Here is a 72,089-nt window from a genome sequence, read left to right on the forward strand (position 1 = left end):
TTTTATTTGATGTTTGAAACAACCTCTCATCATCACTTGACTGTATAGTGTTAGTCACTTTTGAGGTAACTATCATGAGCAAAGTTAGAAATTTCAATTTCGCTTCACGTCCAAGCAGGCAGAACGCACAACGCGGGCTCCTTGCTTTTTATTTTGCTGCTGAAAAATCCGACGACAGTGACCCCGCCTCTTGCACGTGCGCGGCGCCAGCAGCCTGTCTGCTCCGCCTTGTTGCAGCGCGATGTACTGGATGTACGCAAACGCAATTCCGACGTGCTTCTGAGTTAGGTCGCAGCAGAGCGTTTGGAGTGCGTGGAGTGCATTTTTTTACGGGGAAGGTGATAAGGCCACTGGCAAGGTTCTATGAAATGTGCGCGGAAAATGGGAACTCGCAGAACTTGGAATTCCAATTCTCACTTTGTGCCCAATTGACAAGGTATATTCGGAACTCCGCTTCCAACTTAATTTCGGCATGGTAGCAAGAACTTTCATTTCTCACTTAATTTCATTTTGATAACTTGAAGGTTGTAACTTCATTAAATATTTAGCTTAGTGACGTAGCTCGTAACTAGCAACTTTTGGGTGGTAATTAACTTCCCCGCCTCTGCTGAAATGTACTTTAGTGGCGATGAATATCTAAGAAATAGCAGCTGCGTGCTCTGATGGAACACTTGTGTCCGATGGATGCTACATGCATGCCGAACACATAATTCCCCAAAACATGACCTATGCACCTCAGATAAATAAGAGACCTATAGTGACCTCTGTGTATTACATTTAGAATAAAAGACGTCCACAAAAACAATGCCAGCCCGATCTTGTCCTATTTGGATCCCAATCACACAAAGGAAAAATAAGCAATCTAAGAAGACACAAAATAAGCCTAATAAAGCACACTTCGTCAGCACGACAGCAATCTACTGTCGCCTAGTAAAACGCGCGTACGCGACCGAAGGTTGAGGCTCAAATCAACCCATCCAATATACATATATACGCACATTATAGCTGTAGGCGAGCAAATGAGTCAAACTGAACAACTGCAACGTGCAGACCGCGCGACCGCAGAACGCCAAATCGCATCTCGATCTAATCTACCGCTCACATTCGCAACATACAGTTGCCTACGCCTACATGACATTGCCCTCCGCGCCCCACTACGCCAGAGAGTAAGGGTACATTTATGCTGCAGCATCGCTGCTGGCACATGGCACATCGCTGTTTGGCGATGACGAAACAAACACATGTATCTCTGTGGGCGCGTTCATGCTGCAGCATCGCTGCTTGCCAAAGATGCACGCCATGATCATCGCCACAACAATGCTGCCAAACATGTTTGAACATGCCCGGGGACTACCTGACTTCTGGCGATGACAGGTCAAACACAGAGCTTTCTGTTGGTGCATTTACCCTGCAGCCTGGCTGCTCGCTTATCCTCGCCGCTGCTTGCCGCTCTGCTCGCTGCACCTAGGAATGTAAACATGTTTGTCTTCCTGGTATCATTGATGACTGGCGTCTTGAAATCCGACCTGCGATTGGTTGTGATGAAGTCGGTTTCCTCCTTCCCACTTTTCCTCGTTTCCATCCTTCCACAGTGAACGCTGCTAGGCGACTGATATAGCGAAAGCGAGCAGCATCTTGAGCAATCTGCAGGGTAAACGCACCCTAGCGGTTATGCGAGCAGCGATGTGCTTGAAGCTGCAGCGAGCAGCGATGCTGCAGCATAAATGTACCCTAAGGGTGCATTTATGCTGCAGCATCGCTGCTGGCACATGGCACATCGCTGTTTGGCGATGACGAAACAAACACATGTATCTCTGTGGGCGCGTTCATGCTGCAGCATCGCTGCTTGCCAAAGATGCACGCCATGATCATCGCTACAACAATGCTGCCAAACATGTTTGAACATGCCCGGGGACTACCTGACTTCTGGCGATGACAGGTCAAACACAGAGCTTTCTGTTGGTGCATTTACCCTGCAGCCTGGCTGCTCGCTTATCCTCGCCGCTGCTTGCCGCTCTGCTCGCTGCACCTAGGAATGTAAACATGTTTGTCTTCCTGGTATCATTGATGACTGGCGTCTTGAAATCCGACCTGCGATTGGTTGTGATGAAGTCGGTTTCCTCCTTCCCACTTTTCCTCGTTTCCATTCTTCCCCAGTTTTCACCGCTTTCTATGTTTATCTGTCACCGATAACAATTGACCCTTCGCGTGGTACCGCTATGGGCGAAAATATGAAAGATGTGCTAATATCGGCTGTGTTTGAACGAACAGCTATTTGGAACCAACGCCATGCTGACCATCACAACAGGTTCAAGCTCGATAAGCTTTGGACTGAGGTTGCGGAGAAATGTGGAACAAGTACGTATTTTAATAATACCAAGAAGCATGTCAAAAAAGGGGCACAGGAATGAGGTCACATTGTCTCACAACAGAATTTTTCGTTCAGTTCGTCACGGGTCAGGCTTCACAGATCGTTAAAAAAGTTCTTGAAATGATTGCGCACTTCAACGGCTTCGGCAGAAGCACCATGATTCCTTCCTCCCGTTGGGGCCCTAGAAAGTACGTCCCCGGCATGGTGAAGATCCACGTTTTCCTCGTCAATAACGACGTTATGCAGGACACAGGCTGCCTTAACTGCCCACTCCGCTATGCCCACATTCGTCTCAATTGACTTTCGTAGTATTCTCCACTTTCCAGCGGCAATGCCAAAAGCACATTCAATGGTCTTCCTTGCTCTAGAAAGGGCTACGTTGAACTTCTCTTTTGCTGGGTCAAGGGTTCTTCTTGCGTACGGCTTCATCAGATGCTTGAGCAATGGGTAGGCTTCGTCACCGATGAATACAAAGGGTGCCGCTACGTTGCTATCCGGGAGGCCTCTGTCTTCGGGGATGCCAAGTGTACCCTTTGTAATCCTGTCGTACAACGCTGAGGTCCTAAAAATGCCTCCATCGCTTTCCTTCCCGTAAGATCCGACCTCAATGAAAATGAATCTGTACTCTGCGTCGCTGACGGCTTGCAGGACTATCGAGAAATAGCTCTTGTAGTTGAAAAACATAGTTCCGGACCATTTTGGAGATAGTATCCGAATGTGTTTGCCGTCTATGGCTCCGGCACAATTTGGGAATCCCCACTTCCGGTAAAAGTTGTGAGCAATTTCTCTGAAGCCTTCCGCGGTTGGTGGCTTCATATGGAGTGGCTGTAAGACTTTCCACAGCAGTGGTAACATCTGTTTGACGATATCCGAAACTGTTGTATGCCCGAGTCGAAATTCTGCTGCCAGACTTGCATAGGAGTTTCCGGTTGCTAAAAACCTGAAAAGGAAAAGAACTGGTAGAAAGCTACTCAGAGTCACACCAAAAACGTTCCTTTCTGTCATTTTTTCAGCAATAGCCGAAGCTAAAGGCAAATGGAAGACGTTGCGCCAGCAGTTCAAGGACAAGTACCAATCTCTGCCAAAGCCGTCATCGGGAGACCCAGCCCCCGAGGACGCTGTACAGTGGCAGTACTTTCGGTCTCTACTTTTCTTGCGTGACATTTTTGAGCCAAGGGAAAAAAGTGGAAACCTTAGCTTCACCGATCCAGCGCAAGGGGATACTGAAGCGCGTGATGAAAACCTCGACAGTGACCAAGAGGCTGATGCGAGCTCCCGCCCGCTAACACCAACCTCAAGCTGCAGCACCCCGGTGCTCCCTCAGTCTCAACCGACATCGACTGCATGCCCACCGATCCATTCGACTCCCATTCCACAGATGCCGACAAGCTCACTTGGCCACAGGAAGAGGACGCGGCCCACTGATTTAATTGGTAGCGAGCTCGTCGGAATTGAAAAAGAAAAGTTACGATTACGTAAAGAAAAGGAGTCCCAGTCGGCTGCGAGACAGGATGAAGATGTTGCGTTTTTCACATCCCTTCTTCCTCACGTGAGATGTATGACACCCGTAAATAAGATGATATTCAGAATTGACGTTCAACGACTTGTGATGGAACGGGCATACGGATCTGGTTACGGACCAACAGGCACGTACCATACAGACGGAGGGAGAACGGTTCCTGAGGGCCACGGGTTCAGTGATCCTTATCACCCATCGTCGTACTTTGGTAGGGGAGAATATTCAACTCCGCCAGTAACACCTGTGTACTCCAGTCCCCGCTCGGCAACTGTGGTCTCCCGCCAATCCCCATCAAACAGTGGGCCAGCGCCGTCACAAGGGATTGCCTTCTTCGACGGCAGTTGCACTCAACTGTCGCAACCCAGAACGTGGCAGAGCCAAGAGTAATGCCGTAGCTATGCCGTCTCTATTTTGTTCGCAGTAAAAGCTCGTCTGCTGTTTGTAATTCTGCTCTTGTCTTCTGGTTCCGTTGTTGGTCGCAAAGGGTACGCGGGAGGAAAGGATATACATTTACTACAGGAATGAAAGGTCTGCCAGATCGTTAGGCATATGTTGTCTTCACCGCAAAAAAAAAAAAAAAAAAAAAAAGCGGTAGACGTCATGCAGCAGCTATCTAAATTCCGTTAAAGATACGAGGAAACGAATAAAAAGTCAATGGTATCTACGATGCGAACATTTACAAGCCACGGGATATATCCACCTACTCCCCAACGTACTGCTTCAGATTATGACTTTTCCTGTCGCTCAGTATGTATTCCTTTCAAGCTTTAATAAACACAATTGCCGTCAGTAAACGCAAATAAGCAGTACAATAAACAGTAGCATAAATTCATATAAACTAAAATGCATGAAGCAACCTACCTTAATGTAACTACGAGCCGCTTCTCGACAGATATAGGGTTCACGACGTTTGGAGGGATATTCAGCTGCATTTCCACTTCAGGTGTCATCATGTTCAGTATGTACTCGAATGTGGACAGTGACATCCTGACGTGTTCAGAGAACCTTTCGGGATAGGTCTTCAAGCGCTGAAAATACGTGTGAAAATAGCCTTCTTTAGGGCGTTCTTGATTCAAAGGGTGAACTCCATATCTTCTGGCTTTCCTCCTTGACGCGAACCATAACTTGACCGCAAGAGAGTCCGAACTGTCGCTGTCAGATGAAGAAATCATACTTCCACAGTGAACGCTGCTAGGCGACTGATATAGCGAAAGCGAGCAGCATCTTGAGCAATCTGCAGGGTAAACGCACCCTAGCGGTTATGCGAGCAGCGATGTGCTTGAAGCTGCAGCGAGCAGCGAGCAGCGATGCTGCAGCATAAATGTGCCCTAACGCGTTCCAAACACTTTCCCTCCCTGCGACCGCCGATACACAACAAGGGGGGGGGGGGGAAGTCCGCCAGGCATCTGCAGTGTCAGGCCCATACGCCCACACTAGACACGAAACGCGAAGCGTTTATGTTAGCTCGGTGCACTCCAGTACACATTTGCCATTCACTCCGCACGTGTTCGCACAAGTAACAGTCACGACACGTGAACGTCATACATCGACTAAACATTGTCGGCTTCAAAACCTATTATGAGGACTTCGAAACCTATCCGTCATCTTCAAAATTCATCGCGCAGACTTCAGCTTCAAAACCCATCCCGCTGACTTCTCCTTAAAAACTATCGCGCTGACTTCAAAACCCAACACACGGACTTCGACTTCAAACCCACACACGCTGACTTCAACTTCAAACCCACACACGCTGACTTCAACTTCAAATCCCACCACACTGACTTCAACTTCAAAACCCATCACGCGGACTTCAACTTCAAAACCCATCACGCGGACTTCAACTTCAAAACCCACCACACAGACGTCAACTTCAAAACCCATCACGCGGACTTCAAATTCAAAACCCATCACGCGGACTTCAACTTCAAAACCCACCACGCGGACTTCAACTTCAAAACCCATCACGCGGACTTCAACTTCAAATCCCCATCATAGCCCTTCATTCAACTTCAACATCAACTTCACTTCACATCATGCCCTTCATTCAACATCACATCATTCTCTATGAGGTGATGGTGAATGAAGTCGGTGAAGGCCATCATGAATGAATTCGCCGACCTATGCTTGCAGCACCTGCGTGCCTTATTCCACCGCCTCTCCGAGCATGGATTACTCATTAACATCGACAAGTGCGAATTCGGCGTCCCTTCGCTCGAATTCCTGGGCCAACAGGTCGATGCCCAAGGAATAACACCCCTTGAAACCAAAGTTAAGAAGGTGCAACAGTTTCCCCTCCCCACATCATGCACACAGCTACGTCATTTTCTCGGGATGGTGAACTTCTACAGACGCTTTATTCCCCATTGCGCGGGCGTATTACGGCCGCTCGAAGAGCTTCTACACTCTGCCCGCAAGGATTCTACAGCCCTGGCCTGGTCTCCCGAGCAAATCGAGGCGTTTAACAGGGCCAAGCATGCCTTAACATCCTCCACAACGCTGGTCCATCCTGTCAACGAAGCACCCACCTCGATTATGGTGGACGCCTTGAGCAAAGGCGTCGGAGCCATCCTCCAGCAACACATAGGCGGTCATTGGCAACCGTTAGCCTTCTTCTCCAAGAAGCTCTCACCCACCGAAGAGAAGTACAGCACCTTCGGTCGCGAGCTCCTCGCCACTTTCATGGCCGTCAGGACCTTCCGTTATTTCCTCGAGGACAAGCAGTTTGTCAGTTTTACTGACCACAAACCCCTGGTGCACGCATACCAATCCGGCAGAAGCCGCTACTCCGCTCGTGAAATTAGGCAACTCGCTTTCCTAGCGGAGTTCCAGGCGACATTCGAGCACGTGAAGGGGGCCGACAACGTTCCGGCCGACACCCTCAGTTGCCTCTTCACCGTTCAGCACAGACCAATCAGCCTTGCAGATCTCTCTCAGCAGCAGAGGAACGACCCGGAGTTGAAATACCTCCTATCAGGGCGTTCCTCGCTAAACCTGCAAGAAGTACGTTTTCCCGGACTCTCCGAACCCGTCGTCTGCGACATTTCTACAGGCATGCAGAGGCCTTTCGTTCCGCAAGGTCTCCGTCGTCAAATCTTCGCGGCGCTCCACAGACTATCCCACCCTGGAATCAAGGCCACACAGCGACTTGTCAGTGCTCGTTATGTGTGGCCATCTATGAACACTGACATTTGCGCATGGACGAGGTCCTGCGCGCCATGCCAACAAGCCAAAGTCCACAGGCACACCATTCCTCCATTGTCAACATACCCACTGCCCAGCAGTCGTTTCGACGAAGTCCACATCAACATAGTGGGCCCCCTGCCCCCGTCGAACAACCATCGTTTTCTCTTGATGTGCGTCGACCGGTACACAAGGTGGCCAGAAGCCGCCCCTATGCCGGACTCCACAGCAGAAACAGTCGCACGCACATTCATTTCGATTTGGGTCTCCCGGTTTGGAGTCCCTTCCAAGGTCATAACGGACAGAGGGAAACAGTTTGAGTCCCGCCTGTTTGCTGCGCTCACCAATCTCCTTGGAACTCATCGCTGCCGCACAACAGCGTACCACCCCGCAGCTAACGGCCTCGTAGAACGATTCCATCGTCATCTCAAAGCTGCCATCATGGGATACGAAAACACCTCGAAGTGGCACGAGTTTCTTCCGCTCATCCTCTTAGGAATTCGAGCAGCTTGGAAAGAGGATCTGGGCTGCACGCCGTCAGAGCTCGTTTATGGCACTACTCTTCGCCTCCCCGGGCACTTTTTCGACAACCCTACCCCAATCGCCACGGATCCGTCGGACTACCTGCATCGCCTCCGAGAGCACTTTTCCCGCATCCGACCGACTGCCACCCGGGCTCGGCAGCCGGCAACAGCCTTCGTTTCCCCCCACCTGAGTACCGCATCCCAGGTTTTCTTACGAACGGATGCCTTACGCAGGTCCCTCCAGGCCCCTTACACTGGCCCCTACACTGTATTGGAACGCGCAACTAAATACTTGGTCATGGACTACAACGGCAGACCGGAAACAGTCTCCGTTGAGCGTCTCAAGCCTGCTTTCACTGAAGCCCCTGTTCCGACCACTGGTCCTTCAACCGATTACCACTCCACCAATACCCTGCTAGTGGGGGGCAACATGTGGCGACAACAACGAAGATGAGCGCGAGCCTCGTGCCCATCAATAAATTGGAATCAGTTTTGGGTTTGATTCCGTCGTTACCAGAGACCTTGAGTTCCTGAATGACACTTGTGTTCCTGGTCCCAAATACGACGGCACTTTCGCAACCCTTGAGTCAGTGAATCATCCATGTTGTGAAACAACTCTACAGGAAGGATCTCCTTCACAGAATTATTCTCGCAATAGAGAACCACAAGTGTTACTTCATTGACTTGATGAGTGCTATACATTTGTTCCAGTACTCGTGGACCCAAGATAAGCGTGCGACGATTCAGAATTGCTTCAAGCATGCAAAGTTGGACAGTGCTGAGGAGACTTCCGATGCCAAAGAGGATGTCAACACCAAAGACGATAGCTGCGAGAATCTTATAGCTGAAGTGCTGGAGCATCAGGGCGCTCCCGGAAGTGTACAATTTAACCTATTCCGAGACGTGGACGATGAACTTGCAAAATCGACCGAGTGGACAGACAATAACATTGTTGCCGCTGTTGCTCCAGAAACTATGTCCAACTCAAGTGGAGATGAAGATGACCACACAGACCCAGAAGAGAATGACGTGCAGTGCCAGGCAGTGGCAGAAGCCACCCGAGCGCTAGACGTTTAGAGCCTGAGGTTTTCAGGTTTTTACCCGATATATCCCCAAATTTGCACCCTGAATTGAAGTTTGGGTGGTTCGGGTTAAACCCGATAAATACCCAGAAAACCATACTTCGGCTATCGAGTAGCGAAGAGGACACGCCAGACTCTCACTGGCTTCATAACTAAGGACACTATACTGCCGGAAGCCCCATGGTCTCTACCGGTACCACCCACTTTTGTATGCCTCCCAAACCTTCTGGAAAGAAGAGATCAGGTCCCCCCTCAAGTCCTCCGAGCCCATTTTCATGCTCTGGTAGACGAGAAGTTTTCTACGTTTACGGCAGCATGTACTGATGGCGCATCCCGAAACAACAAGTCCGCCTCAACATTCGTCATTCCATCCGAAGGCATCGTGCACGGAAGACGCCTTTCACATCCAACCTCCTCCACAGCTGCGGAGCTCTATGCCATCCTTTTCTTTCTACAACACATCTCTGATTTTACACCCCGGGAATGGGCAGTCTTTAGACTCCAAATCTGTACTTCAAGCAATGGAAAATTCCGGCATACAAGGCCCATCCGCACCCCTAGTCACAGATGTGTTAATGGCTTACCACACTATCTACGCCGCAGGCCACAGTCTAGTTCTCCAGTGGGTTCCAGCCCATTGTGGTGTCGTGGGGAACGAGCAGGCCGACAGCGCCGCAGAAGCAGCACTCTCGTATCGGAAACGGACCCATATTGTTCTGCCGAGAGGAGACCGCCGTTCAATTCTGCGACGCCTAGTGACTCCCCTGGCTTCCCGCCAACGGACAACCGACATTCTTCCCCCCTCTATGTTGAGCAGAGTTGATCCAACTCTCGCTTTCCGCATGCCACGAAACACCCCTCGTCAAGATGCTGCATTAATCCACCGAATGCGCCTCAATGTGGCCTTTACAGCTCAGTGGCGTTACCGCTTGAGACAAGTTGACTCTCCCACCTGCTGCCACTGTGGTGCTCTTGAGGATCTGGAGCATATTCTTCTTCATTGCCCTCACTACCAACCTTCCCGAACCACACTCTCCGAGTCTCTTCGTCAGCTGGACTCTCGTCCTTTCTCCCTAGCGAAAATGCTTTGTCCCTGGCCCAATCCAGCCCAGCAACGCTCTGCGCTCAAAGGTCTTCTGACATTTCTGGACACCATCGGACTTCGATCGTTATTGTGAAGGGGCTCGTTATTTTAGTCCCCCATCCCAACCAGCAATGGGGTAGAGTATTGCCTGCGGCGATGAAACTCCCCACTCTCCAAGGTCGAAAATAAAGCTGTTGTTATACCCCATTGAAAGGCCTACCACGTGACCCGCGTACCGGCCATCCCGGTGAAAATGTTTAGATAGAACATTACAAGATGACACTAGGTGCCTCTGAGTGTCACATGATGCGCATGCATGTGTGGCGAAGTGAGCTCCCAAGCGGGACAGACATTGGCAGGATGCTACCGGGAAGTCTAAAGTAATTTAAGTTTGGCTTTTCAGTATGTATGGATCAGTCTGCGCTCGAAACCAAATGGGGCGCTGCAGAAAGAGTGCAAAAGATTGGGCAAAGGAATATCCAGACTGCGCAGTGGTAAAGTGGCAGAGAGGTGACAGTGACGTGACTTCAACATGTCTCCACTGGAGTCCAACTGGAGTCTCCAACAATGCTACTGTGTTGTAAGTACTGCACAGTTGAGTTGTCACCAGAACTGGACAAAACCGGAGTTACAGTGTCTTGCTAGTCAAAAACAAGGATCTCTCTGCACTAGATGCTAGCGGAAAGCCACTGCTAGAAGTAAAACTGCTATGAAGTGAGCTTACAACCACTTGTTACTGAAAGTAATGAGAGATATTTTAAGTATTTAAGTATTTCATGCACAGCATGTGCCCATAACATAACTGGTTATAACTGTATATAAAAGGTTAAAGTAAATTATATCAGTTGGCCATTGCATTCACAACCTCCATTATGTACTAAATTACGAAAAGCAGGTTCAGTGGAAGACTGTGTACACTTTCTAACAGATTTCTTTTCCTTACTTTCTTTTTTTTTTGGAAGTTTACTCCAACAGTTAGGTCTCAGAGGCGGCAAGTTAAAGCTTGCTCTCTATCAAAGATTACATGTGGAAGGGTCCCTTGTCCTCAGAGTCTTGAGGACCAGCACATGTGAACACATGCTGTGCTGCGATAAGTTTTTTCGCAATGCTTGTGCTGCACGCTTCGTTAAATAGCACATGCCTAATGCCCTGCGTTTTCCACAATTCCGTGACAATGCACAGAATTGCAAACATGCCGCAGAATCTGTGGCCTTGTAACAAATTTTGCAGAACGTTTTTTCATTGAGGATCAGAACTTTCTTTTTCTCAACTTTCGTTTTCCTCTCATTGGAGACATCACGTGACACGCTTTTCTTGCGATGAGCTGTTGAGCAATAAGGACATGAAGCAACGAGTCGTGAGTATGGAGACTAAGTATTTTACGAAGATGATGGATTGCTCTTTTGCAGTCACTGTGCAAAAACTGTCGAACACAAGCATAAGTCTACCATAGATGATCATATCAAGAGCAACAGCCATTGGAAGCTGAGAAAGCAAAGAGGAAACGTATGGAGAAATCATTTCCACTCGTGGACATGTTCGTGGGGGATATGAAAAAGACTTCCGCTTATCTAGTGAAAAACGTGCACTCTTTAAAGCCTGTGAAAACGAGATAGAACTCATGCATAGAAACTAAGGAACTTCATGCTGAATACCTTGAGCACGATCCATCTCTTCTGAGAAAGGTGCAAGAAAGGTATGGCGATGCTCCTAGGGTAGACGACCTGGTCTCTTCAGCAGCCTTCTCAGATTCTCAGACAAAGCCTTCTCTGATTATCCAGTGCACCGGCATATCATCACAGGGTGTCAATAGTTTTAAGCTAGCATTCTCTTATCTCGGGCACCATTCAGCTATCGAACAACGCCACACGAGATAACAGGTGCATCTCCAGCAGAACTCTTGTACGGAAGAAAGCTCAAGATTGCTATGGATAATCTTCATCCGAGCATGCACACCACAGTACTTCGTAAGCAACTCCACAGCAAACTTTTGCATGACAAAAGTGCGCGTTTCCATGGCATCTCTCGTCCTGGGGATTCAGTGTTCGCAAGCAATTTTTGACCTGGACCAACTTGGGTCCCTGCTGTTGTCAGAAAGGCACAAGAACAATCGTCTGCTGTTGTGCAGCTACCTGGAGGAGTTGTTTCTACCAGGCACCAAGATCATCTACGAAGGGATGCACAGCAATCAGAACCATAATCAGACAGCAACGCTGAGGCAGACCAGTCACAGTTGTCACAGAGTGTGCCACCCGCTGATTCTCAACCTGATACTGTGGAGAATCATGGGTCACGTCCAGATGGCAGCAACGCTTCAAGCGATAGTGCGATGACATCGTTACGTAGACTGTCTACGTCAAGCGTCCTGTGGACAGATACTGCCCATAGTTGGTGTTGATGACATTTTTGTCTTTCTAGCTTTATTTTCCTATATAACGAGTGCTGTAATACTTAGACGTAAGTCAAGTGTTCTGCTTTCTTTACGGAGAGGGGAGGACTGTTATATCCATTGTCAATTACAGTGGAACCTCATTAATACGTACCCGCTTAAACGATAGTTGTGCCGAATCCCCGACGTGACTTCCATAGAAGCCCATGTATTTTCCGCCCGTTAAACCGTAGCAGCTTGTAGTCCCTATATCGGTTAATGCGTACCTCCTCCATCGTGAAACACCATCCACCACCACAAGATTCCTCCCTCGTCGACCGCTCCGCGCACGCACGGGCGCCAGGGTTCAAGGGCAAATAACACGTGGCTTCTCTGGATGAGAGGAGGACATGTCATTCTCTTGCGAGGCAAAGTGACGTTCTTCCGCAGAGAGGAAGTAGGCCAGGGGTTCAATGCACGCCCTCGCTGGTTTCGTTTCTCGGGTCTTTTGTTTGATACGGTCATTCGAACTCTGGGACACATACAGTGTGGACACTTCAGGTACAGTTGTTACTGTTGTTGGAGAGACGCAGAATGGTGAAGCACCGAGTTTTAAAGATCAAGGAGAAGATAGACATCATTCACACCATCGAGCGAGGAGCAAAGAAGTCAGCATTGGCACGCGAGAGAGGACTGCCACTAACGACAGTTTGCGGGGTGTGGTACTCCAGAGAGATTTCGAGAAGTTTTGCTTCCACCAGCGTTAACCGGTGCCGTGTGCGTGGTTCCGCGTTTCCAGATGTTGAAGCTGCGGTGGTGCAATGGCTCAAGCAAGCGCGGGCAAGAAACCTGCCAGTCAGCAGTCCACTCCTGATCGAGAAGGCCCAATGTTTTGCCTTGCAGTTGAACCATGACGACTTCGTGTGCAGCAGTGGTTGGCTGGCAAGATTCAAGGCCCGGCACAGCATCAAGGCACGGGTTGTATCCGGCGAAGCCGCAGCGACAGACATAGACGGTGCTCACGACTGGAAGAACGGAAAGCTGCAGGAAATTCTCGGTGGTTATGCTCCCGAGGACATATTCAACATGGACGAGTCTGCGCTATTTTACAGACTTCTGCCTCACAGAACCTTGGCATTCAGAGGCGAGGTCTGTACCGGCGGGAAACATGCCAAGGAAAGAATCTCCGTTGCCCTTTGGGGTCAACATGACAGGTAGCGAAAAGCTGCCACTCCTAGTCATCGGAAAGGCTGCAAACCCAAGATGCTTCAAGGGTGGGAAGCTGCCGTCGGGCATGCTTTATCGAAGCAATGCGAGAGCATGGATGACTTCGAAAGTCTTTGAAGAGTATGTGCGACTTTTGGACCGGCGGTTCACGGTGAAGGGAAGGAAGATAGTCATAGTGATGGACAATGCATCGTCCCATACCCAGCTGGAGAATTTGACGTCCGTGGAGTTGGCCTTCCTCCCTCCCAACACGACTGCGATTGTTCAGCCCCTGGACCAAGGGGTGATTCGCTCCATGAAGCAAATCTACAGGAAAAATATCATGTGCAAGACCTACGCAATTCATCTCCTCGGCGCAGTTCATTTGCTACAGCATTCGTGGCAGCAAGTGGAACCTTCGACAGTTCAGAACTGCTTCCGACGTGCAGGGTTCATGATGTGCACGGACAGTACAGTCCAGGGTGAGAACAGTGAGGAGGACAACGCCAACGACGAAGGTGAAGGCATTCTTTCAGAGTTCCTGGAGTGCCAGGGTGCTGCAGACAGTGTGCAATTCAGTGTGTTCCGGGACATTGATAACGGCATGGAAACGTGTCCTGACTAGTCGGACAGTGAGACTGTCACCTCTGTGATAAGTGAGTCGTCGTCCGCCGCAAGTGGCGATACAGACAATGACGAGGACGACAGAGAAGAGATTGAAGATTTGGAAGGCCCGTCAGTTGCAGAAGCTGCGCAGGCATTGGAAGTTATGCGGCAGTTTGCCGTGAGGAGGGGACTCCTTGAGGAGCTCGGCGGTGGGCTCGGCGCATTCGAAAAGGTGGTGATCGACGCAAGGCAACCTCGGCGTCAATCTAAAATCACCGACTTTCTTGTGGAAATCGAATAAATGCCCATGTGCTATGCTTTTTTATGCTGTGCTCGACTTGTTTGCTTCAACCGCGCAGGTAAGCGATCAATATTTCGTAATTTCGGTGAAATCGTACTACCGGTTAGTACGTAGTTTTTTCACGTCCCCGCCAGGTATGTACTAACGAGGTTTCACTATACATCAACAACGTTGCAAGGCTTTGGTAGCTTATCCAATGTCACTGCACTGCTATTCCCTTGATATAGTACCTAGTGTTTATGTTCTTGACTGTGCGGCGCACCCTTGTGTTGATCGCATTTTACTCTTCCCTTATAAAATAAAGTTCACGCACAGAGAACAGGACGTTGCAGTTGCTACGCCATGACTCGAAGGCATACAATTCGCCATGATATCTGCGTGTTTCTATACTTACACCGTCCCGCGACTATGATAATTCGTGCCGCCGTAAAGAAACAAATTGTGTGAACGCTCATGCTTTGCTCATACATACATGAAGTTTTTGGGAAATTTTTTTTTCTAAATTTGGAGGGCGAAAATCAGGTAAATAAACATGTGTTCTAAATTCTTGCAAAATCGGGTGGAAAAACTTCCAGTACGCTATATTCCGGGAGAAGTTAGACTCAGTTAGACTTAGTCAAACTAAGTGTACTGGTATGGTACAAACTGTGATGTAACTGCATTTGCTGCCAAGCAAGTTAGTATGCATTCCTAGTAGGGCTGTGCGAGTACTCGAAAGTTCGAGTTCGAGTCGATCTCATACTCGACTCGAACTCGACTCGACAAATGATGACTCGTCAACTTTCGAGTACTCGATATCGTTTCGAGCTCGATTTAGATCCACATTAAAATCCATCACATATAAGATATAACCTGTCACACCGATTCATTCCACCATTTGGAAACACGCATTTGGCGCAGCCGCGATCGCTGTCACCATGGAAGAAGGAAACGCAGGAGCGGCCCTTCCAATTTTTTGCCATTGGGACGGGCATGCCAGCTTCGCACTGCATGCTGGGATGCTCCTGTCTACCATGTGACCGCTCACGTGACCACAAGAGCATGCGCAGGCCAACTCCCAAAGCAGACGACGGGAGTCGTGGTTGTCTTGCAGTTCAGATATCTGCATTGTGATGAACGCCGCGCGTCCATCTTTATTTGTGTGTGTACGGAGATTTACTCTTGGTTTACCCTTTTACTACAAGACCGGCCAGGTTCTGCAGGACAACCACGCATGACTAGAAACATAATTCGCGGTAGCGATGTTTGTGTGACGACGTGGCCGCGTGTTGTGTGTTGCCGAAGTGGTAAAGCATGCCAGTAATCAAATTTGTACAACGATGGAGGAAAGCAATTGAGTCTCCAGCTGTAGCACAGCACTAGCTTGCAAAGGAAGGGTTCAAGGTGACTCTCTCACAGACAGGGGTATGCCGAAACAGCCGGTCAAGTACGGGATTACAGGAAACGTTATTCCCGTGGCAGAGCTGCTTTCTGTTGAACGACAGCCGCAACCGCGGTTCGAACACGTTAACAAAACGTTGTTTCCGCAGTGGTGCTCACATTTTAAGAGTAAATGACTTTGGAAAAGCGTAAAAGCACGAAAAGCAGCGAGAGCAACAAAGCGCTGCCAAACCGAAACTTTAGAGAGGATCACGTGGTGGACAGGAAGTAATGGCGGCTTTGACAGGAGCGACCGCCAGAGGGGCCCCACGGAAATCTGCTCGAAACGGCCGCTCCTGTGTTTCCTTCATCCATGGCTGTCATAACTCAGCTACAGTGGCTAGAGGCTAATTCAGCCATCTTCTTTTCACTATTAGCTTCGGCTAACCTCGACTTGGCTACAGAGTGAGTAGTGGCTATGAATGGCAAACTGGCTGCTGCTGGCCATGGAGGAGTCTCTCTCGCGCGGAAGCGTATCCGACATGGGGGAGCGCACCTCGTAGCTTCGTTTCTTCGGCCGGAGAGCCTGTTTCGGTTCTACTAGTTCATAAAACTCAGATGCCTGACATCAGGTCCCCCAAGGTCGCCATTTTCCCATGTATTTGTTCCTATCCCGATGCGTGCAATGCCGGAGGCCGCCCTTAGATACCCCATTGTTACCAGACGTTGGCTTGCGTTTGATTGTAGCGCGCTAAAGATCCAGTTGAAGCACAATCCAAGCCAGGCCAAGTCACCGAAGGAGAAATGGACGACTGCGCCTGCGGCGCCTGGTGTACGACAGGTACACTATGTGATGCATGCAGCCGTGCACTAGATCCTTCCGATCGCTCAATACGTTCAAAAACGGGACCAAAAAGTGAAACACGACACAGAAAGTTGTTATACGCGTTGTATTTGGACATATAAAGACTAGATTCATTCGCAGAAACAACAAAAACATTTTGCCGCTAAACTTAGCGCGCTGAAGTGATCCGGAACGGCAACAGTGGGGTATCTAGTGGCGGCCTTCTTCGTTGCACGCTTTTCCGAGGTGAGTTTGGGGGACCTGCCTGACATGAGTGAAGGAAGTGCATCTGCACACAACCGAAAAGGGCTGGAAGCCTTGTGTAGGACTACGAAAATTTCCGGTACGAACGCTTCCTTACCACGCCCATAGAGAGTCGATCACCTGTGATCGACGCTTTATGAGCGGCGCAACTCGGTCCCTAGAGTAGATTTGGACAAGTGGTCACATTTGTTAGATACTATAAACACTACAGAATGAGTGCAATTTTCACTTTTATCGTTTCGTTGTGGTAGTGATTTATGAAGTTGGCCCTGTGCCAAGGAGGCAGTGTGGAGATTCTATCTTGGTTGCGGCGTCGCGTTCCCGCGGCAGATCTCTTTCGCAGATGCGCAATACTCGCATTTGAAGCATATTTGAATTAGATTTCTTTGTAACAACACAAATAACAACTCTGAAGGTGTTAGACAATCAGATTTTTGTCCTGCATGTGTGGGCATGTATAACTTGCACTATTGCTGTTCTTCCTGTCTCAAAACCAACCGGGACGAATGGAAGACTGGTGAAATAGCAATAAGTGGTACAACAGGAAAGTTGAGCCTGAAACTAACGTTTTCAGCAGAAATTACGATGTTAATTTCCGTTTTACTGCTTCAATGAACTCTGTCACTCAGTTACATGAACGACATGCAGTGTTAACGTTAACATGCCGTTATTTTCCACAACTCATTAACTTCTCAATCCAAAGGGTTGATATTTTCAGATATTATTTCTGACAAAGATTGCCACGTTTTGTATATTTTAGACCTTGTAGATTGATATTTTTGTTCAAAATACAGACGCATCTTCATGAGGTTTCTGCTGTTACACCAATTTTTTGGTGTCCCAAAATCAATTTTAGGAATACATGGATAGCTTTGTTTATGAAACTTACATCATTCGATACAGCATATTTTGAAGTGATACTGTCAGCCACAACAAAAAAAAAATTTGTCAAACCACCGAAAAATGTGTTAAACCGCACGTTGTAGAAAGACCAGTTTTCCTACCCATAACTTTTAAATCTTTTATGGTTGCAATATTCATTTAGCAATGCTGTCCTTAGGTGGCACATTGTTTTAATAAAGCCCTTATAACCTTCATTTGTTTCATTTTTTTGTTAACTGTAGCACAAAACATTTTTAAGGGGAAGTTGGCCAAAAAGTGGTGCTACAGCAGCTTGAAATTTTATATCTATCTTCCTGTTTCTACACATTACCTATCATTTAATGGAACGCCAACTACTCGAACTCGACTTGATACTCGAAACAGGGATTTGGTATTACTCGAACTAGACTCGAACTCAAAAATTTTGCTACTCGCTCAGCCCTAATTCCTAGACATCGAAGTGAGGGCAATTTGCTGGGTAAAAATCAGGTTTCACCCGACAGCGGCAACCTTCAATTCAGGGTGCAAATTCGGGGAAGGATCGGGTTAAACCCTAAATCTACTCATACACTTCAGCCTGCAATTCATGTTGTCAAACAAGAGTGTGCGACTTTAAGTACCTTATGGAAAAAGGGCACGTCAATAGTTGGACACTACAGACACAGTCCAGCAGCATCAAAAAGGTTGCATGATGTGTTTGCGGCAAATAAAAAAAAAAAAAAGAACTGCTCTCCATGAGGTGCAAGAAGTCGATAAACATTGGAACAGCCAGTATTTGATCCTCTTGAGACTCCTGTAGCTTAAGGAGGGACGTGGAGATCAACACAAACTTTATTTCTTAATAGATTATAATGAAAATTTTAGGGCTGTGCGAGTATCAAAATTTGGATTGCGAATAACTTCCGAATAGTTGAAATCTAGTGCGAATCGAATACGAGTAGTGAGATTAGGAATTCGTATATTTTCGAATAAATTTCGAATACTTTCGAATAGGAATGTACAGAAGTGATTTACATGCACCTATTGTGTATTTAATATTTAATGTTCATAATTAGCAAATATCAGCACATAGTTCACAAAACAGGCTGGAATTCTGTGCAGCTCGCAGCAGGTTGCAATAGAGATTGTTCAGAATCACAAGTTATTGTGAAGGAATGTGAGCTGTTGAACGTGACTAGGGAGCAAAGATGCTCTTCGTGGCGTTGCAACATTTCCTGCCACAGAGAATGCTCTCTCACTTGAGGCCGAGGTGGCAGGTATACCAAGATACTTGCGTGCTAGTTTCCCTAGAATGGGAAATTGGTGTTGGCCTACCTCATTCCACCACTTGCACGGGTCGCTATCTCTAGTTACCGCACCTTCAGTACTGTATAAATGAAATTCGCTGGATGGATCAAACTTGTTGTGTCGTGTTTCAACCACCCTGTCGAAGGCTGACCACAAAGAGCATGCTGCTGAAGTTTCCGTGCGCTCGACCTCAAGTTCCGTATTTGTGGCAACATGTTGGCCCATTTCCTCCAAGACAACTGACTTGAGCCACTCCTCTCGAGCAGAGTCCTCATGGAACACCACCAATTTATATCTTGGGTCGCAGAACATGGCCACACACGCATCCATGTCGTAGTCTGGAAAGAGAGTTCTTAGGCTCTTCTCAACATTGGCAGCAAAAGCGCAGCCGTCGGCAGTTCATTTTAGTTCTGCAGGTTGTTCTCAGAGATTGTATGATGCAGTATAGGGTAGGGACCTGACAAGACAGTGTTGGGTACTTCTCACCTTCTGCCTCGGTTGTGGCCTGAGCGAGAGGTTTTAGAACCTGGACGTAGTCTGCAGCTAGTCGCCACTCAGCTCCAGTAAAGCAGTCCACTATGCACTCACTGTTAGCCATATCCACTGTCATAGGCTCCCTGAGTTCCAAAAGCCTACTCAGCATGTTGTATTCGCTGTTCCATCTGGTTTCAACGTCTTGGATTAGATGCAGTGGCGTGTTCCCAGTTTTCTTCTGGTAGTTATCTAGGCGCTCTTGAGCCTGCGGGATATGTTTATAATGGCCCACGATGGCTCGCGCTTTGCGGAGGAGGGTTCCAAGCACCGGCGTTTGCTCTTTCGCTGTCTGAATAGCCAGTTGAAGCGAGTGAGTGAAGTGAGTGCGATTTTCACGTCCAGTGCGTCTTTCCTACACCGTGGTACCTGTTCCTTTCTCAGAAAAGAGTCAACTCTTCGCTGTTCAGTTTTCTTGGCTTCAGTCCGCTTCTGGAACTCTTTGTATAGCAACACGTGCCGCTTGAGATGGTTAACAAGACTGCTCGTAGTCCCCGTGGGTGTTTGGATGAGTGCAGAACATTTTTTACATGTAGCGGAAACGGCCGAACTTCGTTGAAAGTATTCCCACACAGCGCTTCGGTTTGCTCTCTTGCGAGCTCCTTCGTCTCCATCTGCGTCCTCACTTGGGTTCTGCATGCTTGCGTCCATTGTCTTGCTACGATCGAATCGCCGAGCGCACTTTCGATCTTGTCACCGCATCGCATCACATGCGTCACGTGCTTTCAACTTTTCTTGGAGAGAAGGAAAGTTGCAGGGAAAGCGGCGCGCGTACGTAGAGCACGTGGTTGCAGGTTGCGTTCCTTGCTTGTGTCTCCCGAAACAAGCAAAGCCAGGCCAAACGCAAGTGCGCTGCGCACAAAGTGGACTCTTTCAAATCGTCGAGCGTTTGTCAGCGGTCAGCGTTTTTATGCGTCTGTGTTGCGCGTGTGCTGTGCTCTGTCGTGTTTTGTTTCTGGCTATGGCACGCGTGTAGTGCCCGCCCCGATAGTGAAGGGTATTAGCGTCCCTAAAAGTAAGCCTTCACTGCGTTCACTCTGTACTCAACGCCATGAAATACTCGATAATTATCCGAAAATTATTCGAAAACTATTCGCAAATTATTCGAAAGTTTCGAGTAGTAAATTTCGGATGCGAATAGCAACCGAATAGCGCGAGCTATTCGATTCGTATTCGAAAATCCGAGTATTCGCACAGCCCTAGAAAATTTGCACCATCGTTGATAATGCCCTCAAAATGAATTTACCAGAAAAAATATGATCCCTAAAACTTTTTTTTTTACAAATTTTTACATATTACAAAATCTTTGCATTTTGCGAAAGACCTGCAGAGTTTGGAAAATGTGATAGAAGACAGCTTGAACTTGGAGTGTATTCCCAAATGTATGGTTGAGGTCGTGACATTCTTAGTTTTTTTCAACTTCCACAATGACAATTTTTGGTTTTCATTTTTCAGTATGCTGTCGCAACTGACGCATCTAGCATAGAAACGTATGACGATAGCATAAATTATAAATTGATTCACCTGAAAAAATGAGAATGTCACGACCTCTAGGAATGTTCAGTGACTAAGAAAACGGACCACATCAATATAGACCAAGTCGTTACAGAGATATCAGTTTCACAAGCAGAGCAGGTAGAGTGAAAAGTTGTTTTGAGAAAATGAAGCGCAAAGTTTCACGCTATTTTTACTGCAAATTAGAAGGCGCCAGCAGTGTAGTCTTGTGTCCTTTTGTGCACAGGTTCTCTTGCCATGTAGCAGAGCAAGCGTTAGGGCTGGTTGGTTCATATTGGATCAAAAACAATTAAAAACCCCCAGTGCTGGGTGCCGCTCAGTGCCGGTCCTTGTCCTTTTTATCCTCTGTCCTCGTCCTACCCAGCACTGGGGGTTTTTAATTGTTTGTGACGCAGACATTGAATGCTTTGCATCTTCGGAATGGAGGGAAGTTTAACTTTGTGGTGAAGATATCGAAGCCCCTGTATGATGTCACAACACTTCTGAGCCGTGAGAAATATGCCACGCTATCGAGCCAAATACAAATAATTCAGGGGCTTTAAGATGCCGGTCGCAACAGAAACACAAATCTAGCTTTGCTGGAATCTTTGCCAGAGTTATTACTGCCCAGTTCCCACAGTACGATCTTCATGAGACTGCTGCTATGTCCATGTTCTTGGACCCTCGCTACAAAAGAACTGTGTACATCGCAAGTACTCACAAGTTGACACTGACCAAAGACAATGTGCCACACAGCTTATGAAGGATATCTCTGAGCCTATAACAAGTGTACCCCAACCATGCATACCTCATCACAAGGGGTTTGGGAGGCTTTTGACAAGTTGGCTACAAACGTTCCTGTGTCCAGACCTTTACCCGTCAAGAAAGAAATGAGTGTTTATAGTGAGGAAAGCCTTCTGCCACGAGAGAAGGATCCACTTCAGAGGTGGAAGGGTACAGGGTCAGACAAAGTAGCCGCAATTTTCAAGGCTGGCCAGGGAATACTTATCCTACACAATAACTTGTAAATCCCTTTATGCTTCTTATGGTTGCAACAGACGTTCAGCAATGTTGCCCTTACATGGCACATTGTTTTAATAAAGGTGTGATAATTTTATATCTATCTTCCTGCTTCTACGCATTACCTATCATTTAATGGAGCGCCAAGTACTCGAACCCAACTCGATACTCGGAACAGTGATGTGGTATTACTCTAACTCGACTCGAGCTTCAAAATTTTGCTACTCGCACAGCCCAAGCTGGAACACTAAACTACTGAACTGCATAAACTCTCTTCACAAAAAACAGTCCATCAAGAAGGCAGCGTAAAGAAAAGGAAGTTTCCAGGGTGGTTAGAGACAAACACTGTTTAATAGAGCCAAATGGCCCTATTGTTGTTGGTTTTTAAAGATCCCAAAGATCAATGAGTAGACCTTTCCACTTCAAGTTCATGCATCCACAGCCCTGTTCAGTTCTTCTCACAAGTCCACGTCACCTCTGCCCTCGTGACGATTGGTCACAAACATGTCGCTGGTGATGGGTCTGCCCCCATTCACCCCCCCATGTTCTGCAGTTCCGCGCCAAATGGTCTGAGGACAGCAGCTGTTATTACGCTGGGAGTATTGAAAGTCCAGTTGCAGAGCAATTGAGCAAACTGTGAAACTCTTGTGCAACATAACTATGTCCTGAGACGAAAAATGCTAACCTTCAAGGAGAATCTTGAAGTACTGAGCAGATTTGAATAGGACCAGAAGAGGAGATGAACTGACCTTGCAAAGGAACTGGCACTTGCACCACCAACCCTGAGCACAAATTTTTTTGTCAGCGAGAGCAGACCATGAAGTATGTGCGACGTTTCAGGGTGAACGGAAAGCAAACTAAGGCAATGCACCACGTGAAGTTCGAAGGAATTCCTCTAATGTGGTTTAAGGAGCTGACGGCAGCCGATGTCAACAATGACAGGAAAATTATACGGTGGAACACAGACAACATTGTTCTCTCCGTGAGAGTTCATAACTTCCAAGCTTCTGGTGGTTGGCTTCACCATTTTAAGACAAAGCATGTATTGGTATAAAGTCTCTTTGTGGTGAAGGAAAAGAGGATGACGAGGCAGTTGTCAACAATTGGACACTCCCATCACGTATCGAGTATGAATATGAGTATGAGTATCGAGTATGTATGAAGCTCGCAACAACTTCAATGCCGATGAGGCTAGCACCTTCTTCAATGTACAGCTGGACAAGAGCTTGTGCTTCAAAGGGCAGAACTGTCAGTGTGAACAGAAATGTAAGAACAGAATTACACTTCTGTGCTGCTGCAACGCAGATGGATCGAAGATCAAGCTAATGGTCGTGGAATAGTTTCTGAAGCCAAGATGCTTCAGGAATGCAGGTGCTTTGCTGTGTGTGTATAAGGCCAACAAGCGGGTGTGTAGGATGGCATCCCCCTTGTCAAAAGTACTTGGTTTACCTCGACTACATATGTCAAGCAAGAACAGGATAGCACAGTGAAACTTCACTTGAATGAACTTCAAGGGATATCACGAATCAGTTCACTTAAGTGTAAGTTCACCAAACTGACATGGGTACAGGGCAGCTTGCTGTCACGAATTAAAACAAAGCTGTGGTGCCTAAATGATATTTAATGGTTAAAGATTTTGCATTATTCACAAGTGCACTGAGATATCTGTTACTTAGCAGAAGCCATCACTTTCGCAAATCAGACCGTGGTGTTGTTTCACAATGTCCACTTCGTCCTTTCCGTGGTCTCAAACTCATAAAATTTTGTCTCTCATCTAATGACGGACACTGTACGGGTTGTACAGCTACAGCGGGGGCGACAGTGGACGCTCGAGAGTTCGAAGAAAACCTCATTACCCCCCGGCACTAAATCAGGGAAGTGACTCCCGGATTTTGCACTGCTCAACGTTACGGGGTGCACAGTTTGACAGCCGTGACCATTGGCAGTAAATTTGGACCAGAGGGCGGGGATCACGAGGTGACGCTCCTGTCAAAGGTTTTAAAACAGTCCAATTAGGGCTTGAAACACTTTGAGCCCGGGGCAGTCGATTGGTGGTCCTGGATTGAGGTTGTGGCCGAAACATGACCCTTTTAAGAAGGTGTCGGGGCCCGAAGAGAGAGAGAAAACACTTGGAAAGGGTCTGGGACCCGTGTGAATTTTGACTCCAGCCTAGAGAGTTTCGTATGTATATCGAAAGCCATATTCGTTTGCAGTGTACATAAGTGTAAATAAACCTAGTCGTTGCTGAGCCCCTTGTCCGTCAGACGTCTTCATGGAAACCAGTTCCCGATCATCGGACGTCACATCGAACCGACCCTCCAGCTAGAGCAGCAAGTGGAGGAAGAAGTCTTACTGACATGTTTGTGTAATGCACATATGTTGCTGAGAAAAACAAAAGGCCACAAAGCACACACACCACACAAAAAGGATGAAAGAACAGGAAAATTTGTTCTGGTCTGTTATGTGCCATTCTGCTGCATGTGACTGCATTCTGGCTGCGGCTATGACCTGCGGCTGCGACCCAAATTTGGCATTCTAATCAAGTTCTAGTCGAAAGCCAACATGGCGGCGGCCATGATTAATCAAGAAACATGCAGTGGGGCCGTAGAAAAGATACATAGAACTGAAATTTCCACTGCCTTGGGATTCGTTAAACTGGAAATTACAGTCAAACCCCTTCACAACGAACGCCTTTATAGCGAAAAGACCGTCATAACGAACGTTTTTCGCGGTCAGGTCAGGCACCCATAGGATACAATTTATAACTCGGACATTAATGACGAATTCGTTTATAGTGAAGGTGCCAAAATAGCAAAGTGATTTTGCGGTCTGTAGGGCACTATTCGCAACTTTTACAACAAAGTTTTGCAAGCAAATTGCAAACTTGGTAACAGCTCCGACCTCCGATGCGGCGCACACGACACCACATGACGACGGTTCTGCATGGGGTTCTGCGGGGAGAGAGAGAACCATCCTCCTGATATTTGCCCGACCGCATGATCTGTTCACGTGGGTAGAGCCGGGGTGCGTGGACTCAGACTTTGACCCACTTCTTGTGGGCAGGCTGTATGGCGCTAGTGAGGTCACTGTCTTTCCGGGAATAGAGGAAATCAGAGCTATTGACAAGCATCCCTGCTGGCACTGGTGTTGAAAGACATTCGTCTGCACTAGACTCCAGTCATTATGGCGTGTTACGGCTATCTGCCTGTTGACTACGACTTCGAAAGCCCCAATGCTTCCTTCCTGATTATGCTTCCTCCGAACTGCACATCCTTGCTGCAGCCACTTGATCAGGGCATATTCCGCTCCACCAAGGTTCACTACCGAAGGCGCATGCTGAAACACGTTTTGCTGAACATCAGAAACAGGTTTCCAAGACATCAACATTCGCCAGGCTATAGAAATTATGTATGGAGCCTGGTGGAGCGTAACGAGCGAGGTCATTCGGAACCGCTGGAGAAAGGCAGGATTCATGCAAGACGAAAACACTGATCCAGAGACGTGGGGCAGCTACGCAGAGACGGTCAATGTTCCCGAAGAAATTGCTCCAGCAGACTTCATCGCCGCTGACGGTCGCGTCACAGTGAGGTCACACTTCGATGTGGACATGGACGTTTACAAAGAGGTTAGACTGGAGAACGAGAAAAGTGATGAAACGGAAGACGACGAAAAATAACGGCTGCGGAGTCATTACAAATGCTGGACAAGGTGCAAGCTTTCCTTTCGTCTTGTTCTGATGTCCCCGAAGAACATTTTAGGAATTTGAAAAACCTCAAGGCGTATTGTGTGAGAAGTACTATGAGTACACTAGTCCAGAAGAAGCTAACTGAGTTTTTTGTCAAATTATAAATAAATCTGGCAGATAGTCCACTGCTCTGAAATGTAGCTTCGGAATAATTTTTGTAACACAGCAAATAAATTCAGTGGGCGATCCGGTGTTGTACACAGTTCTTTCATAGCGTGCAGCCTGCTTGTGTCAATCATTTGCGTGTGAAACGTGCCACCATTCCAAAACTAGAACTACAAGGCGCGGTGCTGCATCCGCGAGGCCTAATGTACAAACATGGCGGACATCTGTTTGGGTGCGTTCGTTCGTTGGCTCGTCCACTGTGCCGGCGGTGGAGGAGGGTATACCGGGCTTTCCTACGAGTGGAAGTTGAATGTCTCTTGTTCTACCGTAACATACCAACACACGAGGGTGCAGTATTTTTATGGGGCAAGCGGGTCAGAGGTGCGGTTTGATCACAGCAACGAAAGACTACGAATCAATGAGATTGTTCGCATTTTAAGGCATTTTTTTCCTTGAAACAACTACAGTCGAGCCCGTTTATTACAATCTTCAATATAACAATAACTCTGATACTACAATGAAATTGTAGGATCCCGTCAGCAAGCCCACTGAAACACGTGGAAACAAAACTTCGTTTGTACAATGGTCATAGGAATGCCTTGCTCGTGTATAACAATGGGATTTTGCTCTGAGCCCGGGGGAAAAAATGAAAACAGAACTCAAAGAATAGGGTTCCATTCGTTCAGCAATGCAAGCTAGGTTTCTTGGAACACTTTTGAGGCCACCTTGCGTCCTTGGGGATTAGATGCCTGAGCAGAGGGATTAGTGAGTCACGGGACAAAACTGCGTAACCGACCTCGGAGAGGGTGGCGGAGAGACGTTTTCCTCTTTCTCCTTTTCTCCTCCACTTCGACACCGGGAGACCGGGAGTGCCTGCAGAGCCGATAGCACACATTGCAGATCGTAGGCACGTGAATATTTGACTGCACTCGCAACCATGGCGTCCGCGTCGTCGGGAAGTCAGCTGAAGAGAAAAGCTATCAGCCTCGAGACGAAGCACAGCTTCCTCGACGACCATCGTTCCGGGATTCCAGTGAAGACCTTGGTTACAAAGTATGGTCTTTCGCAGCCGACTGTTTCTACAATCATCAGGAACCGGGACAAGATTGTTGCGTCCGCGACACTGGACGGTGCGTCCGGGAAACGAAAGAGAATGCGGGGAGCAGCCAGAGCAGCACTCCCGGACGTCGAGGCCGCTCTCTACAAGTGGTTTCTGGAAGTCCGTGGCCGGAATATCCCCGTAAGTGGTGCCGTTCTCACAGCGAAAGCGAAGCAACTGGCCTTTCTGATGGAGCACGAGGGGTTCAGTCCTGGAAACAGTTGGCTGCACTGCTTTAAAGAGAGACACGGCATCCGATTCAAGAAAATCGTCGGTGAAGCAGCCTCCGCAGACATCTCGAATATCGACGAATGGATGGACATGCACGCCGCGAAAATCGCCTCGTACGACGAACGGGATGAAACTGATGCTGGGACGCAGATGAAACTGCCTTGTTTTTTCAGCTCCTGCCGTCACACACACATGCCTTGAGGAACGAGACGTGTGCTGGTGGCAAGCACAGCAAAGTTCGAGTGACGGTCCTACTGTGCTGCAATATGGACGGCAGCGATCGCCAAAAGCTGTTTGTGATCGGCAAGTCAGCGAAACCACGAGACTTCCGAAGTCTGTACAGCCTGCCCGTGCGTTACAGGAGCAACTCAAAAGCATGGATGACGAAGGTGCTGTTCGCCGAGTGGCTTGTCGAGCTCGATCAAGAAATGGCAAGGAAAGGCAGGAAGATCCTCCTCCTGCTGGACAACTGCAGCGCACATCGCGTCAATCCCCAGCTGTCTAACGTGGAGCTACTGTTGCTACCTCCAAACAGCACCTGCAAAACTCAGCCGCTTGACATGGGAATCATTGCAAACTTTAAGGTTTGCTACAAGTGGAGAGTGATCGAACGGATCCTTCGCGACCTCGGACCCAACCCGGCGGCCCGTACCACTCCCGTGACGAAGATTACCCTAAGCATGGCCGTACAAATGATGTACGCTGCCTGGCATGAAGTGAAGCGCCAGACAGTGCGAAACTGTTTTGTTAAAGCTGGAATACGCGTTCCTGACGAAAACACAGGCCTGGTAGATGAGGAAGTGGAGGCAGCCTCAATCCAGGGAGAAGTGGAGGCAACGTGGGAGCGGCTTGCGCCCTTAGACGACGTGACCCTCAAGGACTTCCTGAACGCAGACACCTGCGCATCAACGCGTGAGGAAGCGACAGATGCGTCCATCATCCAGGAGGTGTGCCCAACCCAAAACGATGAACACAGTGAAAGTGAAAACGATGATGAAGACGACCGCCCAGTCACTGTGCAGCGCGCTGTGGAGGCTATCACGGACCTCAGGAAGTTCGTGGCTGCACGCGGCCTCGATCAAAACTTTTTTTTGTGCTTGGATAAACTAGAAAAGAGTGTTTGCAACAGCGGTCCAAGGCTGAAGCAAACGACGTTGTTTTCATTTTTGCAATAAATCAGGTATGGCCAATCTGCATTACTGTTGTTCTCGCATGTTTCCCCGATTGTACCACATACTGTGCGACTATTTCGCGAAAACTCGCATATGACAATACTCTGTTATAACAATTGAAATTCGTGTTCCCGTCAATATTCTTATAAATGGGCTCGACTGTACCTTTTTAACGAAGTTACCTTTACAACGAAGACTTTCCTCAGTCTTCTCGAGTTCGTTATAAAGTAGTTTGACTGTATTTGCATTGGCTACGATAGAGTTTAGGTGGGGGATTCTAGCAAAGTTCATTCAAGTGGTGTTTTACAGTACTGATTCATAGTAAATATGGAGCACAGGAACGCGGACACAGAATGAAGAAAGGACGAGTGCTAGTACTGCTTGTTGGTCAGTGATCTGCCTACCCTAAGGAATGTGCTATTGCAGGACATGAAGCTTTATTTTTACCACCAAATGCTACCAGCCAAAAGCTAAAAGTGCTAAAATACCCCAGTGCCAGGTGAAAACACTTAAAACAAGGACAACATGAAGGTCACAACACAAGCTACAACAAAGTGAAGATTTCTTTTATTGATCTAGTTTAAATACCCAGTCACCCACGCCACCTAGCCAGTTTTGACCTCATCCAGAAACTTCTGTACACAACCTGGAAAAATGGACAGAAGAAATGCTAACGCACAAGTCGCCTGTCTCACCTATCGGTTGTGCGTCCCTTTTTTTCGGACTCCCTTTTTTCGTAAACTTGCCTTTGCTATGAAACAGTATTTCTGTATTTTAAAACAAAGGACAATATTTGGAAGTTTATTGTAAGCAAATCAGTTTATTAAGCAAGGGAAGTTTATTGTACAAGGAAGCACAACTGAGAGGTCAGACAGGCGACACGTGCATCAGCGTTACTTCTGTCGATTTTCCAGATTGTGTAGAAGAGTCTCAGGATTAGGTATAAACTGGCTTGGTGGCGTGGGTGTGTGTAGGGATATCTGTCACCGACAGCGTATACAGCCACCCATAGTTACGACGAGACCAGATATAACGAAAGTCGTGACAGAGCGAAATAATTTGGATTCTCCGGCAGACGGCCATAGAGATCAATGCATTTTAACTCCCGCTACAATGAAACACCTTTTAGCCACCACCTCGATCGAGGGAAAGAACCAAGATAAGGTTTATGACCCCAAAGTCAACTTTAGGGTCACGAAAACAAAAGGCGCAAGCAGCGTCCTCTTCCCCACAGCGAAATATGGCATGCACAATTAGGGTCTGGAGGAACCTGCTGCCTACAAACGGAAGTCTGGAAGGTTCGGGATTTTCCTTCTGAAGCTTCTCCTTTCCGCGCTGCTTTTGAACTGTCCGGTTGTAGCCAAGTACAGGACGAAGGTAACAGCAAAAGAGCACGGGATGCAAGGCACCATCGCCTGCATGTGGTAAACGCTTCATTTCTGTGGCAGCATAAGTGACGAAATCAGCCTAAATGATTTTCTTGACAGGGACAAACATGCCATAGCAACGGAGAGCATTACGGAAGTCACGCTGCCATAGATGTCTACGGGATCACAACACGACATGGAGAAATGTGTGGAGGCTTTGGCACGAACAATGTGTGACACCGTGTCTTCTAGGCACGACACAGACGCGTATAACCAGCTGTTTCACGCAAGAATAAAATGCCGTAAGTGCCCTTTGGCGCTGTATTTGTAGTTCGCGATTTTCACGAAAAATTTTTCCACATTGCAGCGGGAGTTATCGACGCTTATGTACAGCGCGCGCCCTCGTAAAGGTCGCGTTCTGTGACCTTAAATTCGATACAATGAAAGAAATTGCAGTCCACGTGAATTTCGTTATATTGAGGTTCAACTGTACATGTATGTAAACTAGGGGTGTGCAAATATTCAAAATTTCGAATCTGAGTCCAATAACAAATTTGAATTATATGTATTTGATAATTTTCGGATATTCGAAACCATTTTCGGACGTCTCAGGGTAACAAAACGGGACCAACTATTACGCAGTTTCGGTTTCCACACAGCCTTTTGTTCCAAAGTTCCAAACGAACTGCCATTCACATCTCGGCATTGCTACCACTCCTGTGCTGAACTTGTCAGTTTGTCTGTCATAGCGTGGCAAATGTGGTTTCACTTGCCGTTCAAGACATGTCATGGCACACAGATGCCGAGGACGACGTTGAGCCCTTTGTAGAGTAACGGGAAGTTGCAGGGATGCCAACGGGACACAAAGAACACAGCAGTATTTGGAAGTACTGCTTGTGACATGCTCGTCTGGAATCTCCTGCACGTTTGAAACATTTTAAAGAACACCTAGTGGACAGTCTCCTCCCAAAAATTGAATGATGGGTGAAAACGTTCAAGTGAGCCAGCTGAATGTGCTACATTTAGTGCCGTGGGACTAGGTGACGAAGTCTACAATACAGAGCTGTTTCCAGAACGGGCATGCTCGCGCCAGCATGTGCGGAACCGGACCAGGAAAATTTATCAATTTAAACTTGGGAGCAGGTTGGAGTTGAATGTTTCGAATCAGATTTAGTAAACAATGAATGTCACAACATGCGGAGTGCAATTTGTGCAGCGGTCGTCTACTCCAAGCGACCGTGAAGATGCAGTGAGAGAGACGAGGGAAGCCACCAACAACATCTGAAATGCTTCACGCTCTCAGCATTCCTAGGTGGGCACCAAATACTGATGGCGTCAGTGTGGACACTTATATACGCCTTCTTGCATTTGAGCAACGTTTATTCCTCCGACACAGCACAGACCCAAAAGCAAATGATGAACATTTTTCACAGCAATCAAAAAACTAAAGCGATGCTGTCTATTTCTGCACTTTAGCCTTCTGAATTGCACATTTTCTGATGATACTATGACGAAGACGACTGATCCATCTGCCCATCACGCGCAGTCATTCACCGTCTATCATTTGGCTGCAGTGAATGTACGACGATGAGATTTAAAGACAGAGGAGTGGAGTTCATTCGATCCCCCCATCGGATGACCCCACAGTGACCCCGATAGCCGCGCTCAATCGAGGGCAGGTTCCACCCCTGACCGACCGTTTGCACAGCAGTTTGCGAGAGCACATTCTTCCTCATCATCGTCACCTCATTTCCCATTGTCCATCATCTCTCCTTTGACCTCCCCTTTTTGTACCTCAGACGAAACGCCATGTCATCTTTCGATGACCCTTTCCAGAGTGTTAAAGCCTCTGCTAAAAATCAACCTCCCTCCTCTGGGCATGACAAACGTCAAAGCTCGGATCAAGGGAACTGCTCCCAAAATAGGGAGTCCCCCTATGCCAGCGGACAGAGCCGCGTTTCTTTTGGCGAACCTACTGATGGTCCTCCTCGCCCGGCATGGTTTGTCCTCGTCGTCATGGCCTTTCTTGGCTACCCTCCCGCACTTAGCCCAGCAGTCTTCCTGCTGTGACGTACCAGCATAGATCCCCAAAACTTCTGCTGACACTTTCTCCACACATGATAAAAGAGAGTGGGATAGAAAGACAATCTCAAATTTTACATGCATGGTAATGGCCTCACAGCCCACTTCCACAGCTTACTTCCTGAGAACCCTGCACATCTGATGGTTTGACGCTGTGCAAATTTAAAATATTACTCGAGGAATAAACTGTGGTCTCACTTGGATATTATCATTCCGGAACGGTACAACGATTATATGCACTAGGCTTAAAGGGAACACAAAATCAGGTGCACAGCCCACATGCACCATGCACATTGCAGTATGGTCTTGGCATACAACCGCATCATCATGGTACATGGCAGTGCCTTCGGCATGCGTGCTGCCCAAAGGAGCTTGCCTCTCACACAACACAGTATTTATGTAAACAGCGATGCAGGTGCTCGAGAGGAAGCATGCTTATATAAAAATTGTATTCGAATTCTATTCGAAATCATATTCGTTCGAAGCATAATTCCCCGCTTGCTTTTGCGAAGAAAACTGTGTGAGACAGAGCACGGCAGTACAAAAGTGACTGCCTGTATGAGGATGGTGGCCTCCTGTTTTGTCGTGCACGCGCGAAGTGTATCGATCATAGAATAAAGTCTACAATCGACGATCACTTGCCCAGCAGCAAGCACCACGTGAACAAGAGCAGGACAACTCAGAAAAGTGATACTGCGGCAGGTGGTTGTCCCGGGGAGTCGAGCAGGATACAGCTCTGCAATCTGTGGTTACAGCTCAGGAAGCAAGATTGGATATATTCAGAGTTTCTGGAGGATCTGATCTGCACAAATATCCCGCTAGAGAAGGTCGACAACCAGAAGATGAGAAGTTTCTTGGCGGCCAATGGCGGCTCAGTACTGGGTCCAGACTTACTTCGTCACAGAGTTCCACAGGTATTTGAGGAGCACGAGACCGCACTGACGAACTTTCTCCGAGGTTCGACAGTTTCAGTCATCGTCGATGAAACCAGCGAGGATAATTCAAAACCTGTGGTTAAGGCTGCGGTCCCGCTCATCCCGTGAAAATGGCCATTTTCCGCACAGGATATCTCCGCATGTGCGCATCTGTTAAGATATTGGCATCATTGGAGAGCTGGTTCCTTTGGCTAGGGTGGCCAAGAGCCCTCTTTTTGATAGGACTCTCGACAGCGGACCTACGGGACCGAGAGTAAGACAATGTCCTCGAAAATTGCTGTTTATCCCAGCAAGATATTGAGTCATTCCATGTCAAACGTCCCAGACCTTATGCTCGACCATCCCAGATTCACACTAAACAAATTTAGCTTGTTTCTGGCAGTGTCCAAAGTGTCTAGCCAAAATATTTTATGCAAAAAAAATTTATCCTGTCCGTAGCAGCCATTTTAAAGTCACGGGTAGATGTAGAATTTACCCTTCGTCGAAAAATTGTAAAAAATCGATTTTTTCTTTTCTATGCTTGAAACTTGTACAGTGCACTCTGAAAGCAAGGCACTTTAATATGTAATGCATTTGGTGTCCGTTATTACGTTTCTTCATGAAGAGGCAGACAGCCCAAATAAATAACAAATGACGTGTTTTTCTAGTTCTTTTCTAAACACATAAGTGTTTAATACGGTCAATCGGACGACGTCACCTGATAGTGCTAGGTGTGCTGAATGCGACGGAATGTGATGTAAATGTAAAAAAAAATTTGAAGTTGACTGCCTGCGCGGCGCACTGGCAGACCCTTATCGCAGCACAGCACCCCGTACGGACAGAGGATCGCCGTCAGCCCCGGTGGTCTACGAAGTATACGTAGGGCCTGACTTTTTAGGGTTAAACCCGTATCCGCCCGATATTTACCCCCCCGAACGAAATCTGTAAAATTCGGGTTTAACCCGAATCTACCCGAAAACATCCGGGTCGCGTGGCACACTCATAAGCGTGCATTAAAATAAAGTTTGATAACATTGCTAAACATTAGTTCCATGTTAAGGCAAATTTTTATTAAACGAAAAAAAAATCACCCGAATTCCTGACGACAGAATATGCCGTAACGGGATTTAACCCGAATACACCCGAATTTTCAAATGAAAAATATCACCCGATATTTACCCCCCGAATTTGGCCAAAAATAAAACCCGAAAAAGTCAGGCCCTAAGTATACGTGCGTGTGTACAAGGTCAGCACCTCAGGAAGTGGATTTGGCAGCTTCTTAGTGAGAAGAAGGATTACAGTGTGAATGGTCCCACCTTGTCAACGAGGCACATACGTGCAACAGCCAGGGAGCCCTCTCCATGCTGATTAGAATCTGTTGTCTAGTATGACGGTGCAATAACAGGGTGCGAGACTGACAACTGAGGGCTCGCTTTCTTTCATGTATTTCTGTGTATGCCTTCTCATCATTTTTTAGTTGACGTTAAACCGCCGTGCTAGTGGTTCTGGTTTGAAGCACTCAGACGAAGCTTCCTGGTGTGCTGTGTTCCGACCATGGACCAGCAACGCCCTTCTACATCACAGCTGTGTTCCAGTGAAGGTAAGCAGTGAACTAATCAAGCCTCTCAGCTCCAGAAATTTGCTTCTTTGCTGCCTCTTTGTGATATCAGTGAAACACCCCTGAGTTGATGAGTCTACCAGAGAGAAAATGTTTGTAGCACGGTCGTTTGCAACGGTTAGCCTGCAGATCTTTCCAAATATCATGTATGTATCGTTCATGCCTTTTATTGCAGACCGTGATCTCCCGCCATGTTCACTTGGTCCAAAGGACTGCCACGAGACCACTCAGACAAGTCAATGGTTCCTTCGTGACGTTCAAGAAATTACCGAAGCGGATCGGCGCCTGCTAACCATGCGTTGTAAGCGAGACGTCACTGTTATGTGCCCATTACTATCAAGTGTTTGTCAAGAAGTACACATCGCTGATAGCGTCAAAATGGTGCTCCAACCCTTTCAACGAGCATGTGAAACAGTGCCGTGGGTCCTCTTATCACAGTGGCCCTAACAACCAGTCAGCCATCCCTCGGACTAGTTCCTGGTGACCGTCTGTGCCAGAGATGTAGCAAATGCTGCTACAGCTTAAGAAAGACGGAAACTGTCGAGCAACCAGGTGAAGACGACGGGGAAGTGACTGATCAGAGCGACCCAGAAGTGCCTGGCGGAGAAATAAACAAGGCCCTCGCAGCTGTGGGTGAAAGCCCTCAGAAGAGGAGGCTTCGGCAACAAGACTGGGTTTCGTACGCAAAGAGAAAGCTTTCAAGCGTACAGAAGAGCACCGAGAAGAAAGTATACTCGTACCTTGGGCTCTCACAACCATCGACGTCATCGGGACAACCAAGTGAGAATTTTATGCTGAGTGATTATGTATCCTTGATGAATGACGTTAGGGACCAGTTTGCAAAAGAAAATACAGCTCCTGACACTCGCCCCCAGATCGTGGTCTCGGGAAACCGTCATGCACTTTTTCGGCGCGTCTGAACGACATGTGCGGGAAGCAATCCGAATCAGGGCAGAGAACGGTGTCCTGGGTACACCGCCCAAAAAGGGGGGTCACCCCCTCAGTGAGGAAGTCAAATCGGCCTTGAGGAAGTTCTACGAAGATGACTCTGTGTCTTATTGTCTGCCTTGAAAGAAAGATGTACTACAGAGGCACCAAAAACGCTTGCTACTAGTGAATCTGCGAGAAATGTACACAGAGTGGCAAAATAATTGTGATTTAAAGTGCGGATTTTCATCCTTTGCAAGCCTACGCCCTCCACACTGCGTACTGGCCGGGGGAAGTGGAACACACACTGTCTGTGTCTGCATGCAGCACCAAAACATCAAGTTAATGCTTCATGCTGGCGGCTTGACCGTGAGCACGGAAGAGCTATTAGCGATGACAGTGTGTGACGTCACTAAGGAAGACTGCATGCTATCGCGATGTGCCGACTGTCCTGGAGCCAACCGTGTGTCGGCTCTACTACACGAAGCACCGCAACTAGATAGCGAGAAAGTCGACCATGTACATGCACAGCAGTGGACAAGCGGATCATGCTGTCGCCTTGAAACTATCCTGTTCACACCAGAAGACTTTCGTGACAGACTTCTGGACATGTTGAAGGATCTTAGGCAGCACCACTTCATCAGCAAGCAGCAGGCCAAATATCTGCGGGAGCGCAAGTCGAAGCTATAGAAAGGTGAAGCCATTGTGCTAATGGACTTCGCCGAAAATTACAGCTTCATGGTTCAAGACGCGCCACAGTCGTACCACTGGGACAACACGCAAGCAACACTGCATCCAGTAGTGGTGTACACGTGCGAGGACGACGCCATCTCAGTGAAATCATTCGTCGTTATATCGGACTGTCTGGAACATAGTACTGCTGCTGTCTCGGCGTTCCAAGCTGAATTTCTGAAGATACTTAAGATATCTCCTAGAGTTGCATAAATTTCACTACTCCGACAGCGCCGCCTCACAGTATAAAAACAAATAGAACTTTCTGAATCTGTGCTACCACGAAACTGACTTTGGTATTCGTGCGGAATGGAACTTTTTTGCCACTTCTCATGGTAAAAGCGCTTGCAACGGCGTTGGCGGAACTGCCAAACGTTTGGCCGCCAGAGCAAGTCTTCAGAGGCCCTACCAAGGACAAATAACAACGCCTAGTCAGCTGTACACATGGGTCAAATCTCACATCCAAGGTGTTATCGCTATCTGGATTGCGGATGCAGTCGTACAAGAAAGGAAGGCTGAGCTTTCAGAAAGATTTCGGAAGGCAGTTGCTATACAAGGAACTCGAGGATACCATCACTTCAAGCCAGTGTCTCTGTCAGCTGTTCGCGCAGCACTTACATCGTACTCAGCCACAAAGGAGTTTCGCGTGTCAACTTAGCTGTGGTATCCCACCACAGCCTCCTTTCCAAACGAGGAGAAAGTATGCCTACTGCGCCCTCATCGTCCTCCGTTGCAGAGAAGGCGCCTTGCGGAATGACCGCCGGGAGCTGCGCGCGCGTCTTACTTCAAAATTTTTTTTCTCGCTTCAGACAAAAAGTGTTTTAATTAAACTTTCTGATTTGTATTGGGTCATTGTATCAAATGGTATAACTATCGTGTTTTTCCTAGGACCACCTCACTATGCAAATCGCGACTGAATGTCCACGACAAAGCGATTTTCGCTAATTTCATCAATTTTTTCGACAATTTGTCTCATGTCTTTTATTTTAAATCGCATACCGTCGCGTTCAGCACACCTAGCACTATCAGGTGACGTCGTCCGATTGACCGTGTTAAAGCCTTATGTGTTCAAAAAAGAACTAGACAAACACGCCATTTGGTATTTATTTCGGCTGTCTGCCTCTGTATGAAGAAACGAAATAACGGACACCAAACGCATTACACATTAAAGTGCCTTGCTTTCAGAGTGCACTGTACAAGTTTCAAGCGTAGAAAAGAAAAAATCGATTTTTCACAATTTTTCGAAGAAGAGTAGGTTCTACGTCTACCCGTGACTTTAAAATGGCCGCCACGGACAGGATAAATTTTTTTTGCATAAAATATTTTGGCTAGACACACTGCCAGAAACAAGCTAAATTTTTTTAGCGACCATCCCGACCATTCTGGACCACCCCAGCGTGAATCTGGGATGGTCGAGCATAAGGTCTGGGACGTTTGACATGGAATGACTATTGCAAAAACAAAAGGTAGCACTGTCCAACCATTTGCAGAGTGTTCTTTCATCCTTTTTGAAGGGTGCTCAAGGGCGATTTTTTACATGCGGTAATAATAACTTGTAATGGCTTCTGAAAAAGTATGAATAATAGCATTTTTTCAACTGGTCGCTTTTGACCATTCTGCGATTCCGCGGCAGGCAAGTAGAAACCAGAGACGTAGAAGTATGCATACAATAAGTTCTAGAAAATTCACAATCATCGACACATTTACAGTTGAGATATGATGCCCCGGAATACACGCGCTGACAACCCATTCAACCGAAACTGCTGTACACCGTCTCCCGCCATATACTGTAATGGTTTGCAACCACTCGTGGTTGCAGTCCCAGAGGTTCGTGGGAGATGGCTCTGTAAACCGGAAACCATTCCACGTACCGGAAACAGCCTGTGGAGTTTTCATGCCTTCACCACGTGTTCCCCGTGTTCGGCGTATGTATTTTGCCTGCGCGTCCCTTTGCGTTGAGAGCTTTGTGTCTGTAGCCTTGGTATCGTGGTCATCATTAGTTGGCCCGGGTACAGCTAGTGAAACGATGACTTCAAGGGGAGAGAATCCCAAAAAGCCAAGGAGCTCATATCATCGTAAGTCCTGCCGTCGATACTGCCTTCATCTTCGGCGGTAAGCTCATTGCTATCTCTTATCAGATTTCTCTAAGCAGACCACGTGCAGAAGCAATGCACATTGTGCGAGATTGAGAAAAGAAAATAATGTGGACAAACAACACTTCTTTTTTCTTCTAGTTTGAAGACTGAAAAAGAGGTATCGAACAACCGACCGTCAGGCACTGCACAAGAGAGGTCTGTTGATGTCGACAGCATCGTCAGCATGGCGGATGTGGGGTTGGAGCAACAGCATCGCGGCCCAACTGAGACTGCCGCCCCTCTGCAAATGCCTGAATGCGGTGCATTTTCTGCACGAAATATGGATATGTGGCGACCACCTACCGTCGACGACGACGAGGTCTATGGCAACAGCGGGCACGCGCTACGCGCCCGAATAAACAGTTGACCTCTGGGCTTCCTCCTGTGTGGCTGCCTGCTAGCTAGTTCCCACAGTTGGTGACCCGAACATTCGAACATCTCGGACTATTCGGCCTTCTTACCACCCTAAATTCTCCATCTTCTGCACCAAGCTTCCCAGGCCCACTCAACGTCATTCCCAGGAGGAAGCTGCCTTTTCCACTCGGCAACAGAGGTCACTCAACGCACGGCAAACCACCACCATGCGCCAATTCCACCTTCGGCCGCCATCGCCGTCAGCACCGCGTCCTCAGGTCAGCTTGGATGGTTCGCACGAACGTCACCTCATTACCACCGCATTACCATCACCTGCCGGCCGTGACACCAGAGCCCCGTGCTCGCCGAGCGGTCGCGCTCGTCACGGCAGCCGACGTCACCCTCCCTGTAGCCGACGTCTCGGCAGCTCATCAGCGCGGCGAACAACGCCACACACGCGCAGCCAACACGGCTTTCAACCTCTCTACAACCAACTTGTCAACCTCTCTTCACGCCCTCGCAGACCTTCTGGCGCACATCGCCAGGCTCTTCCAGGGCGACTCAAAGCCACTCACGCGACTGAAAGCGACTCACGCGACTCAAAGCGATTCAAGCGACTGAAAGCGACTTCTTCAACACCGCACCTGCCTCCCATCATCGCATCACCCATCTGCGTTCCATCCCATCCCATGCTCCTGCTACTGCTGCAACCTGCAACCACAGCTCCCGCTGTCTCTGGGCGGGGGAGTACCTGTGGCGACCACCTACCGTCGACGACGACGAGGTCTATGGCAACAGCGGGCACGCGCTACGCGCCCGAATAAACAGTTGACCTCTGGGCTTCCTCCTGTGTGGCTGCCTGCTAGCTAGTTCCCACAGATACTTTGCCGAACCTTCTTGTGGAGAACGTCACTTCAGTGCGGATGGAGGAAGATGCCTTTCCTGGCCGGAGAACAATTTCAGCTGCTCGTTTTAGTGCGAGCATTCGTGAAATGGATCAACATGTTTGTACAGATAAGTTTGGAGAGAGATTCATCTTCCCAAGGGAAAAAAAGGGTTGGATTATGGTCTGAATTCATTTACAAATGCAGTGGGTGCCAAGAAGTAAGGAAGATCGCCACTGATCCTATTCCTGAGCCAACACCTGTGGAAGCAGGTGTTGGAAAGATGATTGGTGTCAACAATGCTGCTGTTTGGGCCTTCATGAGTATCGGGTACGGGTTCTCAAACCTCAAGGCATCTCGCCTTATCACTAATGACACGAGCAACCTTGCTGAAAATGTCATGTCCTTGGTTGCTAAATTTTCTGGTGGAAAGCAAGTAAACAGGAGCCAAAGGGGCTCATACCAGCACAGGTGTTATGGTGCAGCACTGGACTTCCAGTACGGGGAACCATGGCAAAGCGCTGTGTGGAGATCCATAACAAGCAAGAGCCCATGTGCATCACTAAAGCATTCATTGCCAAGAGAGAAATGGCAAAGAAGAAAGCAGGCATGAGGAAGCGGAAGTTGCTGGAAGAGTTTGATGGCGCTGCTCCATCAAAAAGGAAGAGAGCAACGGATCCCACCTCTGATGCACATTATGGGGAGAGCTGCCAAGAACCAGATATGCCACCAGAGCAGTACGAAGAGAAGGTATCAGCACTGCTATCCAGCTAGGAGTCCAAGAGAGAGAAACATTGAAGCCTGCACTAAAGATCAAGCAGCAAATATAGCATGGGCACAAGAGCGCAGAAATCGGTTGACGTCTTCCAACTTTGGTAAAGTCTGCAAGCGACAAAGCATCACTCTCAGCGGTAACCTGGTCAGACAAATTTTGTATCCTAAGTCATTTTCTACAGCAGCTACAGAGTACGGGAAGCAAAATGAGGACGTTGCCATAAGGCTATATGAAACCGAACGGAAATGCACAGTGCAAAAGTGTGGCCTGTTCTTTAACTTTGAGCACGGCTTTCTGGCTGCATCTCCTGATGGCCCTTTGGAGGAAGATGGGATTGTAGAAGTGAAATGCCCTATATCAAAGGAAACCCTGACACCTGAAGACGCAGCAAAAGCCATAAAGCTATAAATCCACGGGAGTTCCAGGGCCAAGCAACCTTGTGTAAAGGACATGGCTACTACTATCAGGTTCAAGAGCAACTGCATATTACTGGGCATTCCTTCTGTGATTTCATTGTTTACACCCAGCAGGGCATTCACGTTGAGAGGATCAACAGAGACGACGAATTCTGGGCAACTAAAATGGAATCTGACCACGGTCTGCGGGATATGGAACTCAAGAGAAAAGTTGGCGAAAAGAGCATCCAACATGAAGAGATGTCGTCTGCGTGGGTCTGCATACCCGGATGTTGAGCAAGCATTGCTACTGTGGCTGAAAAAAGCTAGGTCCCAAAACCTGCAAGTTAGCGGTCCTCTTCTCGTGGAAAAAGCCTGCACCTTCGCATTGCAGCTACACCACGACAGTAGCTTTCGGACTTTCTCATGAAACTGTTCATCATGTTGGACCAACTCCTGGTAACCTTGATGGAGATCGAGCTCTCCAGAAGGTAGTTCCGTGCACATTGTCCTGCTGAGTTCAAGGGCTTTCCAAACCGTTGTCATATTTAAGAAAATGAAAGAGAAAGACAGACACCGTGGGTAAAATGTGGGACAGGGGCGCTTACACAGTGTCCTGGCTTATTGCGCCTCAACACAAGGAACGATGAAAATGTGGTGGGACAGTAAAATAAATGCCGACAATTATGTACAGTCATCGAGTCCGCGAAAGAGCCAGGGCATAAATATGCAGCCCGGTGTTTTACGCGTTGTGCACTGCTCACACAGAGTGCTTCACTAACAATGTCAAAACAAAACAAGAAATAAAAAAGCGCGTCACAGAAAATGTATGGTCAACGACATTTGTCTGTAGGGAATATAAGAAGGAAATTTGGTTTCAATATTTAAACTTCTGAACTGCCGAATCAACATGTTCTCTTCTTTTTGTCACAAATAGGAAGCACGTGTAGGGTTTCCCACATCCCATTACAAAGTACATTTCGCGCTTGGATGGTTATAGCTAAAAAAAATATGGAAAGGCGTGTAAAAACTGTCGTTCGCCTTCAAATTATATCAAGCAGCCACATGAGGAAGACTCACTATTACCTCAACGCTGAAGCAAGCAAGGTAACAAGCAAAACAACAGGTACCTGAAACAACAGTGAGAAAAAACGCTGCGCATAGCCCCAGTTGCTTCGCGGCGCTAACACGTAATAAAAAAAAGAAAATAAAAATATCAAGAGGACAGGTCAATTGTTTTCGAGCTTCGACATATTACGCACTTGTCTCTCTCTCTTCTTTCTTTTGAAAGTTACTTCCATCAGTTCAAAAGTTACTGTCTGATATTGAATAGAGTATGTCGGACAAGTCCTTTTTTTTATAGCAAGAAGAAAAACAAAGGAAAGAGAGAGAACAAGCGAAAGCAAATAGTTATGAAATCTACTTTTTTTAGAAACTGATAAAATTATACATGAGGCATATGCTGTTATACTGCCTCAGTGTGAAGTACTCCGGTCTTTCACGTTGCACGATCTTGAAAACCTTCCGTAAAACGTTCCTTCCATCTGCCAACGCCCTTGACTCTTGCCTTTGTGAAGGGATCATAGGCTCGTGGGGTAGCCCAAGTCCGAAGGGCTATTTTGGGAGTACAGATTTTGTAGGGAACCTGTTTAGAGAAAGCTGAGTTGCTGCTGGCCGCTAACCGACTAGATAAAGATGGTAGCGCCGTGTAGTAGCGGCTGTTTAGACGTGATAGGGAAGGGAAATAGTGGGACCATAGCCTTAACGTCCTGTTCACAAGGCAGTCAGGCAGTGCCAGCGTTTCTTTGAAGCCGATCATTGTGGAAGTAAAATACATGGAGTAGGTCAACACACCGAGCATCGGTCACATCTTCGCGAGGACACTTACAGTGTACGGAATCGATTTCAAACATGTTACAGCATTTGTCAGCGACAATGCTGCATATATGGTGAAGGCCTATCGTGAACACAGCAGCCCACTGTATGAGAATTCGGTGCATATCACATGTGTCGCGCACACTGTGAACCTTGTTGGAAGCATATTCCGAAGCTAGTTTGATCTCGTGGACAAATTTGTTACCTGCGTGAAGAAAGCATTCCGACTCTCAAGCAGCAAGCGGTCTCTATTCAAGCGGCATCTTGAAGAGTGTGAGGCGCAAGGCGCCAAGACACCACCAGCCCAAGTTAAAACGAGATGGAACTCGTGGATTGAAGAGGTCCTTGTTCACTCTGGCAACTTTGAACATTACCCTTCACTGTTGTCAAAAGTGCGGGAGAAGTACAGTGGAGTTGCTCAGGTAGGACTCCTGCAACTCCTAGATGAGCACCATATGGAGCAAATGTATACCATGCGCTTCATCGCGGTCTTTGGAAAGGAGGTAGCTGTCCTACTGTAGGCCACACAAGGCCAGCGGATCATAAGTCATAAAGCCTATAATGCGCTCTTCACTCTTTGGGGATATTTTAAAGCAGCGTCACAGGAGGACTTTGAAAGAATTATGTGGCGTGAGCACGTGTCAGAGAGCGAGGCCTACGCTAGTTCCCACAAGATCGGGTGTGGTATGAGACGGGCAGCAGAGAGAGCACAGTCATATTTGGAGACATCTCCTACATGGAAATTTCTCAAGAGCGTTCAATGCCTGGACCCGCTACAAATCAAATGCCTCACACAAGAGCACGAGCAAGAGCATGAGGATTACTGCGATATCCCAGGGCTAGCAAGAGAGTCACCTGCACTGTCTGCAGAATGGCAGTTGCACTTAAAGACTGCTGGTGATCTCAAAGCCGATGACAGGACACTTTCATCTTTCCTGTCTAAGGAAGCCCAGAGCGAAGATTTTGACATTCTGGCCTTCTAGGTGGGAATCAAAGAAATTACCTTTTTGCTAGCTGCAATGGCACTTCGGTACCTGTCAGTGCCTATTAATTCAGCTCATGCTGAGTGGTCATTCAGCCGTTACTGAGACACTGTCACAAAGAAGCGGCAGAATCTAATGGATGAAAGTTCAAAGCCCTTACTCATGCTAAGTTTCAACAGCTACATCAATCTGCCACTAGCGAAAAAAACACGGCGCATGCGCACATCCCCCTCTCCCTCCTGCTTCCCGCCGGGTTTCGAACTGGCTGGAAAACAGACGCCATTTCGTCGCTGCTGCAAGCCATGCCTGTGAATTCCGTCTCTTATGGCTGTACAAATTACAGTCAAACTTCGTTACAACGAAACGCGACATAACGAAATTCGCGATAGAGCGAAATAATCTGGATCCCCCGGCAGAGGGCCATAGAGATCAATGTATTTTAACTCCTGCTACAACGAAACACTTTTTAGCCGCCGCCTCGATACAGCGAAAGAACGAGATAAGGTTTATGACCCCAAAGCCGAGTTTAGGGTCATGAAAACAAAGGGCGCAAGCAGCGTCCTGTTCCCGCGGCGAAAGATGGCATGCGCGATTAGGGTCAGGAGGAATCTGGTGCCTACAAAAGGAAGTCTGAGTCATTGGAAGGTTAGGGATTTTCTTCCGAGGCTTCTCCTTTTCGCGCTTGTTTTGAACTGTCCGGTTGCAGCCAAGTAAAAAGAGCACGAGACGCAAGGCGCCATCGCAGACGTTAGAAACGCTTCGTTCGTGTGGCGGCATAAATGACGAAATCAGCCTAGATGATTTTCTTGACGGGGACAAACATGCCGTAGCAACGGAGAGCCTTACGGAAAATGCACTGTCATAGACGTAGATGGTTTGCGGGAGATCGCAACACGATATGGAGAAAGCTGCAGAAGCTTCGGCGGCATACGAACAACACGTGACACCGCGTCTTCTAGGCACAACGCAGACGCGTATAACCGGCTATTTCACGCAAGAATAAAATACTGTAGGTGCACTTTGGCGCTGTATTTGTAGTTGTTGTCATTTTTGACGAAAAACTTTTCCGCATCGTAGCAGGAGTTATCGACGCTTATGTACAGCGCGCGCCCTCGCAAAGGTCACGATCCGTGACCTTCAAATCGGTACAACGAAATGTTCAATACAACGAAAGAAATTGCAGTGCCCAGCAAAAGCGCCTCAACCTTTCAGAGGCCTGTTGCTGACAGACCGACACCTCAATGACCCCCCGATTCCGCTGACGGCGGAGGAAAGGAGACTTCTATGTCCTCTGTGTCAAGTCCCTGAGCTGCACCGTCGAACGCATCAACAAGGACCACTTCACCGAGCTAAGCAACAGTCCAACAGCAGGGACGTAGCCTCAGCGCTAGAGACATTGAGGAGGCACAGGCCCGACCTCTTAAGGCCTTCCTCCCCACCGAACCCTGGGGACGACTTAGTCCTGGAGTTCGACGACGACGACCTCTAGAAAAAACATTGTAATTGTTTGGCTTGCTGCATTAGAGCATTGTAGATGTTTTTTCGGATGTGAAACTGTGTACGACGTTTTGCGGTGGGGGAAGTGTGGGGCGAAGTGGACGAGGAAGTTGGGACGTTGGAGGACGACGAAGAGGTGGAGGACTCGGGTTAAAAAGGAGGACGACGAAGGGTTTCAGTGGTCAGGTTCGTTATATCGAGGTTCGACTGTATTACCACGGAATTATTACGGTATGTGCAGGGCAAGTTTTTTTTTTTTTAAGGTTCCCATGTGATATGTTATATCCTCAAAAACGGGTTCGGGCTGTGAAAAGACACGAAGAATTGTGAGACATGACAGCATTTCCAACCGTCCAGGAAACACAACCGAATTTGCCCAAAGCCTTTCGCAAGCTTCCCAACACCAGGTTAGTATTCGATGCGACTGAAGTTAGAATCCGGAGGATCCTTCACTAAATACACAGAGACAAACTTTTTCGCATTATAAACATTACAACACCTAGAAAGGAGTTGTTGTCTGCACCCCGGGCGGTTACATGAGCTTTGTTTCCCGGCTTTGGAGTAGATCCGTATCTGATGTGGACATGGTGCAGAGTAGAGTATTGTTAGATCGCCTCGAAGAGGGTGATGCCATAATGGTAGATAAGGGCTTCAATGTTCCATGTCTCCCCAAGGAATTGAAGTGTACAATCCACCATTGAGGGTGAGAGGAGAAGCCCAGATATCCAAGAGCAGTGTTCAAAGTACAATAGAAATTGCCAGTGAAAGAGTGCATGTTGAACGTGTGATCCGACGTGTGAAAAAATTTCACATTCTTGATCGGGCCTTTCCCATCAGCATGGTGGACATTGCCAGCAGATATTTTATGTAAGCCGCTACCTTAGTAACTTCCAAGTGCCCCTTATAAATGAGGCCTAACACGGCACAGGGAAGGTATTAAACAACTGTGCATGTATTTCGTATTGTCGTAATGTAATCTGTGAGGTGACCTTGTCAAGAACAAAGTAATAAAAATGACTCAGTTATGAGAACCGTATCTCGGGAAATGTTTGTTGCACTATGCACTACAAGTTACAATATATCCATTCCTTTTGCACTTCACGACAGGAGCCTCCTTAGACGGATCTTCAGCCCCTCGATACTGTCTACGACATAGTACCTATTTATAAACTTTTTGTACGGGATAGAATTCCCCAAGGTTCCCAGGTGGCGGATGCGTTTTGAGAACTTCTGAGATGAGAGCATGCTCAAAAAAATACTGTCCACCCAAACTCCAAGAACGGAAACAAGATGCAGTCCTTCTCGATCATGGACAGAAATTCTCGATCTGACCGACAAACACCCAAAGAAACAGTTGGACGGACGTCAAGAAACAAGCAAAACCACTGTGATATTTCAAGAGCGTTCTAACCGAACACTCTCGAACGAAGGAGACCCTATAGTTCATTCTGCGTCCAACAGACGGCGCCCGTTTCTCCGCAAGTGGCGGATTTATAGTTGCTCTGAATCAACAAATAAAACATTTCTTTCTCCTGTGAGATCCCTTTAATGACTAACATGGGAGAGTTTGTGCAGTTGTAACAACGCAGCAGAACTTGTTTTTACTCGCAGTGAGACACAGATCTCTAAGTCACTGTCCACGGAAAATTTAATTTTCCACCAGAGAAAGTTAGGGTCTTTACCCATTCCACATTTTATAGCTTCATTCGCTATTTGAAAGTGACTTCTTTTCCAGTTAAAACAGTTCGGGTAACAGATTAAACTTTGTTGAATCAAACTGCAATTGAAATCACTTATTGAACTGGAATCATTGAAGTAAGTTTGTCCCACTGTTAATGCAGGCATAGAAACAGTATGTAGCAACCATGATTGAAAACTGCCCTTTTGGTTACAGTATGGTTGCCATGACTGCTCGCTGGACCTGCTGCCTGACACATATGTTCTACACAAATAAGGGTGGCATTGGGTCTTTTCCAAGAACTGTATCCGGTGTCTGTCAACATGTGACAAAGATGGATGCATATGATATGTTTTGAGCGCATACCTGTTGTTGAAGTTTCATTATCTTAACCTTTTCTTCACGACGTTTGTGAACAGAGGGTCCTCCTCATCTTTCCTCACATTTTCTGTGTGCAGCACTGCATGTTGCTCCTGTAGTTGCTGACAGGCTTCCAGTAGCACATCCTGATTTGAATGGCCGCATCTTCAGCACAAGCATAGAAGGTGCAGAAAAGTTATGTCAGCAGCAATCTGTTCTAACTAGAATAATCTAGAAGTCTCGATCTATACGGGGAAACATACAGTGAGTGTAAAAAAATTCTTAGTGCTATGCAAATACTCGACTTTTTGGATATGAATATTTCAATATTTGAATTTGATTCGATTCGAGAGTTTCCTATTTGTGGCTTTCGGATATTTTCGAATATTTGATATTCCTAGAGCACATACATGACGAGCTAACGCTAATGCTGCAAGCCTCCAAAGGTAAACTATGCAAGAAATGCATTCAGCACCACGGGTTCAGCACGTCAACGCGATATATCAACGTTTTAATTGCCACGTCTTCACACCAGCACACGTTTGGCACCAGTCACCACGCGGGACTGTTCAATACCAGAAATTGAACATGTGGAGCCTGAAGCTTTCGTGAAATATTTTTATCTAAATTCGGGGGTAAAAAAATCGGGTAAATAAACATGGAATATAAATGGAATTCATGCAAATTTGGGTGAAAAAACTTCCAGTACGCTGAGGAGAAATCGGGCTCAATTCCTACTGGTTTCATACAAACTGTGATGTAACTGCATTTGTTGCCAAAAAATTGCATTTCTGTACGCGTCTCAGTGAGGGCAGTTTGCTGGGTAAAAACTCTGTTTTACCCTAAAGAGGCAACCTTGAATTAGGGGTGCAAATTCAGGGAAGAATCCGGTTAAACCCTAAAACTTCAGGCTCTAAACATATGTTATGAATGAATAGTACCTCAGCAATAGCAAGATTTGGAATAGAATTTGTAGAAATACGGCGTATAGGTAGGACATAGGATAAGTTGTTGAGTGAGCAGCATGTGAACTGTCCGCTTCCGTGCAATCGCTATTGACATGAAGACCACCACTTTCGTTTTCTCTTTGTTGTTGTGCGGTCATGCCACACATTTTAAAGTTCCTTCTCTATGTCATTTTGGAGGTTTTGGAGCATTCACTTCGTCAAGAGTCCGTAATGTCAACGTTATCCGAGGACACCCACGCTCAGGGGTGAAAAGCGCCGCTTGGCTGTACTTGAAGCGAAAGATGCCAACAACTGCTGAGTGCAACTCCTGCCACATGATCCCCTGAATACCAGTTAGTACCACCATACCGCTGCACAACCATTTCAGGCTACATCCTGGCCTCACGAGCGAATTTCTCGCAAGAAAGAGCTGTGGGTGACAAATGAACCAGCCTTCACTTTCCGATGTTATAAACAGGAAGCAACCAATGCCGCATGAAAGATCAGCAGCCCTGACAAGGAAGGTGGCCGAAATGATTGCACTGGACGTGCAACCCTTCAGCATGGTGGAAGACCGTGGCTTTAAGGCTTTTGTAAGAGAAGCAGCAAGAGAAAAAGTGGAGCGCCAGTTGAAGAAGGCCTTCAACGACGGGACGTGTGTCATTGCGTTCACATCCAACATATGGACACCACATGCGAACCACAGCCTTTTGAGTCTCACTTGTCACCTCATCACTTCCACCTTTGAGGTGAAGACTCAGCCCTTAAGCATGCGTAGTGTCACTGAAAGTCACACTGCTTCAAACATAGCAGCGACCCTAGAAGCACTTTATACTGAGTAGGGCATACCTGAACGTGTAAGAGTGTGCATTATGACCGACAATGGTCACAACATAAGAGCAGCTGTGAGGCAGCTGCATGGTCCAAGAGGGCATGTCTTGCCCACACACTACAGCTGGCCATCTCTGATGCCTACAGTGCTACACCAAGTGCTACAGTAGTTTGCAAGAAAACAAAGGCAATCATAGTACACTACATAGCCCTCAGCCTCACACAGGATTGAAAGCCTGCTCATACGAATGAACAAACCTCAACTATGCCTCATACGGGACATTCCAACTTGGTGGAACAGTCAGCAGTTGATGCTGGCAAGACTTTTAGGGTAGTCGTGATGCAGTTCAAGGAGCCAAAGATAGGACGACAGACAGCAGTTGTACTCTCTGCCGTCCTGCCTTTTGCTGTTTGAACTTCATAACTACACGATACTAACTACCCCATTTTACCACAATTGCAGTGGTGGAACTGACAAATTGCTGTTTGTAGCAGCTCTTGTAGCAGGAAAAATGCGGTTTTGCAGCAGGTTTCGTCATTTTTGGAGTAGAGCGTACAGAGCCCTAATCCTGTTGCAAAGAGAACAACGATGGTGGTTCTAGTGGTGCCATCATGGAGCGGTATACAGAGGTCATGACAGGGACCCGTGTGGAGGACTACCATCCCTACCAGTATATAATGCTGTTCGAAGCCAATCTCGCTTGCCCTGAAACACAAGCCTGGAGTATTGTTTCTCTTCAGGTGTCAAGTCGGACATAGCGGCTTCTGTGCCAGCACCGATCGCTATGCTTTCTTTCCAGTTTTCCCGACAGGTTTATGTCAACGGGCTTCAATGCCACACCAGACTTGTCTCAGTAAGCTTCTGCACACACACACAAGAAAAAAAAAATGCAGGATCATTTTTACTAGGTTTTCCATTTGGGAGAAAAGCATGTGTAGCAGAAGCTCAGTCCGCCAGAACAGAGTCGGGAATCCCACAAAAACGCCCGTACAATTGCACAGAAAAAGCACCTTGGCCATGAACTTCTTGTCAATCAAGGACTGTCTCAGGCGATTCTATAGCACACCTGATAGAGACCTCCCATTAGACAGTAATACATGTACTGTTTTGTGTGCTGGAAAATGCCGGATCAAGAGCCGGACCAAGTGTCAGCCAGCGTAAAATCAAGTGGAGAAGAAAGACTATTCGAGGTATACCAAATGCATTCCGGCTGAACTTGATTCAAGTGTTCGCTCTGCGACGATGAGTTCTCAAAGTTCATAACAAGCGAGAAGAGCAACTTCCACATGGTTAGACGCGGTAAGTCCATGCTCGAAAGCATTACTAGAGCTTACGCAAAGCACAAGAAGAGCGGGATTCAGTTGTTATTTGAGTTCAAAACGCTTCAGGCTGAAACAGGTACCAAGTGAACAAGTGACTTTTCTGATGATGATAAAATGCCAGAATAAATTGCTCGTTAAAACCCTAATTTTTCTTTTTTCCCCAATGCCCAAAGGCTGTAGTCCAGGGGTCGTTTTGCAGTCGGCGGCGTCTTGTATTCGAATAAATACGGTATGTCTCCCGTTTTCAACAAATCAGGGCAGCTAACGATATCATTCGAGATGATGGTTGGCTAGGAGCGTGGTACGCGGTTTCAACCGAAGATTCCCCGATGATGTAGCAAACAGAGATCGTCGCGCCTGATTTCTGCCCAAATTCTTGTGTGTCAATAGCACCCGATTCCCCCCCCTCCCTCCCCCCCAAAAAAAAACAAACTGAAAGATCATTAAACCCGTAAGCGAAGAACCCCGGTCATGCTTCACTAAGTCAGGTGACTTGATTTAAGGTACATCTAATAGTTTACTTGGCCATCCTAACAGGCACACAATTAACGTGTTAGGAATTGCTAATATACAAGCAGCAGCTGTGCTCCAAAATTAAATCGGGCCTACAAAAATCACACGACACGCATAGCCTATACCAGTATTTGCAAATGTTAGTAGACCGCTACTGCGTCTACTACACCCTATGAACAGATAACACTGTGAGTCACTCTGTCACTGGTTCTGGTAGGCATTGTAAGGTAATGGTGACGTCATCAGTGGTCTACTAACACACGCAAATGAACAGAGGCATGGCAGCGATATATCTGCACATGCGCAGTTATTTTCTGAAGTTTGTTAAGGCCCACGCGAAGCGATATGATGGACCCCATAGCCCATCTTGAAGGAACGGTGGCGTGCAATGTCACTTTCCGAAAGCGCCAGATGAAGATAATAGAGTTCTTCAGCGCATACAGTAAACCCTCGTTAACTCGAACTCGCTTATCTCGAACTTTTCTTGCGTCCCGATCCTTGTCCCAATGCTTCCTACGTATTTGGGCCCTTTTAAGTCGAAGCTTTTTTTTGCCCGAGTACATATATCTGGAAATTCCATCACCGGTAGGTGAGCGTACCTATGGCTGAGGACGTGCATTCTTCGGTTCCCCAGGCTAGGTCAAGGTCAAAGCCGTTCAGTCCTAACATGGTCCATGGTTCTAGTTACTCACGCGCCACTAGCTGTGGCAGGCAGACAGCACTCCCCTTTCCACCCATCGTCACTCCTCCTCCTCTGCATTCGTCCGAGCATCTGATTCGTTTCGTTCTTCGCGGCGTGATGGCCGAACAACACACGTGCAAGTCCCCGACTTTGGAGCGGAAGGCGGCACTTATCAAAGGCCTGTGAGCAAGTTCGAGCCATTATCGTGAACTGTTTCGTTCATGCTGGTTTCTGGTCTTCCACCACCGTACCGGAGCCAGCAGACGAGTTCAGTGGCTGCGATGAATTGTGCAACGACGCGATGTGCATCGCATGTTGTGGGGAGAGTGACTTAGAGGACTGAACATCGAGGACTATGCGCTTTACGACGGCAATGTTCCAGTAAGTGGTGAACTGAGCGACACTGAAATCGTCGAGAGTGCCCACGGTCGTGACGTACCGGGAGGAGCGTCTCATGCTTTGCTTCGAAGTGCTCGAAGATGCTTTCTTTCTTCCCAGACGCGAATGCCAAGCAGATTGCTGTTACGGAGTTATTCCCTCTCGGATGATGTTAAAAAATAAATGGCTTCAGAATTGTTTACAAGCCCTATTACTGTAGGAACGCTTCTTTTTTTTTTTTTTTATGTTTCGTAAGATACATAGTGCATTGTGGTAACATCGTGGCAATGTAAGTTTCATTGTTCGGCTAACTCGAAACCCCGCTTATCTCGAAATTTTTTCCCATTTTTACGACTTTGAGTTAGCGGGGGTTTACTGTAAATATATTTTGCTTCACCATGTGCTCTTGTTCACTTAGTTCGAATGCCCGCTTAATTTGAAATTTCCTCGCCGTCCAGACACCGGTGACTTCGAATTAACGAGGTTCTACCGTGTCTGCAAATATCGGAACTATTGGTCAAGAAGTTCGTAAGTTGTGGAAAATAAGACAAACACCAATGCCGCACATGCCATTAAGTGGCAGAGTTCCTTCAAGGAGTAAAACGGGAATTAGCGTAATTATTTCCGCAGAAAACGTAAGTTTCATGCTCAATTTTCTTGTCCTCGTACTATATTTTGCTATTTCGCTGTTTTTCCATTCCTCGCGGTTGGTGGTGAGGCTGGAATAACAGCAACAGTGCATGTTTTACATATTCTTGTGACAAGGACAAAGCTCTGGTTATCCAACATGTTTGGAGTTATTTGTATTCTAATAAACTAGGCGACCCCAAATATGCTTCAAATGGGAATAGTGCAAAAGAGGTGCACTGCAGGAAGACGACGCGTCCAAGGTAAAATCTCCAAACTGCCTCGTTGGCATAGAGACAGCTTCATAAATTGCTACCATGAGAGAAGCTAAATGTGAACCGGAAACCAAATTTGCAATGTCTGTACTGTCCACCAAATGTCCCCACTTGTACATCTGTGCTCAGGAGGCTGTACTGCACTGCACCAAATGGGCGTGGTAGGGAAGGAGTTAACTGACAAGACAAGAAGTTTTTAAGCATCCTATCTAAAAATGTGCATGTGCGTGAGCACCTTCGAAAAGCCATTATTGTCACGGTGACAATAATGGCGATGACCAAAAGTAATACTCGACTGTGCACGCATGAACAGATGTTCCAACTTCCAATGAAGAATGCGCATTTTAATTCGTAGAATATTTTTTAGACAATCTGCGTATTTATATAGCTCCCAGTTACACGAAAGCTTCCGGAGCAACATTCCCGGCGGCATAATATATCTGCATATTGTACGCATATTTAGACGTTTCACGCTGCATATTTTGGAAGATTTTCTAACATAAAGTCCCGGGTCACAATTATTACATTCTGCATCTTTCTGCGCACATTCAGGTCTAAAATACTGATGTTAACCCGAGAACAAGCTGAGATGTAAAAAAATGCAGGAATGTCATACGGCACTAACCTTTGCTTTGATTCTTCTGGGCTTCATTTTCTTACTTGTGTTACTTTGTTCTGCCAAATATGTTTCAGTCATGAAAGTGATCCCTGCAGGCAAAGCAATATGATGACACATAAAATCATAATACATAGCTGCATGACCAAATAGGAAAGGACTGAGCTCTCAACAGCAAAGGAGAAAGGAACCCTGCGTCACAAGGCAGAACCCAAATGGCACAATTGCATGAAATACCATATTCCTCTACGTTTCTATGCATGCCACGTTATTCTAGGGCGTCCCGTTTCCAGGCTCTTAAAAATTAACTGGCAAATGCAAAGAAGTTGGAAAATGTGCAGGGTTCTGTAGTATGGTCTTCCTCGCTTTATCGTGCCATGACAGATGATGCAGGAGTGTGTGGTATCCAGTTCATATAACCCAGAGAGTCAAACCGAACCTGAATCCAAACCGAAAACAGTTGTTTTTGGCCGAACTGTAACTGTACTGAACCAAAACAGTCGATGCCATCTTGGAGCTGAACTTGGACTGAACCGTTAAAAAATACCAGTAACCGGTTCAAATAACTGTTCATACGAAACTAAGGGCGGAACTTTGCACGTTGTGCACGAACATAAAAACTACTTTTTTCGTCTGTTCACTTTCTTTTATGTATTAACTTCGTAGCCTTCAAGTTGCTTGCCGAAATAGTTGTGCCCTGCAGGAATGCTCTTGATTTTCTGGAGTCACAAAATAACAACAACGATAGTAACTTACAACTGTTACGACTGTACTAATGTCTAAGATATACACACACTAGAAGTGTGCTTTAACTTGCCTTTTGCGCTTGATTCCCACCCGCGGCCCATAGACCGGTTCGTGAACCGATCCATTTAGAAAAAAAAAAAAAAAACGGTTCGAACCATATAACTGCCTTCTGGAGATGAACCCTTATCATCGAACCTAAACCCGAACCGAACTGATAAACGTTTCGGTTCGACTCTGATATAATCCGCATGCTGGCCACAATGCACGACTCCTCACGCTGTACTCCATTTCCAGTACTAACGACCACTGTGGGTAATCATAGTCCATGGGGAGTACACCACGGCTTGGCTGTCATACCTGAAGTACTGAAGCTCACTTTTTTGTACAGCATATACCGGTGATAAGCTTGTGGAATGTGTGACCTCTTGACAGAATAGGTACAGTAAAATATCTGACGGTCCTCTGTCCCTCTATGCTTCTTCGCATTTGTTAACATGTTTCTCAACCAACACGCTTTACATCTTCTTGCACTTTTGTCAGTAAAATATCTGTATGTCGGACACTCACAGGGCAACCAATTCTGGTCAGGGAGGTGTTCGAGTTACGCGATAAAGCATGAGAAATGTGGAAACAACAAACAAAGAAAGGACACTCCATATATCCCCTAACTTTGGTGCAATACATTCGAGAAGTTTCCCCTGTCTCCCCACTTATTCCTGCTGCACTCTCTCCATCTGTCCACGTCTGCACACAGTTCATAGCCATAGTTGCTTCCATGCGCTAACGCCGAATAAAAAGAAAGTTTCCAAAATGTTCCGTTAACTTACTCTGAACTGTGTTTTCTACAGCATGCCTCAGCAATGCACTCGCAAATGTCAGCTTTAAATCCGCGTCTTTTGCCCAATAGCTGTGGAAACAACTCTTACGCCTATTCCTGTCGAACACTCAATGCATCGAAAGCATCCTCGGACCACTTTCGAACAGTTCCTGCTGCGACATTCTTTAGCCATCTTTCAACAAGCAGTAATGCATGTGGTAACATGAGCAAAATGTAGCCACCCCTCCACACACTCATACCTCAAAGCACTTCTAACCTTTCTGGACACCTTAGGACTTTGATCCTCATTGCGAGGTGACTCATTAAGATCGGTAAAACAGTGCAATAAGACTAAAAACAAAGATACACTGCGGCACTACTTCTCATTAACCGAATCATTATTCCATTTCACCACATTACCACCAGCAATGGGGTAGAGTATCACCCTTTGCCAATGAAACTACCCAATAAAAAACCATAAAATAAAGACCATAAAAGACGAAGGAACCTAATAACCCACTCCCCCTTGGAAACCTGGCAGACTGCCTCGGAGAAAGAAAAGAAAGTCACAAAAGACATACCGGTCAAGGACCTTTCCAGGATAAAATGAGACTAAGGTTGAGGAGCTCGTGGCAACACCTTTGTCCGACGTTACTCAAGAATGAGTGCCCTGCTTCAGAGATACGCAGGTGTCCGACATAGGGAATCCCCTCCCCGTGTTTTTCCAATGGGAGCATGGTTGACTACTTGTCCGACGTCGGAGGTTTTACTGTATTAGATAATGTTGGGTTAATAAAGCGCTTTCTCTCCAGTAGCAAGAGGCTCATACCTGGAAAACAAGGCCTATGGAAATAAGGCCTGGAAAATAACCAGATAGGGCTATGTGTGCAGAATCACACAATACAACTGAACTGCTGCTGAAGGGCCATTTGGTGGCAAATTTTGAAACACAGTGCTACGAGATCACCGAAAACATTTGTGTGTGTCGGGTACCCCGTAGATATTGTTGGCGGCCATATTGTTAGTTCTTAAATCGTACCAGCATGATCACAACGTCAATCGCCCTTCTCTCCTTTCCCTTGATTTGTACTGATTAAAATTCATTTGCTGGTCTCAGTTCCTTAGCTGTGGTTGTCTCTAAATTATTTTACCAAACTCAGGGACATGTTCTCTCCTCAAATCGTAAGTTTGTTTTCATGCATGTCAACACCATAAGGGTTCCCCTGCGCAATAGAAACTTAACTGAACTTTGTGTCACTTCATTAATAACTAGGGTAATAGCTGCAGCGACATGACAAACAACCGGCAGGCACGGACACACAGACAGACAATCCATGCCTCCCGGTCTTTCTGTCATGGAACGATCACCTTGCCTGCACACTATCCCTTCACTGAAAAATAGCTGTAATGCGCATTAACTCACACACCCGTACATGAGGCTTGCGCTACGTACTGTCAGCCGTTGCTTTCAGCTGTATCCCATATACGTATCCAATCATCCTGATTGTGACTTCTTGTACTAAGTAAGAAATGCAACAAGGAATTCAGGAATTGTAACACATGCCGAAGTCCTTCTTCTTCTTCTACCAATGAGATAATGGCCGTGAGCCACTAAGTCCTGAAATAGAACAATTTTACCAACATACCGCGTGGAACTACTGCAGCGTGCAGCATCAAGCAGTATACATACAAGCACAATACATACATATTTGCTGCGACACAGAAGCACCGGGGATGAAGGGAAGACAACGACGACCAAGAAGCAACCATTCTATTCTACAGAAGCACAATTTTCCCGCAAACACACCACTGATGATGATGACGATGACGATGATCCTGGAGGCATGGAATCATGGAATGGAAGAATGGAAGTATGGTAGCTAGAAGGGGTGGGTGGTACGGTGCCGCTTCTCCCGTACATCGGAGCACGCCGCCGCTGGAAGACGGCGCAAGCGAGCGCTGGGAGTCTCTGAGGTATGTTGTAAAGTCCCTAGATCAGTGTTGCCAAATTTGGGGAAAAGTCGCTAAATTTAGCGGATTTCGGGGTCTGTCTAGCGACAAAATTTTGTATTTGGGATTAGCGGATTTTTTGGTGACTCTCTGATATGTTCAGCGACTTTTTAGCGACACGAATATTCGTTCATGAAGTCAGGAAGAATCGTGATTTTCCTGTCACATTTCGGTAGACGACAAGCTCTGTCGGAGAATAATATGAAATCGCGCCACCCTTTGCCGGCCGTAACTGCTCTAGAGCCAATCCCATTACACGGATAGCTGCAGCGGCTCAGCGTAGTGCAGTTTCGTTGCTGCTCTTCGCAGTGCTAGCTTTGAGCTGTTGCCAGTTTGCCCCTTTTCTGACGAGCAGCGTGGACTAGACGCAAGTGCTTTCCAAAATGCCTCCGAAGTAAGGTCAGAGTATCGCAAGAGCTTGGTGATGCTGCCAGTATTCAAGGGATAGCTTTGTCCACACAAGACTGCGACAAAAGGGCGCTGTGCACGATGTTGTCAGACATAAAGAAGCATAGAAGGTCGCAAAAAGACGAGAAGGCATCGGAACCTTTTGCAAGCAATAAACAAACCACGTTCGGTGCCTCCGATGACAAAACCAGAAAACGGTTTGCAGAAGACATTCAAGGTCCGAATTTTCTTTACTTTCTGTCATTCTTATCCACTCAGACCCATTTTTTCATGTCCTCTCTTGGCCATCTAGCACGCTCATTCGCCTACACATCCTGGTTGGTCTGTCACCACATTGTTTCACAACGTGCAACGAACAAAAAGGGCACAGTAGCGGCAGCGACTTTTTTAGCGACTTTCAGTTTCGATTTTAGCGACTTTTAGCAACTTTTCGGGACGCCACTAGCGACTTCCTGTGAATGACATTTGGCAACACTGCCCTAGATCACTCTGACCTCTTTACTCTAGAGGTATGCTATGTTCGCCGCGTTCGCGAGTACGTTCTGCTTGCGTCCCCGGCCCGCTCGTCTATTTTTTTGCCTTTTTAGCGTTTTGTGTCTCTCAGCAAGTGACCACTTGGTTCTCTCAGCGCACAGGGATGACACCTGAATGCCTGGACAAGGTAAGCAGCATGTCAAACACTGTTTTGTGCCCGGCTGCAACACTGGATACCGTTACGCAATTGGAAAGTTCGCGTTCTTCGCCGTTCCGCAGGACCCAGGAAGGTTTCAAGAATGGAATCAGCGTACACTAAGTGCAGACATGCCTCTCCAAACGCATTCGGCCGTTTGCGAAATACACTTCGACGATTGCGCTTTTACGCCAACGCACCTGTCGTGAACGTCAAGATCGAGCCGATGAAGCGTGACCGGCCTACCCTGAAAGATGGTGCGCGGAACGTACAATACTCCCGGACCCAAAAATTCCCGGACAAATTCCAAGAAACTGCCCGCTCAGCGCAACAGGAGGAACCGCAACGTGGAGTCGCCAGTGCCTTGCAAAAGAAGGAATACATCTGACCCTGACATGGGTGATGAAGCTGTAGACACCGGGAATACGTCGGCACAGAAGAACCCTTCCCTTCTTCCCTGCTTCCTTTGAAGCAGCTTTCACTAGATTTTTCAGCATGTACAAATTACATCCTGACAGCCTCCATGAGTTGACCATCAGTGCTCGAGCCTCAACACACCAAGTTGGTTGGGATCTCCACAGAAATGAACTAACAGGTGCTGATTGCAAATTTTATTTGATCACAAAGGCTTTATTTTTACGTAAAAGGCGTAAACCTCGACAGATACAAGAGAAGAGTACGCAGGAATATGCCCAAACAGTCTCGACTAAACTAATATAGCACGCAGGAAGACCAGGCCAAGCGCTTTGTTTATTTATTTATTATTTATTTTATTTTCGTTGCGGTAGCCGCTATGCTAGTCGCCAAGACTTCAGGGCAGGGCTGCATGATCGTCCTAGCCATAAATAGTCAAATGTATCCTGTTTGTGCAGTAAAGTGCCGTTATTGCTGAGGAAAGGGCGGATAACTAAAATGTATAATATGCAGTGGCGTAGCCAGACCTCCAAGGTAGGGTGGGCTCTATACGAACCCCCCCCCCCCTCCGCCGATCCTGGGTGCGTCAACACACAATACTTGTGCACACCGCAGCATGCGGCTGAAAAAAACAAACGAAAATAATTGATTTTTGAAAAAGGATTTGCAAAAGCTCATACTTTGGAAACCATTCAAGTGTGCCGCTTAGATAGACGCCATGAACTGTAAGCACTTTCGCGATCGTCACACTGGTCCTCCCATATAATATTTTCTCATCGGATTTGCACGATTTGCGTGAGTCGGTTAGTGGCAGGTAGGGGGGGCTCGGGCCCCCCCTAGCCCCCCCGTGGCTACGCCACTGATAATATGTAATTGGAGCAGCCGCGGCAGCTTTTTGCGCTCGCTAGAATCTGTCGGCTCCCTAGTAGCACAAAACGTCGCAGAAACGTCTTTATTTGGTCAAATTAGGATAGAAGACGATCAGGACGTCAACGCGACGTCTAGAAGCCGTAATTTATAGTACGTTTATAAGACGCGCCGATTTAACGTTTATAATACGTCTTCGGCATCTCTGTTGAAGAGATATCCTAAAGCAAGACCTCCCGCAAACCTCTTCCGTTCACGTTTGCAAGAAGTACCGAGTTTCCGTTTATAATACGTCTTCGACATCTCTGTTGAAGAGGTATCCTGTAAATATCTTCCGTTCATGTTTGCTAGACGTGCCAACTTTCCATCTATAATACGTCTTCGCCAACTGTGTTCAAGACGTATCTTAGACGAGGACGATTTGTGTACACTGAATAAGTTTACTTTCGGTGGACCTACTGACTGTCTCAAACCAAAAGCAGTAGGAAACACAGGCGTTGAGTTGACGGTGAGTTAATACTCCCAGAAATTTTCCACTTCAGTGTTGTTTCTGTGCGTAACTGAAATAAACTTAGACACCTTACCCTCCATTTTGACTCAAAGGCGAGCACGGCTATCGAGTTTACGGGAGTTTCTAAGACGAGCAATGTATAGTATCTGTTTTCCCTTTGCAAGGGACTAGACCACCTCTACGCTCTGGTTCCCCCACGTGTAACGCCGTGGAGGAAGCCTGCTGTTCTTACGGTAGGAGCACCTCTGCTAACGCGGTCCACCTTTGTGAACCGCATCTTCGATTTTCGCTGAAACGCCACGTGGCAGTGTTGCTTGCAGTTCTGCTTGGAGAAACAGAAAATGGAACGTGTGGTGACGGTGGCTGAGGTTTAAAAATAAAAAAAAAAGAGGCAGATCTTCGGAGAACTGTACCCGGTGGATATCAACAGGGATGAATTTTCTCCCATTCAAATTAGTGTTCTAAACATTTTTTGAACGTCTTCAAGACGGCAACAAACACGTCTTCAAGACTCGGGAAAGCGTCAACTTATCCGGGGGTAGAAAACGTTATGTAGATCAGATTGAAGACGTCTCCTAGACGAAAATATGGTTGTGACTAGACCTTTCCTGGACGTTTATAAAACGTTTTGTGCTACTAGGGCTGTTATCGTACGAATTGCGTTTTGTTGTTATTGTTTTTTCATGTGAAAGCCCCGCAATCGTTCAGGAATACACGTAGCCCCTGTTCGAGTGTCTCGGCTAAAAATAAACTCGCAAGAAAATGCTTCCGAACACGATTATTGGCGAAACTCATCGAAATTAGTGATGTGTCGTTCGCGCGAATGAACAGTTCGGAATGAACGAGTCCCGGGCACAAACTGAATGAACTCATTCACTATTGTCGATCGTACTCGTTCACCAGTTCACTTAGACGTCCCCGTTTTGTCAGGTTTCGCTGCGTTCGCTTCAGTTTCTCGTTTCTCCACTCTCCAGTCGATGGTGCGCGTGTAGGGTGTAGCCATCTATGTTCGCCGCTCTAAAGCAGTGTTGAACGCATGCGTTAGCCAGGCGAAGCTCGGCGCGCGTGGCCCGAATATCTGATGTGTTCGTTCGTTCAAATCAGTGAACCTTAGGGACTCGTTCGAAAGATTTATTCGCAAATCATTGACACCAGTGGGTCAAGTGACCCTGATCATTACTTGTCTTCTATGCAGAGCCTCTACCGTAGCCACTGAGGCGCCAAATTCGAAGTAGGCAGGCACCAGGGACTGGTTCAAGATTTCTAAGTACTGATCGTTACTAAATACGTACATGAAAAACATGTCAGCCATCTCATATACTAGCCAGAAAGGGCCTTTTCCGGTATACCTGACAAATAACTTGGATTTATCGACTGCAAATCATCACCAGCGATATTTAGAGCGAGCCGATCATAAACAAAAAATCCGAAAATTCATTTTTGATTCTGAATACTTCCACCCATACGACATCCGCCACAAAGCTCGATATCGACGCGCCGTAGTGAACCAACGCTAAGATTCCAAAGGAGAACCAGCAAGAACAACGCAATAGACCTCTACCTGTTTGTAAACAAATGACGTCATAATGTTCGACAGCTCCACGAGCTTGGTAGAGTAGAACTACGTTCAAAGCTAGTGGCGAACAAGGTCGCGCCCGAAAGCCACGGTCTTGAGGGGATTACGATGGTCTCTGAAAGGGACGCGACCTTCGGTCCTAGTTTTCTTTCAATAGGAAGCAGCGAACAATTGACCATTCGTGGAACCCAGCTCTCCACTTCCGATCTGTTTTGGTTTCGGTGTGTCTACCAATGTCATGTTGACGTTTCTCGGGTAGAGGTTTATTGTATGCAGCGAGTCGCGGAGAGCCGAAGAACCAATGCGCCGTTTGAGAGCAAAGATTCCGTTGCTCTTCGATTCAGCTCGCGAGTGAATGGTTCTCCTCGTTCTCCCATTCCTTCGATTCAGTTGAGTGTTGAGTTCTCTATCGTTCTTCGATCCCCGGCTTTGCGACTCGCCTTCAGCGCTCTCCGATTCATCCGAGATCGTAGGGCTTGGCCAATCACATGGATGGATGGATGGATGGAGTGTAGGGGCACCCCTGGTGGGCCTCTTTGGAACGAGGGTCCAGCTTTAAATGTGCGGACGTGCCGGATATTCTTTGCTTCGTTTCTCTTCTGTCATTAATTAGTTGCAGTGGTAGACGTGTCCTTTCTTTTGTTTAGCAGGTGTGTCCTTTCAACTCTATCCCCGCTTGTGGTGCTGATGTTGAATCCGTCTTTTCCTCTGGTATGAGGGGTCCCGTTGCATCGTCTGCTTTTGCATCGTCTCTATTCCTCCGGTTCTGTCTGCTATGTTCCTGACGGTTTTCTACCGCCCATTGTTTCAATCGGCGTTTGGTTGTTGCCACCTCTGTATTTTCTCCGTTGGCCGTAGTAAACCCGAGGGCTTCCTCTAGCGAGCATGTTCTTTTTCCACCAAGGACCTCGCACTCCAGTATCACATGTCGTGTGTTTTCTACTATTCCTTTCTTACACAGCTGGCAATGCTTATCTATGTCCTCGAACTTGCTCCGCCATTCTCTCGTTCGTAGAACCCCTCCTCTTGCTTCGAACATGACGGCCACTTTCCTGGGAATTATCGTACAGCCCGATTGCATTTGCTATTGTAGTTTTCCCCTTTCTGTATGTCTCAAGTGCTGGTTTTTCTTCCATTCTCTTTCTCCAAGCCTCCGTCTCCACTTCCTCAATTCGTTCCCGTATTTCTTTGTCTGATAATTTTGGTGATGAGCGTTCTATAAGCATGACTGGTATGTTGTATTTTTCTTCCAATTTCCGAGTTCTCAACCGCTCACAAACCGGTAAGCTCTCAGTGTGGCCAATCGAGCTGGTGGCCTGTCATATTTGAACTTCAGAGGAATGCCGACAGATGGCGCCCGCACCGGAATAGTTGGGTGTTGATTCATTCGACCGCCGGGAACGGCGGAAACAGTACCTCAAGCGGGAAGTAAGCTCGATCGTGGGTGGCTTTCGATTCTTACTAACAGGTCGCAGTGAGTCTCGCTGTTTCCCGTAGACTAAGTTCATTCTTTTCGAAAGAAAAGTGCGGTTCATCACCAGTTCTTAAATACACGAGAGGTCAATCGCGAAAAGAATGTGAGAGGGTGGCACTGCTTGATTTAGTTCAGGGCCAGGGTGCAGGCGAAAAGAATGCACCTACTATGAAGGGGACCAAAAAGTAACTATGAAAGTGAATTTGCGTGACCAAAGAAAGCCCTGCCGAGAGGCGGAAGGAAGCGGAAAGTGGACTGAAGAAAATGTAAACTACGAGAGAATTACTGTGCGACAGAATGAATTGTTTATTTTCTTCATGACAGCGAAAGACGGTCCAATAAACTTGCATTCGCTTATCGCAACACATGACCAATATGGCCGGCAGGTGACTGTCAGATTTAACGCGGTAATGTGTTGTACGAACACGTCATGGAACACCATCGCCCACAAAACAGAACTCTTACTCAGTTACTGTCTACAACGCTGCACATAAGTCGATGCCGGTTCGCCGTTGAGATCGGTCACATGATGTTAGAACGTCACGGAAAGATGAACGAAAGAACGAATCTTTTGAACAGTTCAGTGAACCAAACTGAACTGTACGAATGAGTTCACCAAACTGAACTCGATTGCCCATCACTAATCGAAATGCGAACCGCCGACTGGGGAAACAACGCATACCTCCGGCTCGGAGCGCCCTCTGCGCCTTTCTTCCAGCGGGAGCGTGCGCTTCTCTCGCCGGTCGGGGTACCACCCTTTCTAGCTACCATAATGGAAACACCACTGATCTCGATTGTAAAAGGCTGGATCGCGGATAGGGAGCGCGAGCGTGCGGCAACCGGCCGCCATCTTACTGTACCCAAAACAGTCACTTGGCCTTCGGGAGAGGAAAATCAGTTGCGCTGCGCATGCGCTAGAAGGGATGTCACGTGTCTCTCTTTGCTGCCGCCGTGCCACTTGGCCTTCGGGAGAGGAAAATGAGTTGCGCTGCGCATGCGCTAGAAGCGATGTCACGTGTCTTTCTTTGCCGCCGCCTTGCCGTCTGCTCGCTTCGCGTACGCATGCGCTAGCAGACAGCGGTTTGTTTGCTTGAGCTGCTTGAGCATGGCTTGAGGATGAGATTTGTGGTAGTGGTGAAGCAGCTTTGCCAAATATTCCGTTCAAGTTCCTCGCTGGATGTCCGGCTCGTCCGTCGATGTTCAACAGGTGAGGGAACGTTTCAGCAACGCCTGCGAGTTTCGTGATCGCGGTTCAAAAGGTGAAGGCGTCTGTACAAAATTGTAAAATGGGCCGCTCTGTTACTACAGATGCAACAAGTGCCAGTCCACTTTTTCTCAGCTGCACCTTCTCAGTCCAGCAGCAGCACCAGGTGAATGTAGGTACACAACTTCCAAGTGAATTAAGACGCACGAGTGCAATTCTGGTAAGTACGTCTCATGCTCTGTTACACTAGTACACACATACCATTCGCATTCAACGCCCTTATTTTGCATGCGTTGTAGCAAATGATTCAGTGGCATAAACCGGCAGGCTAGTGCGTAATGTACGCCCATAGTGTCGAGTTGGACTAATTCGGGTGGCGTGTTCGTACAGTCTGTGCAATCGGACTGTCTAATTACTACCTGTTCTATCTTAACACCGAAGTCGGTATATGAGTAAGAAATATCGTGGTTTCGACAATTATCAGTAATCTTTCGTTGTGCTTAATGATTCCTATTATTTTATACTTGTGTTTTTACTCAGAATTCTAATACTGTATTCTTAACTGGAGCAGCAAAATTACGAAACACATGAGGATTGTGTTGAAACTGAGGACATTGCTTATTTTTACTGATTTCAGATTTTCAGGCATGGGGAGAAGAAATGCAGGATGCAGCCAAGAGTCATTTTACTAAAGGTACAGGGGTAAAAAGATTGAAAGATGGAAGTTTAAAGTGTTATTATATTTGTAACTGATCGGGTGCTTTTACAGAGAAGAACCTCAAAGGAAAAAGGTCCATAAAATCATAAGGTTCCGTTAGGCGTGGGGTAACCTGCATTGATGATTCGTCTGCAACGTTCCAGACTGGCAAAGTTCCAGGACATAACGGGACGTATGCTCCGGGGCCCCATCTCGCTCATGATCAGAGCCGACAGTTAAGGCATAATGGTTTCAAATTTTCAAAGATTGCAGTTCAGAATTTGTATGAGTACAACACAACAGCGTGTTCAGCCCGAGACAAAAGTTCACGGCACTGCGCTTTTCTTCATCGGAGCGGTCCCCTGCCAGCTACCAGCAAAAGATCGGATAAGAAACGGGTCTATCTCTCAGTATGTGCGTCCGCTCTTGTTTGATGCTAGGGTGTCACTCCAATGGAGAAATGTGACACCATGGTGGTCCGTAAACATTTGTACCAAGCTGTACATTGTACAACCTCGACAACTAACAAACACTGCTCGGTAAGGTCAGTGTTCCAATTTGAGATTTTGCTGCCTATTTCTTCCCAAAAGGCTGCTCTTGCAAAAATGCTTAAGAAAGTCATTTGGGTGAACTCCGGTGTACCAAGAAAAGTGCAGAACAAAAAATTTATAGTAGTATAGTTAGACTATATAGTAATTTATAGTATGCCTTAGTATAGTTAGACTTTGAAGGCAGTAGTCAACATAAATAAGTTTTACCTCTGAGCGATGATGGCCCATTCAAGGCAACAACAAACTCATAGGTTCACCACATCATCTAAACTTCCTCGGCCTGTTACAGCTTGTTTCTGTCCACAACATCTTCAAGGTCCATATTCTGTGCCATGCAACCAGAGGAGTGGTTACATGAACTATCATTCATCGAGCATTTGTGAGGAGATTGTTAGAGGAATCAGTCAGACAGGTGTGTTTCAGATGATTTTTTTTTCAGGTTTTTATTGTTATTTCATGACAGTATACTCTGATACTGATACTGGGCAAGCCCTGTTGAACAGTCCAAGACACAGTCAATGCAAATGTCTACACAATTTGAGGGGAACAGAAATACCAAGAACACATGCCAAGTATAAGAAACAAATAGCAAAGATATTGCACAACAGAGAAATGCACATAATCAAAAAGTAATTGCATGTCACCCTACGTATCAGCAGAAAAGTCCTGTTTGATGGTGTTTTTGAAGGATGCCAGATTATTGTTGGAACGAATGCGTAGAGCAGTGTTTCTCAAACTGTGGGTCATGACCCCCAAATGGGTCATGAGCTGTTGAAAGATTCATTGTTTCACGCACAACCAGAGGGTAAAGCTCAATTCATGTTCAAAGCATTAATGGACTGTCATGTGTTGTCACATGACAGTGCTGCATTCATGAGTAAATGATGTAGATGTGAAGGTCCTTAAGCATGAATTCAACAGAAATCCTCTGGCTGGGTGTATTTCCTGCTGCTTGGCACACTCTTGGAATCTGGTTGAAAAGCTGCTTCTGAAAACTGCCCTGCTGCTATGGCTTTCTTCACACCATCTGTGCATCAATATTCGAACAGATTGGGACAAAAGTTTATGGAGCACCGGGGTGTTGCATTTCTTTATGGGAGTGACACCCTAGCAGCAAACAGAAGCAGCCACAGACACTGAGAGGTGCACAGAACAGCCAGTCACCTGTTTCTTGTTCGATACCTTCCTGCTAGCCAGCAGGGGGCCGCTCCGATGAAGTGCAAGGCAACAGGCTCATTGATATGGTGTCCAGCTGGAATTTGTGGTATTTTGGAACAATGTATTGCTAACGAGACCAGTAAAAATATCCAAAACTGGACCTGGACTGCGTGTTTGGCTCACTGAGGTTACCGAAGAGCGTTTCCTTGAGGTGTGAAACAAAGCTTGATAAAATGAATCAACCAAGTTGTGTGATCTAACTGGCCAATACTGAGTAGATTTACAATATAGATTTGCAATATCTTGAGGACTTTTGCCTCTCTTGAAACAAATGCTAAATAAATGCAATCAAGCATACATTGGAACTCAGTTGCAGAGGCAAAATGCATGAACATACAAACATATGTGATTGTGCTAGTTATTTTCACGCATATAGTATGATCTTTTGAATTCCCAGTAGCTGTTCGAACATCAGGTTCCAGAACTGTTCTTCTTATTTGCATTTCTGCAGTGGTTGGCTTTCACATAGCTGCACCCGTTTTAACTCCCTGCATCTTTGTTGAGACAAAGCGGAGTTGTTTGGCAATTTTTGTTCAGTAGTGTCACAGCATGTTTAGCATAGCATAGCCAACAGGGGCATAGCCAGGCGGGTTCAAACCCCCAAGATCGTACCTTTGGTAGTGCATCTGGGAGGTCCCCATAGAACCTCCCATAATATTTTCTGGCTACCGCACGGATAGCATACGCTAGCATGAGACAAGATAGAAGCAAACTTGAATATACAAGGCGTACTGATGTGCATGAAAAATTTAAAAATGACTGAGCATTGTATGTGGATTACATTATCAGAATGTTGATGAGAGTCATCTACCCCGGTCACCATACTTTTGATGACAACGAAAGACTGCAATTGAGCTGGTGTGATGGCAATATATTTGTCCTTGAATCTAATTAAATAATTATGCGTTATATAGTCATGAAGAGTTTGCTCGTGGTTGTTGGAAGGGTGTCCATTTCCTTAGATAAATCATCCCCAAGAATACACACAACGGCTTTGAGCTCACCAAGGCTTTATGCGTGCAATGCCAACTGATGTTAGTATTTTCATGGTAAAAAGCATCTGTTGCAGCTGAAGAAAACAATACAATCAGTCAGGGGGCAGTTGTCTCGTTATATTGCAAGAGAGTACTCAGTACTGGAGAGATATAAACACACAGAATAAAACAAACTGCCTAGTGCAGTGAGTGGGAAGTTTATTCCACTTCTTATTGGCAGAATATTAACACAATTTTGTCTACAAGATTTCTCAGGTCAGAGCACTTTATAGGATATACAAATTGCCAATTATGTGTGTTATGTGTATGTATGTCGCCACACTTAAATGTATTTACCTGCTGTAATATACCCCAGACCAAGCTCAAAATGGGGCATATTGTCTTCAGTTGAAAAGTCAATGCAGGAGAGCATGCATTGCTGTAAAGTGTTTCACCTGAACCATTACCCAAAATGTATGAAGTGGCAGTACACAACTGTCACATTGAATGACCCATCTGTGGTGCTATGTGTAGAATCTATGCACACTTTTCTTTTGATGTTGACATTGCCTTGAGTTTGAGGGAAAACACAGGACGAACACGGGACGAGACGAACACATAGACACACGAACCAGCAATGAAGATTTAATACACAAAGTGCAAGAGAGACAGGGTAAAAAGTGTACACTTCGGCATTAACATCAAGTCAACACCAGCTAGCTTTCCTGCTCCTCCTATGTTCATCACACTTTTGTTGGTGCCCAAATGCCTTAACAGCTGTTTTTGCGTGCCTGTCATGAGAACTAGCAAGAAATCCTCATCTTGCAACAAGTCAGTATTTCCTCGTTGAAAGACAGTAGGATCATCCTTCTTGCCTTTGTGTGTGAGGGAAAGCACTGGACAGTTTGTTTGGGCTCTGATAGAACTGAGCAGGGCAACACTGTTTTGATTGTCGTCGTGTTTCCTCTCACCGTAACATATATTATAGTCCCTCATGGTGGTGTACAAGTACTGCCTTGTAGTGAGGTGAATTGGATCCTTTGAAACGTGCCATCCAGCACACCCCGAATACTGAGCTGCATAGTACGCTGAGTGCAATGCCGTCACATAGTTTCCCTAACATAAACAAATAGTTTCTTGAAGGTAAAAAAAGGACATTCCAGTACAGCATAGTGTTTTACAAGTGCGTGCACGGCCCGCCTCTATTGCATCTTCCTCTGTTTTTGTCAGTGGGGTGTGGGACAGCCTCAAAATCATGTGCATAATAGGAAGATTGGAAGACAAACGAGACCTTGCCAGTTTGGAACATTGCAGGCATATCAGCAAGGCTGGTGTCCCCACGCCTGACGGAACCTTGTAATTTGATGGACCTTATTTCCTTTGATGTGTCCTCTCTATAAAAGCACCTGATCAGTTACAAATATAATAACAGTTTAAACTTCCATCTTTCGATCTTTTTACCCCTGTGCCTTTAGTACAATGACTTTTGGCTGCATCCTGCGCATTTCTTCTCTCCATGCCTGAAAACCTGAAATCAGTAAAAATAAGCAATGTCCTCAGTTTCAGCACAATCCTCATGTGTTTCGTAATTTTGTTGCTCCAGTTAAGAATACAGTATGATAATTCTGAGTAAAAGCACAAATACAAAATAATAGGAATCATTAAGCACAACGAAGGATTGCTGATAATTGCCGAAACCACGATATTTCTTACTCATATACCGACTTCGGTGTTAAGATAGAACAGGTGACAATTAGACAGTCCGATTACACAGATTTTACGAACACGTCACGAGAATTAGTCCAACTTGGCACTATGGGTGTACATTACGCACCAGTCTGCCGGTTTATGCCACTGAATCATTTGCTATAACACATGCAAAATAAGAGCGTTGAACGCGAATGGTGTGTAGCATGAGACGTACTTACCAGATTCAGAATTGCACTCGTGCGTCTTAATTCACTTGGAAGTTATGTACATACACCTGGTACAGGCGTCGCCACCCTTAACCGTAGCGCGGGAGCGCGTGGCCTGCTTGCATGCCAGCGCCGCCTTGCGTCGAATGTGGGGTGGAGGCTCTGCTTTAAGACCATGGTACACGAGCGCCCCCTCTCGATCGGTTGAGCTCAGGGTAATCGGCATCGTACGAATGGATCACCTGCTGTATAGTATCACCTTACGCCCTCGCAAAACAGGCACAATAACCGCGCGTGTGCGCTATCTACCACGCTTTATCTAAATGCCGGTTTGCGGAAGGGCGAGCTTGAGGGGCACAATATTCTGAAATAAGTTTGAGACATATGCAAACACTGCAGGCTCACCCATGTTTGCTCTCAGCGTTCTGTTCACTATGATATGTGTTATCACAGATTCTTTTTTTTTTTTTATGGTGCTGAGGAAAGATTTGGTAACGTGTTTGTGTGGATGCAAATATGCCAAAGAAACACTGATATTGTTGCTCGTATACTGATTTTCTTATCACTGAAGTGTCTGCAGATAGCTAACCGAGTAGGTGATCCGTGCGTGTTTGCCGTGCCCCTGTCGAGAGGGGGCGCTTGTGCACCAGGGCCCCAGCGTCTCCACCCCAGCACGCCCCATCATCGACACAAGGCGGCGCTGGCATGCAAGCAGGCCACGCGCTCCCGCGCTACGGTTAAGGGTGGCGACGCCTGTACTGCTGCTGCCTGAACTGAGAGGGTGCAGCTGAGAAAAAGTGGACTGGCACTTGTTGCATCTGTAGTAACAGAGCGGCCCATTGAACAATTTTGTACAGACGCCCTTACCTTTTCAACCGACCATGAAACTCGCAGGCGTTGCTGAAACGTCCCCTCACCTGTTGAACATCGACGGACGAGCGCTACATCCAGCGAGGAACTTGAACGGAATACTTGGCAAAGTTGCTTCACCGCTATCACAAACCCCATCCTCAGGCAAACAAACCGCTGTCTGCTAGCGCATGCGCACGCGAAGCGAGCAGACGGCACGGCGGCGGCAAAGAGAGACACGTGACATCACTTCTAGCGCATGCGCAGCGCAACTCATTTTCCTCTCCCGAAGGCCAAGTAAAACAGTCGCCGCAGCCATGGTGGTGGCTTTCCTACCTCCATGGCCGCAGCGACCATGGCAACTTCTTGCAATTACGGTCGTACCAACCGTACCGGCAAGGATTCAGGGCCGAAATTTCTACAGGTGAGTCATTCTTTATCAAGGAATAAATAGGTCTCCACTCTGTACATTTATTTGACAATTATGAAGTTTTTTTTGTTTTTTTTCCAAAACCAGCACTGGGTGCAAGTTGGTCGCTCTTCCGAGGTTCAATCGAACACACTAGGTGCATTCTTTTCGCTTGCACCTCCTGCACCAGATCTGAACTGGGTTATTTGTGTGCTGCACTTTCCTGTTGAAAAGAAAGGCATTACTAATAAAGTTCCTTTCAGCTAGAAAGTGCAGCTCCCGAAAACCCGTCTTGCGTGGAATCCAAGGTAGTGCAGTCTAGTGCAAGTGAAAAAAATGCGCTTACTTGCATTTTACCCGGCGGAAAATACAGTGAGTGCATAATATGCTGGAGACAACATGTTACACTACACTGATAGTGGTGTCATCAATATGTGCGAGCACTCGAGCGCTTTTTTGCATGCATTGCTAGCACGGTACACGGTGTTCTCTACGGAAGCAAGTGCACAGTCATTTCTTTGAATCACTTTCGCGCACATGTTCAGTATTACGACGTAATGAGACCAAGAGAGTCAATCTTTTTCATGTATTGGTATTGTTTTGTGCCTTGGTTTGATTTGTGACAAAGACTCCTACGTAACGGTGGTGTGATGTGACTTATGAATACCGCCTTTGTGTCTGAGCTATGTTGTCAGCTTGTTGCGATAATAATAATTTGTAGCTTCTCGTGTTATTTGTAGCAGTGTTTAAGGCAAAAGTGGTCTCTCAATACAGGTTTCCTCACGGGGGCTACCCAGAGGATCTTCTGTGCAGTGTGATGCGATCGAGCTTGCAGATAAGTATCATATGTTCCTCATCCACGGGTTCCTACATGTACTTTACGGGGAGGAACCACCTCAGTGCACGCACTGTGGTGAGCCTCTCTCAATTTTGCACATTCTCTTTACATGTTCACATCATGGAACACATCGCTTCAGAGGGTTTTATATACACCTTAAGCCCCTTCACCCAGGATTGTGTCTTGGTGATGAAGCTATAATTCTTTTTAAAACAGCGTTTAAACGTTGCAGTTTTTAAAAGATATCGGGATTGTAAACCCTGTTTTCAACTGATGTTTTAAACATTTATGCAATGCTTTTACTAAACAACATATTTATTTTTAACTACAGGTTTTCCCGGCGATTTTAATCCAAGTGCTAGCTAAATTAATCCATGCCCCATAAAGTTTGCATTGCACATGGATTAATTTAGCTGGCACTTGGATTAAAATCGGCGGGAAAACCTGTAGTTGCATCCTAACCAATGTTCTCTCCTTTACAGCTGCCTCGACATACTCAAGAAATGGGTGCAAAACCTGAGCAGTGCCCACAAACTTCGATCACCGCAGCACCTCCAAAAAGTAATAGTGCCTAGTATTAACTGTTGTAGATCTAGCCCACCTCTACAGTATACACCCTCAGGAATTAAAACTTGTTGGGGAACTGTGATCATTGTTTCAGTTAATAGGCATGCACATATATGCTGTAAGAAGAAAATTATTTCTTGAGAATGCACTACTGTTGATCACGTTCATGCAGCTGTAGGTTTACCTTCAGCCTCCTGGAACTCTCTGTGGTTGCCTTAGCTACAGGAGGAGTGTCCTCCAGCATGTCAACTACTTGCAAAAATATTGACGTATTTAAGATTATCACACAGTTTGAAGGATTTCAGTTCAGGAAATTTGCAATGGCAGGGC

The 72,089-nt window shown here is 46.8% G+C and overlaps 3 protein-coding genes across 3 annotated transcripts; 2 read left to right on the plus strand and 1 right to left on the minus strand.

Moving 5' to 3' along the window:
* Window positions 1-2,464: 2,464 nt before the first annotated feature.
* On the minus strand, window positions 2,465-5,798 carry LOC135377393 (uncharacterized). The gene is made up of 3 exons (XM_064609767.1): window positions 5,673-5,798; window positions 4,752-4,918; window positions 2,465-3,311 (listed from the first exon to the last, which is right to left on the minus strand). The coding sequence occupies exons 1-3, from the start codon at window positions 5,796-5,798 to the stop codon at window positions 2,465-2,467; spliced, it is 1,140 nt and encodes a 379-aa protein (XP_064465837.1).
* A 6,924-nt stretch (window positions 5,799-12,722) lies between these two features.
* On the plus strand, window positions 12,723-13,346 carry LOC135377409 (tigger transposable element-derived protein 4-like). Its single transcript, XM_064609791.1, has one exon. It carries the CDS (start codon window positions 12,723-12,725, stop codon window positions 13,344-13,346), a length of 624 nt encoding a protein of 207 aa, XP_064465861.1.
* A 106-nt stretch (window positions 13,347-13,452) lies between these two features.
* Window positions 13,453-13,959, plus strand: LOC135377414 (tigger transposable element-derived protein 4-like). Its single transcript, XM_064609804.1, has one exon. The coding sequence runs from the start codon at window positions 13,453-13,455 to the stop codon at window positions 13,957-13,959; it is 507 nt and encodes a 168-aa protein (XP_064465874.1).
* The last annotated feature ends 58,130 nt before the right edge of the window (window positions 13,960-72,089 follow it).

Source organism: Ornithodoros turicata, chromosome 1, assembly GCF_037126465.1.
Source record: "Ornithodoros turicata isolate Travis chromosome 1, ASM3712646v1, whole genome shotgun sequence".
Lineage (NCBI taxonomy): Eukaryota > Metazoa > Arthropoda > Arachnida > Ixodida > Argasidae > Ornithodoros > Ornithodoros turicata.

Excerpts from the sequence above, each read along its gene's own strand:
- LOC135377393 (XM_064609767.1), bottom strand. The coding sequence starts at position 5,798 with ATGGGTTTTGAATTTGAAGTCCGCGTGATGGGTTTTGAAGTTGACGTC. Across the intron at positions 4,919-5,672 it reads TGATGGGTTTTGAAGTTGAA|CGCTTGAAGACCTATCCCGA; the intron begins GTCAGTGTGGTG and ends ACGTATTTTCAG. Across the intron at positions 3,312-4,751 it reads CGGCTCGTAGTTACATTAAG|GTTTTTAGCAACCGGAAACT; the intron begins GTAGGTTGCTTC and ends TTTCCTTTTCAG.
- LOC135377409 (XM_064609791.1), top strand. The coding sequence starts at position 12,723 with ATGGTGAAGCACCGAGTTTTAAAGATCAAGGAGAAGATAGACATCATT.
- LOC135377414 (XM_064609804.1), top strand. The coding sequence starts at position 13,453 with ATGACTTCGAAAGTCTTTGAAGAGTATGTGCGACTTTTGGACCGGCGG.